The sequence below is a fragment of the Helianthus annuus genome, chromosome 13 (assembly GCF_002127325.2).
Source record: "Helianthus annuus cultivar XRQ/B chromosome 13, HanXRQr2.0-SUNRISE, whole genome shotgun sequence".
Classification (NCBI taxonomy): Eukaryota; Viridiplantae; Streptophyta; class Magnoliopsida; order Asterales; family Asteraceae; genus Helianthus; species Helianthus annuus.
The window spans coordinates 80,042,345-80,114,433 of NC_035445.2; the positions used below are offsets into that span (position 1 = coordinate 80,042,345).

General features: G+C 36.3%; 6 protein-coding genes and 2 long non-coding RNA genes across 13 annotated transcripts in view; 2 read left to right on the forward strand and 6 right to left on the reverse strand.

The window, feature by feature from the left end:
• Window positions 1-2,245: 2,245 nt before the first annotated feature.
• Window positions 2,246-4,927, reverse strand: LOC110898300 (L-type lectin-domain containing receptor kinase VIII.1). The gene has a single exon (XM_022145057.2). The coding sequence runs from the start codon at window positions 4,803-4,805 to the stop codon at window positions 2,703-2,705; it is 2,103 nt and encodes a 700-aa protein (XP_022000749.1). The 5' UTR covers window positions 4,806-4,927; the 3' UTR covers window positions 2,246-2,702.
• Window positions 4,928-9,874: 4,947 nt separating this feature from the next.
• Window positions 9,875-11,630, reverse strand: LOC110898301 (peroxidase 21). Its single transcript, XM_022145058.2, has 5 exons — window positions 11,504-11,630; window positions 11,171-11,319; window positions 10,853-11,041; window positions 10,462-10,627; window positions 9,875-10,396 (listed from the first exon to the last, which is right to left on the reverse strand). Exons 1-5 carry the CDS (start codon window positions 11,562-11,564, stop codon window positions 9,990-9,992), a joined length of 972 nt encoding a protein of 323 aa, XP_022000750.1. The 5' UTR covers window positions 11,565-11,630; the 3' UTR covers window positions 9,875-9,989.
• A 4,931-nt stretch (window positions 11,631-16,561) lies between these two features.
• On the reverse strand, window positions 16,562-23,134 carry LOC110898302 (uncharacterized RING finger protein C4G3.12c). 4 transcript variants are annotated; one of them, XM_022145061.2, is made up of 7 exons: window positions 22,937-23,134; window positions 21,032-21,175; window positions 20,307-20,945; window positions 18,669-19,021; window positions 17,826-17,924; window positions 17,613-17,750; window positions 16,562-16,882 (listed from the first exon to the last, which is right to left on the reverse strand). In XM_022145061.2, exons 2-7 carry the CDS (start codon window positions 21,123-21,125, stop codon window positions 16,745-16,747), a joined length of 1,461 nt encoding a protein of 486 aa, XP_022000753.1. In that variant the 5' UTR covers window positions 21,126-21,175; window positions 22,937-23,134; the 3' UTR covers window positions 16,562-16,744. The 4 variants fall into 4 exon arrangements, with proteins under 4 accessions (XP_022000753.1, XP_022000751.1, XP_022000754.1 ...); XM_022145059.2 differs by having other exon boundaries at window positions 21,032-21,208; window positions 22,937-23,128; XM_022145062.2 differs by having other exon boundaries at window positions 21,032-21,198; window positions 22,937-23,090.
• A 7,813-nt stretch (window positions 23,135-30,947) lies between these two features.
• On the reverse strand, window positions 30,948-32,019 carry LOC118485657. The gene is made up of 2 exons (XR_004877312.1): window positions 31,979-32,019; window positions 30,948-31,166 (listed from the first exon to the last, which is right to left on the reverse strand). It is a non-coding gene; the product is annotated as an uncharacterized LOC118485657 (long non-coding RNA).
• A 4,528-nt stretch (window positions 32,020-36,547) lies between these two features.
• Window positions 36,548-38,752, reverse strand: LOC110898303. Of its 3 annotated transcripts, none has more exons than XR_002569341.1 (4): window positions 38,434-38,752; window positions 38,245-38,286; window positions 37,133-38,097; window positions 36,548-36,994 (listed from the first exon to the last, which is right to left on the reverse strand). It is a non-coding gene; the product is annotated as an uncharacterized LOC110898303 (long non-coding RNA). The 3 variants fall into 3 exon arrangements; XR_002569339.1 differs by having other exon boundaries at window positions 36,548-37,055; XR_002569340.1 differs by having other exon boundaries at window positions 36,548-37,055; window positions 37,133-38,102.
• A 5,960-nt stretch (window positions 38,753-44,712) lies between these two features.
• Window positions 44,713-47,466, forward strand: LOC110898305 (syntaxin-71). The gene is made up of 9 exons (XM_022145064.2): window positions 44,713-45,077; window positions 45,176-45,301; window positions 46,177-46,339; window positions 46,461-46,546; window positions 46,634-46,702; window positions 46,783-46,827; window positions 46,920-46,982; window positions 47,093-47,169; window positions 47,321-47,466. Exons 1-9 carry the CDS (start codon window positions 44,922-44,924, stop codon window positions 47,331-47,333), a joined length of 798 nt encoding a protein of 265 aa, XP_022000756.1. The 5' UTR covers window positions 44,713-44,921; the 3' UTR covers window positions 47,334-47,466.
• On the reverse strand, window positions 47,437-48,844 carry LOC110898304 (NAC domain-containing protein 1). The gene is made up of 3 exons (XM_022145063.2): window positions 48,659-48,844; window positions 48,281-48,570; window positions 47,437-48,198 (listed from the first exon to the last, which is right to left on the reverse strand). The coding sequence occupies exons 1-3, from the start codon at window positions 48,831-48,833 to the stop codon at window positions 47,701-47,703; spliced, it is 963 nt and encodes a 320-aa protein (XP_022000755.2). The 5' UTR covers window positions 48,834-48,844; the 3' UTR covers window positions 47,437-47,700.
• A 19,600-nt stretch (window positions 48,845-68,444) lies between these two features.
• LOC110898306 (dystrophia myotonica WD repeat-containing protein) overlaps window positions 68,445-72,089 on the forward strand; it is a 5,631-nt gene continuing 1,986 nt past the window's right edge. Inside the window, exons 1-4 of the mRNA XM_022145065.2 lie at window positions 68,445-68,825; window positions 70,599-70,916; window positions 71,702-71,810; window positions 71,894-71,987. Of these exons, the coding sequence (XP_022000757.1) occupies window positions 68,661-68,825; window positions 70,599-70,916; window positions 71,702-71,810; window positions 71,894-71,987 (686 nt within the window). The 5' untranslated portion in view covers window positions 68,445-68,660. The remainder of the gene's footprint in view (window positions 68,826-70,598; window positions 70,917-71,701; window positions 71,811-71,893; window positions 71,988-72,089) is intronic.

Genomic DNA, 72,089 nt, shown 5'->3' on the forward strand with positions numbered 1-72,089 from the left:
CGTTTAACCATAATTAGCTGAATCGAACCGAATCATTCTTCTTTTCATATATTTCTATCTTTTACACCTCTAGTTCATATATATTTCATATTATATATCTCCAAAAACCGAAGTGATTAACAAAAAACCGATTGAGTAATAAAATAGACTAATTGATGACTTTAGTTTCGGCTTCGGTTGAGGACAATTACCGAACCATGCACAACACAATGAAATGAATTACCCGATTACTTCGCTTTTGATATATATATATATATATATATATATCACAATAATGCTACAAAAAATATTATATGAATAAGAAAACTACCAAAAACAAGTATCACAATGTGATATGTCGCTCCTGCCGCATTGCGCGGGTATCCTGCTAGTATCATTAATTGATGTTATATCAAGAGTGGAGAGCATTGCCATGATTTTTGGAAATAGTAGTTTTAATCTACCTTAATTATCTAACGAAGAACCCAAAGTGTATAAAACCGACCCAGACATGATTCCAGCATGATCGATCCAAACGACCTTTGATTGCTTTTCGTCATTCCGGTTTTGATATAACGTCAATTCTAGAAATAAAAATGCGCGCATTATTTTCCTTCCAAGGAAAATGTTCAAATGTATCATACGCACTCCGATTAAACTCATTATAACGTTCTTGAAACCGTTGCGTCGAACTCTATGATATTAGATTTTAGGTTTTGAAATTTTAGTTTGTAGATTTAGAATTTTTGTTTAGATCATTGTGTCTTTTTATTTGACATTATATTTTTTTTTATTTTCGTCATTGTGTCTTTTCTGTAATTCATTTTGTCTTTTTTCTCGGTATTGTGTTATATCTTGCGGTTCATTATGATTCAATTTGTCTTTTTTCTTCCGCATTGTATTATATATTGCAATCCTTTGTGTCTTTGTACTCCTATTTGATTTAGGAGACTTCATCCGATAGCTTTACCCTATTTTCCAAAACCAATGTATATCTAAATAAAAGCGTCTTAAATAAAGAAGAAGAAAACATTTTATATACATCTTTTTAAAGGTAACTTTTATATAATTATTTCATTAATAACTTTGTACATTATGTGCATTAATAACATGTACACTATATAATTTTGTTAACTTATTATAATAAAAAATAACTTGTTAGTAAATAAATTATACAAGTGAAAGATTACATAAGTTAATGTTTTTGAAATGACTTAAAGTTAAAAATATATATGATGTACAAGCTGTTAAAACATAGTATTTTGATAAAACTGAAAAGAACTATAATCTTTGCCGGAATCATAAGACTTTTATTGGGGTATATGGTTATGGTAATTTTTTTTTTGTCTGAAAAGAACAAAACTTTTTAGAGGTCAGCATCCAACTTTTTAAAACTTAGGTTAAAGAGCGTGGGCTCGACAAGCACATTGAGGAGTCTGGTGTGGACTCGGTGGTGAAGGGGAACACCACCCCCACCCCGATGATGGTTCGGTTCTTTCGTGGGGATATCCCCAACTCTTCCGATGCTCTCTAAAACCGACTTCCACTTCACATCATGTTGAAAAGAGAAGGGGATGAAGAGAAACACCGCCCATCTAGATGAGGACGAAGAGGTAGGGAATGACATAGAGCTGATGTTGAGGACGTAAATGATGAGGACCACACCCCATGCCCTTAGAAATTAAAAAAAAAAAAAAAGTAGTCTGGAATCTATAATATTACAAGTTAATTCACATATGATTAAATTTTTGGTGGAGTTTCAATATTCAAATTAGGAAAAAAAAAGCAAAATACTATAAAATCATCCTCTACTTCATAGGTGCTAATTTATTGCTTTGGTCTAGTCACATGCAAATGATCCAGACTGTACGTACAAATAAGCATATCAAATCACATGTGATATAACACATGATTTTAACCTTCTTATAAATCACATAACTTTATAACGTTTAAGTACATAGCTTTTAAGGGACACCCATTTTTTGGGTATCAAGCTTGCTAGATTTTTTTTAATTATATTTTAGCCCTATTCTTTCTGTGAGATTTTATTTTCTTGAGTGGACAAGACGAATTACATTTTTTACTTTATCTACAAGTTATATATTTCAAAAGGAAACTTTATGGTTTCAATTAGTGCTAAAGGTAAACTTGTGTTGCAATCAACCAACTTAGTTCTTTCATAGATTTTCCCTTTTTCATATCTTTCTCTATGGGTCACATTCGAGCTAACCTAACCGTACCATGACTCGAGCCGTGACTCAAGTTGCACCCATAAACATGACCGGGCGGCTAACCGCATTGGGGTTGGTCTCAAACTACATAAAGAAAGTTGTACAATGTACATGAATAAAGACAAAACATAAAGGACTAATGATGGATAAAAATCATGTATACTTTACCAAACATCTACTCAAACTCCCATGTTGTTATTGCCTTTTTGACCTTTTTGGGTTCCTTCACAAAGCCTCATTCTCCATGAAATGACATCAACAATTTGTCTGAGTTGGAATTTGGAAGTGTGAGAAGTTATGATAAGACCCTACAATTTCCACAAATGACCCACATGTCCCTATACTTGTGTCCATGTTATCATTATTGGGTGTGTGTTGCAGTTGCACCACATCATCAATCATGTAAATACACCCTGTAGAGTTAGAATAAAGAATTTTATAACAAAATTTTTAAAACCCGGATCCGACTAGGATCGGTTCGGTCGGGTCGGGTCAAACCAAGGGTAGCCCATCTCCATTGTAGCTGTGTTCTGATGAGGAGGTTGAAAGTGTAATGATCTCATTCATATCAGACACACTATCTTGTAAATTCAATAGCAAATCTGAAGTGCTAAAGCTCAATGAGGGCTTAGCCCTTGGAACCACAGGCACCTCAGCCTCACCCTCAAGCATTTGAACCACACTTCGCATAGTAGGTCGGACCGCTGGGTCCGGGTGTGAACAAACCAACCCAACTAATAACACTCTCCTCATCTCGCCCTCCTCAAACTCACCACACAACCGTCCGTCCGCCGCTGCTAATAACCGCCCTTGTTGGTGCAAACCCCAAGCCCAATCAACCAAACTACTCCTTTGCCCATTCACCCCCACCCCAATTGCCTCCCTTTCAATCGGCCTCCGCCCGCTAGCCACCTCTAGCGCCACCGCACCGAAGCTATAAACATCCGTTTTCTCACTCGCTCGGCCCGTTAATAAATACTCGGGCGCCAAGTACCCCATTGTCCCGGCCGCCACCGTGGGGTCCGGCGACTTGTTTTGCTCAACTTGTCTAGCTAAACCAAAATCACCCAATTTGGCATTAAACCCTTCATCTAACATAATATTACTAGCCTTAACATCTCTATGAATCACTTGATTCTCACATTCATGATGCAAATAAGCCAAAGCAGAAGCCACACCCATCAAAATCTTCTTCCTATAAGCCCAAGACAATGTGAAACTTGACTCAAAAAGTGCTTTATCAAGTGACCCATTTGGCATCAAGTCATACACAAGCATAATCTCACCTTTCTCATGACACCAACCTTGTAACCTCAACAAATTCCTATGCCGAAGCGACCCAATAATCGATAACTCCGATATAAACTCCGACTTCCCTTGATCACCATTATGACTATTCCTCTTAACCGCCACAACATCCCCGGTATCCACCAATATCCCTTTGTAAACCGTCCCAAACGCCCCATGCCCGATCACCCGGGTCGGGTCAAAACATTTAGTTGCTTGTTTAAGCTCTTTGTATGAAAATTCTTTAGGGTTTTTGAAAATATCACTAGCGAAAAGCTCCGGTTTTTTCGCATGTTTGAACTTCTTGTTATAAACCCATATGAGCAAGATTGTACATAATGCTAAAAAGAATGCACCGGCGGTCACAACTCCGGCCACCGCTCCGGCACCCTGTTTACACAACTTATTATGACATTTACTCTGTTTTTGTGACGCATGACCCGTTTGTGCTGACACCGTTGGCGCCATTGACGGCGGCGTTGAGTTAACGGCGTTAGCAGCTGGGTTCATAAAAGTGGTGGTTGGTGACGGTGGGCCCGGCGGCGACGGTGAGTTCGGGCCCGGTTCATCAAAAGAAGAACTAAAACTCCACCACTCAACCGAGTGGACTTCAGTGCTCCCCTGAGTTGACCCGGCGAACCCGACAAACATGAACTCGGTCAAAAACTCGTTTAAATTTGTTTCAACTGATAAAATTGGAGATTTGGGTTTTGAACTCGAGTATGAAACGGAGATGTTGAGTTGCTGAGTTGACCCGGAGTACTCGACCCACGAGTTGACCCGGTTACCACTTTTCAAATTCACATTAATCAAATCCAAATCAGCAGCTTGATTCGACACCATTGAATCCAAATCAAACCCCACATGATTCCCATTAACATCTTTAAACTCAAAGTCCATCAACGTATCAAACTCAACGGAAACAGAGCTCGCCGGAATCCCCAAAAACCCACCGGAATCCCCCACCGTTTCATCGTCCGGCGAGATGACAAAAGCCAACCCACCACCGATTGAATCCGGGTTTAAATTTGCAATCGAGAATGAAAAATAAGTTATGAAGCTCGCCGGAGTTGGGGTTTCCGGTCGCCGGAATCTTACTGGTTTGTTGTATAAAACCCTTCCGGCGCCGGAATTCGGGACAGGAAGATCTTTGGTGAGTCGGACACTGTTGTTGAACATGTGGGCATCGCCTAAGAACTTTAAGCTGGTGAGTGTGAGTGTTTGGAAGTCAAACGACGTCGTTCCGGTGGCTGCATTGCCGGAAAAACAGAGGAAGGATAATATTAATAATAATGGTAACAGAGGCATGGTGTGTGGGTGTTAGATCTGAAGATTGGTCATGGGGAAATTGGGAATATTTGGTGGTGAATTGTAGAGAGAGAGTAGAGAGAGAGAGAGAGAGAGGGGTGGGGGTTTGCATGGAAAAGAACAAGAATAGAGTGATGAAAGAGATAGAATCCAAAGGAGACAAGTGGGTGTTTTGGAGGACACGTGTCTCTACCTAACGGTAATGCTATGATGTAAAGATGACTTTCATCCACAAAATTGTTTTTACTTAGAGCATATGTAGTGGGGCTCCATGTGGCGCCCAAAAGAGCCATAGCGCCCCCATAGCGCCCCGCACACCATTACGGGGGGCGTTATGACAAAAAAAATTTGAGAAGCGCGATATGCATAGCGCCGGTTATGTGGGAATCTTTCAAACTTTCCACCAATCAAATTTAAGCAATGTTTTTTATATTAATTAATAAAATTGAAAATTATTAAATAGTTAATGATTAGGCGGGGGCTTTATGACTACGGGCTTAAATCCATAAGGCCCCATAACGCCCACACGCTGACGTGGCGCGCCACATGGCGCATAACGCCCCTTTAAGGGCTTTATGACTACACATGGCCTTAGTTCTTTTCTTAACTTCAAGGTTGCGTAATGTTATTATTTTCTTTGTTATAGTTTATATTTGGAAATTTTTAAAAGATTACATGGGTGAATAATATGAGATGTGTTTGTTTGCACAAGTGGGTTGGTGGTTCAATGGTAGACAAAATCTTTTCAAACATTTAACTATAAGGTTTTAGGTTCAAATCTCACAGGAAACAAGAGTTCGACGTTAAAAAAAAGTGTTTGGTTAATGGTAGAAATTGGAATTCGATTATTATCGAATTTAGAGTCGGTTTCAGTTTTAATTGCGATTGATTCATCTAGATTGCCAAAAAAACAAGAAAAAAAGGAGATGATTGGTGATATATGTTTTTTAACGGTTAATTTTCTTTTAATCCATATCGTCTATCAGAGTCAGAATTGAACCTAATACTTCATCTTTCCTAACCCATGTGTTTAAGGTCACTCGTAGTCTGGTGGTATCCGGCGCCATAGATCACCATCCGCCTCATAGCGCCGGGGTACACTACCGCCCGGGCGCTATGGGGTTGAAAAATCGAAAGCCGTGATATGCATACCGTCTGGTTCATTGGGTTCTTTCTCTCAAACATACATATACATGCATACCTATGTAGAATTAAAGGGATATAATCCTACTATACACTCAAGTTATATAACCCATTTTTCTTACACATTTGCCACGTGTCGTATAACCTCACATCTATGGGGGTTATGAGGCTTGACCAATACATATGATCTAAAGGTTTCCCTTTGCCTGGGCAGGCTCCATAGTATATCTAGGGCCTCTAATGTTTTACAAAGTTTTTATATATAGTATATGTATTAGCCCAAATAAAGACGTTTATTTCAAGACTAAACACGTTTTTCATTGAAAGAGTCCAAAATAAATATTGTTTGGCAAAATAACGTCAAAGTTTCAAAGCCCATTTCACCATGATTTCCAACTATTACAACACAACCATAATCGACCTAATCATCATTATTTAGCGATCAAAAGCCCCTAAATACAACCGCATCATCGTTCCCACTTTCTATTGCAACCTGCATTCAATTTCTAGGCCATCGGCTATCACTAGCCGAAAAAAGTAAGGGCAATCACCCATGGCGTCGGGATTGGAGGAGAGTTTATCAGCGAAATTAGGGGCCCCACTTTATAGTTCGTTTGAGATCTCCAAAATCATAGGAACAGCCCTGAGCTTTGCCAATGGACCACCACCTCATCTGTGTGAATGGTGCTATATGGATGACATCATAATGGATGCTTTGGAAGTTTTGGAACGAAGTGATTTTTTCAAAATGACAATGGCTTGATTAAGGCGTTTAAATTTTTATTCAGTGTCAATGTCTCTTATTTGTGGGTTTGTAACAGAAACCGTAACTCTAATATTAGTTGGGTTGAGTGGTTACAAACTTACAAAGCCAACTAATGTTCATGTAATGCTTTTTTTTTTTTGCTTGTTCTTGCTAGTCGGGTATAGTTTTTTATATAGTCATCAAAAAAAAAAAAAATTAAAAATAGTCATTTAGGTTTTTGAGATTTTAAGTTTACTTGGTTATCATCGTTGGGTGGTGAGCATATATGCCCGACTAAAAAGGGTGATCGGGACCGGTAACCTTGACTTTTTAATCTCGAATTTGTAAAGCTCGACGTCTATGATTGTGGTAAAAGTGGCAACCTCATCTTTATCTTAAAGTTGGACAAGTAAAAATTCTTTTTACTTTTTTCTAGGTCCACTTCAAAAAAATTCATTCGGTTTGCAATATTTTAAACTACAAAGAAAGGCCTAGTAATATGATTGATGCTTTTGCCATATAAAAAAACAAACAATGACCTAGTTAGCAACTCTGTTTGCATTAGAAATCAACTGTACAAATAGTTTTTCAAAATACACATTTTTTTCAAGTGAAAAAAAAATCATTTTGTTAATGTGTATTGTTTTAGACTCAAGGTGGAGGGTGTGAAAGCGTAAAAGGAGAGGGGGCACACGATATTGGCAGGAACACTGCCCCACACACAGTACTGCCCAAAATACTCGATTTGGGGGGGGGGGGGGGGGAGGTGTAAGTGATGCCGCACTTATATCACACACGAATTATCGATTTGTACAATATAAATCAAGCAAAAAAATGTTGTAAGATGGGAGGCATGAGGAAGAAAAAAATTCAATGGTTGAAAGATGGTTTAGTGATAAAATGGCTGAGGATAGAAAAGAGTTAATGTGTCGTTGATTTAGAAAAGAGATAATAAAAGATGGGTCACCGCCCACCACTCGTATCTTGGGTGTGGATAAACTTTTTGAGTCTTATATATAAGGAATGTTATGAAATAACAAAAGTATTTCGATTGTATTTCGTTCGGAAATGGTCTATATTAGAAAAATTCAACCAAAGTCTTTAAATTGAACAAAAAACACTAGTAACAAATTTGTGTATAAGATTTGTTTTTCTTATGCGATTTTATCACAAGCCAAATATACACTTTAATTTCACCGACACACAAGCATATAAATGATTTTTTTTCGGTTTATCCACTTACCACTTACAACGTCCATTCGTTCACAATTGTCTTCTAACAATCTGCCTAGTAACGTCATTATGACATGTTGATATATGTATGGTTAAGTAGATTAACCAAGGGTTTGTAGTCTAACGGTATCAATGTGTTCAATAAAGGTGTTACTCCCTAAGTGGTTAAGGGTTCTAGTCTCATGGCAGACATTGGTGTAAATTAGAAGCACCTTTAGATGGTGTGTGTAAGTCAGCCTTAAAAAATATTAGATTAAATGATCGCTTATAAAAACAAGGAAAATGTTTAAGATATATGTATCGTATATGTTTAAAACCGATTATATTAATTTATTTAGAATGTAAGCCATGTCAAGTTGGTTTAAAATAAATGAACCCGAAAACAACTTACATATTTAGTTATATTAAAAACATCATTTGTAACCCAGTCACCGTTAAAATAGTGTAAATTATTTAAGACTCGTATAACCCATTTGTCTAAACAAGTCAAACGGGTTATACGAATATTTAAAGGACGAGATGGTATAATCTATAACCTACTTTCATTTTGTATATTTTTTAACTTTATGTAATAATTTACATAAAAGTGGAATTATATATAATAAATTATAACAGTGTGACCCTACCTAACCATAAGCAATGTGGCAGGATAAGAGTGGCTAAAAATAAAGAAAAAACACAGATCAATGACACTACTGAAAGGAGGCACGTGAGGTACAGCAACAACTGCTGAGGATAGACATTTTATTCCTGTAACAGACCATATATCAAACTGAAAAATCAACGGTTCAGAGAAATCTTTATTTCTACTTTGAAATAAATAATAATAATAAAATAATAATGTGTTTGAAATTACTCAATTGGTATGGATTTTTTTAAACTGCAAGAAATGACGTGTCAACCATCGTGACATCGGACGTTGTGGTCAAGGTCGATTACTCGACCGTCGGTAGCCCTTTGGCTCTCCTAGATGTGCGGAAACCCGACCTCCACTCGTCCGAAAGCACGACAGTGGTATAGATTGACATATGATTATATTCTCTCTTTTGTCAACTATATATGATTTGTTTAATATTTAATATTGGTTTTAAAACTAGTTTTAAATTATAGTCATCACAACTTAACTCAAGACTACAAGAACTATGTAGATGTGTCAAGAAACATTCCAGGATATTCCTCTACATTGTGCTCACAAAAGTTGCAATAAGAGTATGTAATATGCAACTTTTAGTCCTCACCTAGTGGATGGAGTTTCTTCTATACAGTGTTAGAAGTAATTTTTAGCTCACTAGTCGGGCGGTGAGGTGGGTGGGACTAGCGATTAATCAGGGGTTAATCGGAATTAATTGAAATTAATCGGGAGTAATTGTGATTAATCAGCGCCTAGTTGGGATTTTTACAACCATGCTTCTATACCACTCACGATGATCAAGTTCAATGTTATGTAAATACTCGTATGTTGTCATGAATGTCTATTAGTACTTGGATTGAGATCGAGTTATACGGATTATTTATGTGTTGACATTAGTAACTTTTGAGTCGTCTACTATCCAAAAACGGACTTAAAAGCTTTTAGTTACAAAACTATTGTCAATGCTTATAAATTCTTTTGTTGAATATAAAGGCTTAAAAATTTATGCTTTTATAATATGATTGACTTTTTCAATATAATATAAGGATGTTAAACCATGCAAAATTTAATCTTAAAAAGGTTGTAATTTGGAATGTTGATTGATTTAGGTTAAATGTTAGATTGTAAAAGGTTAGTGCTCAAATGATATTTCATAGGTATTAGAGGGTTGCTGTGGAAATATGTGAAGTTGGAGGACTAGTGTGCAAATCTTTAATACTTTTGGGTGTTTAACAAGATTCGTTTAGGTGAAGCAACACATGACATGATGATCACAGTAAAACATATTTAATAAAGAAAAGTTGTTAAACCACAAAATATTTCATAATGTTACAAACTTTATTCATTTTAATTTCATGGCATAATCTTAGATATGTCACATATAAAGATAACAATATTAGAAAACTTGATTAGTTTACACTTCGAGTCGTTTTTAGTTACTATTTACAAAACGACAATCTCTTCGAACCTCGCCGTCTTCCTCGGTTAGCGGGTTATTCTCTGACAAAGTGAGAAGAGCCTTAGAAAACTGTTGATGAAAGTAATCGTTATCCGTTGCCATGTTCTCAACAAATGGAGATGTAATCGGGTCCGAAACAAGTTGTTGATCAACTATAAGTAGTCCTTTGTTGTTCATAATGTTCTTGTAATACATGTTGTCTAAGATCATTGGTGTTTTTAGGTCATTTCTTGAATATTCCACAGCATTAGGGTCTGGGTTAGGATGGGGACAACGACGCTTGAGGTATTCAGCGTGGTTTGGGTCCAAGGTCGGGTCAACTGTCGGATAGAGCCGGCCCACTATGTTGGCACAATGGACCCTACCTACTGAGTGAGCACCTACATCAAAACTAATTGGATTATTAAATGTTTTATGACATAGTTTAAGTGAATATTGCTGTTACCTAAGAGAGCAACTGTTCCTTCAACATCAATTCCCACGGATTGAAAGCGCGAAAGAACATACGCCATCGAATCATTATGATTCGGTAGCAATTCATCGATTTCTGCAAGATGGCTTTCTTTGCTATCTTTTCGCCCGGTTTTCATCTCAATGTGTGGTCCTCCTAACTATGTAACACAAAGGAATAAACAAGTAACTATTAGAAATATTGTAACTTGTAAGTAAGTGTTAAGCCCATTAGGGTTTTAGTATCAAGGTAGATTATATCTCTATATAAATTTATATAAATATATAAATTCATGTACATTATTTTTATGAGACAAGAAATTTACAATCCTTTAATAACAACCTCATTACGATTTCCTGTTTAAAAAAAAAGCGTAATTACATACCAAAACGACACCATCTCTAGCCGAAAGAGCAACAATGTCCGCGCAAGAGACAGTCATGGGGCATGACTTCTCAAGTGCATCTTTGATTGTGTTTATGTACTTGAAGTTTCTCATCCCCATGTTTCTTGTTGATGTCTTTTCTGATTGTATCCCATTTATGCTCTCCAATAATATTGATGCGTCACATGACTATAAAAAACATAAACATTTCAAATGTGATCAGGGTCAGGAATAACGAATCTCTTTATGATAAACATAACCTTTTTACAAGTTCATTATTGAAAACCAAGAAAGTTAAAAGCGCGCGTAAATTATTACCTTAACCATGCAATCATGGAAGAGAGTTCTAAGCCAAGAAACCGCAGTGTTTCCATGTTTATGGTACAAACTTATAACTTCTTGTTTTACAATTTCTTCGGCGTTTGGACAACTTTCTGAATAGTAATTTAATCGGATTTCACCTTTACCTACAAAGATAGTATATAACACATTTATATAAATTACACTATGTAACGTATAGATGTTGACATTGATTTGAAAAAAAAAAAGATCGGTATGACCCTAATGAGTCAACATGTAGCCTTTACATGTTGTATATTTATAAAAGTACAAAAAAAAAATAAAAAAATGTGTGTAGAAAACTAGAAATACCAAAATGGAAGAATAAGAGGAAAATGAAGCTTAGATTGCAAAGCAGCTTGTGAATTGCCATAATCTGTATGCTTTATAAGCTTGTACCTTTGAGCAAGTATTACAACTATCTAACCTTCTTTATATAGAGGAGTCTTTGCGAGTGTAAATAAAAATTACAAGCATGCAAAGCTTGTCCACTTGGCCTGTTCTTTTTGACTTTGTGTTCCACTCCTCCACTTATGCCAAACTATTTATAAAAGGGTCACATTGTAAATTGATACTTTGATAGCATCTATTATTTACTTTTTTACACCTAAATTTTTTAGTCAATCTAACATATAAATGTAATTGGGGTGTATTTTACAATCAGTTATGGGTTTAATATAACTGATTTTTTTTTTTTTATTTGTGGAAGGGTTATGTTGCATTAAATGGTTATAATTGAAATCTTTTTTATTTGTGGAAGGATTATGCTGCTTTAAATGGTTACGTAAGTGATTAGCGAATGCATTATAACTTCTCGTGATTTCACAAAAAAAAAAAAAAAAAAAAAAAAAAAAAATTATAGATTCATAAGTTAGGGTTTGAAATCCTGTTGTAGCACGAAAGCACGACACGAATCTAATACGAATTTGTAAGTTTGGGTTTAGTATAAGCAGGTGGGGGTTAGTTTCAGGTCGAACCCATGAACTTGTTTAGCTAAACGAATTGGGTTCACGGTTGACCCACTGAACCCATTTATATTTTATTGTATTTTATTAATATGTGTTTTATGTCATAGACTAAATTGGTTGGGTATTTTATGTCAAAATCTGAAAGTGAAAAGAGAAATTAACATAAGATTTTATAATTAAAAACGTAATTGTTTTATATACATTTGTATTTTTTGTCACAGAAATGTAAATATAGAGTATTAATATGTAAAAAATCAAGTTAAATGGGTTATATTCGTATCAACCAGTGAATATTTATGTCGTGTTCAGGTTCATATGTCTCACACAACTTTTTGGATGAGGTCAAATTTTGGGGTTCGTGTTGGGTTGAACCCATTACCATGGTTGTTAAAAAACTGTCTAGACGTCGATTAGTCACCGATTAATCCCTAGTCTCGGGTTCACCGAGTAATTTTCATCTAATCTGCCAATTAATCACTAGGCAGTCAACAATTGTCAAATCCGGTCCTAATTGGCCAAAAATCGGTGATCGCCTAGCAATTCCAGCCAAAACTTGTAAATTTTGACGATTAATTCTTTCTACTTCAAAATATTGGTCGAAGAAGATGTTAAAACATGTCTACTTAGAAAAATTACATATAAAAATATGTGTATATAATATACATATAAAACTGAAATTTACATATAGAATCTCAATCCGATTATTCCCGATTAATTACTAGTCAATACTCCACCGGCCAACTGGTGCCTAGCGATTAACACTGCTAGATACTAAATAGACATTTTATATGGAGCTATAATTTCAGAACTGAAAAGATTAATGCGGTGAATATTTAAGTGGTATACTAGTAATCTAGTATAACATTTCACACCTATTGTGGTATCGTAATCATACATTCAGCTAGACCGCAAGACCCGCAACGCTACGTCTTTTAAATAAAAATATAAAAATGACATTTGTACTCGATTTTGCATACAATCTTGCGGATTTTCTCATTAAGTAATTATATTTAACTTTGTTTATTAATATTACTAGTTTACAAACCTGTATTTTACACTGGTTAAATATCGAAAAAACTGTAAATAAAAATTTGTATATTTTATATATAATTATTATCAGTGAAATGATTTATTACATAAAATGTGAAACAAAAAGAAAGTTACATTTTCAATTGTCCGTAAGTAATCCCTAACAAACACTACAACAACTAACTATTACATATATATATTTACAATTGTTTTTATAAATAGTTTATTTATTTTGCACATTTTTTTTCTTAATAATGTAATCGATCCCAAAATTTTACTAATAAAATTTGGTATTTATTTTTCCACCATAGAATCGTTGTTAGGGGTTTAGGGTTTTTTTTAATTCCAAACTCAAAACCCGACTCGAAGACGAAGTCACTTGAATCTTAAATGGACTGGTTATCGGGACACTTTTCCCAAGCAAAAAACCCGAACGGCCCGACCCAAAATAACCGATACTCGAAACCCAAATAAAAAACGAACGTTTGTTGTCTTTTGAAGGAGAGAATGTCATGTGGCCGTATTTGGAGTCTTTTATAAATTATGTAAACTATATAACGATTGATAATTGGAGTGGATAAATTATATGAATACTGAAAATTACAATTAGTAAGTTGATTTGGGAGGTTCTTGAAATGATTAGAAAAACACCAAGACAGCCGCCCCACCAACCAATCTTAAATTTAAAAATTATGTGTTATTTAAAAACAAAATGTACAAATAAAATCAGAAAACAAATAAGTGAACCGACAGATTTATGAAACTATAAATATGAAGTTTATATTAAAATTAAATCTATTATTTTTATAATCCTAGAAATAGCATTTCTCCTATTAGTCAATATATTAAGAGCAATTAATCCAAGACCACTTGTTGGATTAGAACAAACTCTGGCCTTAGAATGTGGAATTCCTAGTTAGGCAACAATGCATCCTTATTTTCAATTGTGGGATCGATCATTCACTACACCAAATACAAATTAGTCAATGAAAATTACATATTTTGACGATTGGATATCAAAGTTATAGCCAATGATATGTTTTTAGGTCATGTGTACACTTGTTGGTTAAGTATGAAAACTGACTGTCAGGAGAAACATACTAATGATAAATGATGTGATACATGTATTTATGGCGATAGTACACGCGTACATAGGGGTGGAGATTAATGGTGGGTTGTACTGATTTTTCGCTCGTAGTGTTAGTTTTATCGGAAAAAAATAGTACAAAATATTGGATTTTTAAGAGTTCGGCCCCCACCGAGTTTTTGTTCAAGCTCCGCCGCTGCGCGTACATTAAATAACAAGTTGTTTTAGACCCACAAACGTAACGGTTTGGACACACACTTATAAACGCATATAACTCATGCGTCATATTGGACACATTATATGCATCGCTGTAATATTTGACGCACTATTGTAAGTGATCTAGACATACCGTTGGATCTGAATAACCTAGACACGTCGTTATAAATAACACTATATCAACATTCTTTAAAAAGTTGAATCTTATAAATAGCAATGCTATACCGGAATAACAAACTCTCTCATTACTATATATATTAAATTCCAACTTGAAATCACTGTAGCACTGCTACAGTGCTACAGTGTTTTTTTCTTTGTTTTGTCTTTATGTGGTTTTGGGTTTTTTTATTTATTTATTTTTTTTTTTTTTGCTTTCTTTTTTTTTTCTTTTATTTTTGTTGTTTTGTTTTTTTTTTACTTTTAACTTTTAATTTTAAGGATTGACCCTTACAACTACTTAAATTTATAAATACTTTTTAATCGAGTTTTATATCTTTATTTTTGTTTACGTGTCGATATAAACTTAAGTTAATTTACATTTCCACATAATTTTTTTGTGTTTATTTACGATTTTGCCCCCAGTATAAAATTCGTTTTAGTATTTTTTTTTGACAAAACAATGATAGCGTTTTGTTTTAACTAGTTGGCTCGATTTAATTTTTATTTGTCGTGCCAAGCGATAGTTTTGCATTGTTTTAGATTTTAGCAAAGATATGGTAGTGTTTTGTTTTACTTTGTTTACTCAATGTAATTTTTTTTGAGATTGTGTATTATGAGTAGCATGTACAAGTATCTAAAATACAAACATACATGCTATGAGAAATAAATATTCGGCTTAGTGCCTTGCAATACAGGCGGGGCAAAACCTAGTTTAAAAAAAAAATTATAACTAGGTGAATATTAAGTTAGTCGATTTTAGAAGATAATTTGATAGAATTATATTTAGTTGGTACCTTTTGACTTAGTATTAATGATATTGTAATTATAACCACTAAATTAGTGACACGAAAGATGCAAAACACTTAGAATTATGCACACACAAGAGAAAAGATAGTGCAATCACCATTATATATCATTTTCATCATGTTTGGTTTGTTTCAACGTCACTCTAGATAACATGGGAATTTTCAAATAAATACATGTGGTTCCAAGTCTTATCACAATGATTAGTTGACTTTAACTCCATAAAAAATGATTTTGTCTTGTTTTGTTAAATTTAGCATACATAAGTACGGTTAAAGGCCCGATCATGTTACCGACCGAAACACATAAGATCGCTTCGTCCTATTCCGGTGTTATGTATAATTCACAAGGATGAGACCCAAGTTTGTTATGGCCCATTCTTATATGAGTCGGTCAAGCCCCACGAAAAGAAAGGATAGGATAAGACTGATTTATACTTGATTCCATATTGTGAGGTAAAAAGTATTAGTTCACGTAAATCTAAAGGCCAATGTTAAAGTTCAAGGATTATAAGGTGCAAACGAGCGGAGTGGCTTGCGAGCTGCTCGAGATTGGCTCAAGAAAAAGCTCGAAATGAGCCGAGCCTTATCGAGCTTGAGCATATCTTAAGCCTAAAATAAAGCTTGTTTATTTATCGAGCCTGACATATAAAACTCATCAGGCGTCAAGCCTTATCAAGCCTTAGTGCAATATTAGTATTCATGTTTATTATTATGTATTTAATAATATTTACCCCTTATTTAAAGTTGTCTAGTAAATGAACCGAGCAAAGCTTATTTAAACTTGTTTACGAGCCAAGCCCGAACCTAAAAATAACCATGTTTAGTAAACGAGTCTGAGCACGAGCTTCACTTATCAAGCTCACGAGTCTAAACGAGTATATTATTTTTATTTAATATATTAATTAATAGATAATAAATGAATTGAGTTCAAGCTTGAGAAACTATCAACGAGCCGAGCTCACATAAGTTAATCGAGCTTGAGCGGCTCGTTTGCATATTTGTAAAAGTCAACAATCAACAAGCCTTGTAAATTTATTTAATATGATTAACAATGAACAAACCTTCTGAATATAGAGCAAAATGAGACTACATTTAACAATCAACAAACCTTGTGAATTTGATATAATTTCCATTAATTAGCATATATATAAACATATACATACACAACCCCAATAAATTAACCAGGGACACTGCACCATGATTGTCATGGATGCACAATGTTTACCAGATTATTCAAATTCCACCAACATCTATTTACAACAATAAGATACAAACAGGTCTTACCAACTTATTTCTGTTTCATGGGTTCTGCTTTGCAAATGGGACACAAGTTCTTCATTGACAACCATTTTCGGATACACCCAACATGAAAATCATGCCCACAAACTCTTAGCATCCCCACATCATCCATATTTGCATACTCTTCCTGTAAATCAAACCGTGCCGCGTTAAAATTGGTCAAAATATTATATATATAACTTAAATTGAAAGGTCGGCACCGACCACCTTTCTGATTTGACCAAAATCACTCTCCAACTTTTCTAAATGACAAAATTCACCCCTAAAATTTCTAATTTGACCAAAAAAACAACTTTCTAACTTGCCAAAAAAATTCACCTCTCAAATTTGACAAAAACCAATTTCTAATTTGACAAAATTGACCCTCCTACTTTCTAACTTGACAAAAAAGACCCCAAACTTTCTAACTTCTCTTTAACCCTCAAACTTTTAACATGTAACCCATTCTACCCCCAAACTTTGCTAAAACGTCAAAGGTAAGCCTCTAACTTTGTAAATGTCATTTTGACCCCCTCAAATTTCTAAAGTTTCAAGCTTACCCTAAAACTAATTTCTTAAGTTTGTTTGAAAACGAGTCGGGTCAATTATAAAACATTTTTTATGTACGTTTTGAGTGGACTAAGTTTTGCCGTAAATTTTGTTTGAAAACAAATCGGGTCAAATGTAATATGTTTTTATTCGACGGTATAAATTTGAGTTATCATACATAATAACGTAAATTTAGTTCGGAAACGAGTCTAATTGATTGTAGTCTATACGTTATCATTTCGCGTATGGCGCCGCCGCAACGCATGGCGGGTAAAAGAACTAGTTTATTTAAATAAAATAGAAACACTTTTAATTAAAAGCTATCTCACCAAGCAGATGACACACGTTCCTTCGTCTTGTATTTGGTCTGAAGAACAGTAAATCGATTCTTGTATACATTTTGAGATAAGGTGGTCTGGCAGGCCCGTGCCAACGCTTCCGATTCTTTCCCCAAGTGCAAGAAGCTCCTATTAATTTCACTAATTAGATGTAGAAAGACAACAAAATATACAATAAAATGAGATTAAAAAAACATCACCAACCTCGTAACTCATGTCATCTATGTCGAGTCTCATGTCCCGATGTTGATCAAAAGGATTTCTCGATCCATAGACAGCCGATCGATCCATGATCGTAACACCCTGCAATTTAACAAAATATTAATATAACAAAAGAGGGTGTAGCACCTAAGACACCACCTCTATCTTTTTGTTGTTTTTCTTTGCCAAATTTACAACAATGCCATCCAACCCATGTTTGTTTTCTCTTTATGTATTTAACCATTCAACTTTTAGCATTGGCACTTACACCCCCTCAACTTTCTAAAACCTTTGTAAAATGTTATTTTGACCCCCCATTGAGTTTTACGTGCCTTTTTTATGTATGTTTTTTGTTGGCCTACGTTTTGTTTGGAAACGAGTCGGGTCAAATACCATACGTTTTCACCAGGCAGTATAAATTCGAGTTACTTTATGTTTCAACTCCGCCGCAACCCGTGGTGCCATTCTTTAACGTAAAAACACTATTTTTTGCGTGCTTATTTTTATGTACGTTTCGTTATAAATCCAAACTGGTTTACGTTTCGACATAAATTTTCTCGGGAATGAGTCGGATAGAATATAATATGTTTTCGTGCTTATTTTCATGTGCATTTTCGGTTAGTCTACGTTTTGACGTAAATTTTGTTCGAAAACGAGTCGGGTCAAATACTAGACGGTATAAGTTCGAGTTACTTGAAGTTTCGCCGCCGCTGCAACACCGGCATGTCAAAATACTAGTTCATATAAAAACTCAAAAACAGTCAACGTTACCGACACACCAACTGCCACATCATCATTTTGACCATGTAACCATGTCATATCACCTTATAAAAAGCGTGCACGTACCTCAGATGGTGGGTGATCATGAAAGTTCACCCTAGATAAAGATCGGTATCTCCTGTCACTAGTGTGCCAGCCTATGCTGGATGAAGGCCTTGGACGTCGGGAAGAATGATTATTGGTTGCTAAGTGCAACCTGTCATCGGTTAAGTTGGTTGAAGACACCCTGAAAGTTGAGGCAGGCCTTTGACTTTGACTAAAACCACTTCGAACTCCTCTCACGGATTGAGCAAAAGAACTCGGAAAAGTTCGAAGGACATGATTGTTATTCTGTTGCCCGCTTACTACCGAAGAACTAGTATTACTGCTGCTTTGTTCGAGAAACGGGTTTAATTGTTCGTAGTTAAGGGTACCATTTTCTGCAATTTAAAAAAAATGCTTTTAAGTTGCTTAGAAAACATAATGATACGTGCATGAAGCTAGGGGTGAGCAGAAAACCGAACCGAAACAAAAACCGACGGTTCGGTTTTCGGATTTTTAATAACCCAAAATTTCGGCCCAGTTTTCGGATAACCATTTCTAGTAACCAGAAAAAAACCGAACCGAACCGATAAGTTACAATAGTAGGCCCAGTCCATATATTTTTATGTTTAAATTTAAGTTATTTAAGTGTTTAACCCATGCTAGAGTAGGAATTATTAATTTTATTCTTGAATGTTAGTATTTATAATAAAAACATTAACATGTTTATTTATAATTGGATATTGGAATGTTTATCTATTGCCTACAAGAAATAACAAAATTAAATGATCTTCGAAGTATTAAAGAAAAGGCAAATTGGAAAATAATAATCCCATCTTTCTGAAATTGGCCGATAATAATCCCAAGTCAGTTATTAGCCAATAATAATCCGACCTCGTCCAATTTTTTTGTAAAATAGTCCGCCGTTAAAATAGCTTAACAGAGTTAAGTGTTCTTCCGAATTACAAACCGATGTTTTAGGGCTTTTGATCAGAACGAGGATACGAGTCGATTGATCTAAAACTTACCTCGAAATTGTGTTCGAGATGGCTTGAATTTTGTTAATTGGAAGTTAAACACCCGAATTGAAGCACCATTTTCGTGGGTTGGGGGCAGTATTTCGAGGTAAGTTTTATATCAATCGACTCGTATCCTCGTTCTGATCAAAAGCCCTAAAACATCGGTTTGTAATTCGGAAAAACACTTAACTCCGTTAAGCTTATTTTAACGGCAGACTATTTTACAAAAAAATTGGACGAGGTCAGATTATTATTGGCTAATAACTGACTTGGGATTATTATCGACCAATTTCAGAAAGATGGGATTATTATTTTCCAATTTTCCTAAAGAAAATGTATTAATAAAAACTTTGGAGAAACATAAAAATAGATTAGAAGGTTAGGTTCATGTGAACAATATTAATTAAAAAGTTTAAATACAATAACTTAAATATAAACATCTAAGAAAGATTATTAAATTTTGGATTATAGTTTTTATTTTATACACTTACGTAATTTTGTTCTAAAACCAAAAAAACGAACCGAACCATTGCTAAAACAAAAAAAAAAACGAAACCAAACAGTTTTAAAAAAACCGAACATTTCGGTTACGGTTTCGGTTTTGCCATAAAACCAACCGAACCGTGCACACCCCTACATGCTACATGAAGCCATGAAACCTTACCATTAACAGTAGAAGACACACGAGTTGGATTCAAACCATTTAAGCTCGGACCAATATCCATGGGTCGACTGGTTGTATAAAAGTCACGTGCCAGATTACTTGTCAAATGATTCCTAGCAGCGCTTGCTTCCAAGTCAATCGTTGACCGGCTTCTCACATTCCTAACAGAACTCCCCCCACCAATCGAAAGGGCATTAGCATTTGTCATGTTAAAATCCAAAGGTGCATGAAGAAAATTTGTCCAAGGTTCATCGATCATTGCAACATCAGATGAACTTTGACCACTTTGACCTTCTGGAACACCCGGGCTTTTGCGCTTATATTGAACACTTTGATTACTGACCCTTAGGTCAAATAAATCTTCTTCGTTGAAAGGATTTCCACTGTAATTAGATGAAGAAGCTCGGTTTCTATAATCTTCAGGAGCTATATAAGTAGAGGGTGTATGAAGCGTAAGCATAGAAAGATCTGATGGACCGGCAACATCTTGTTGATAGTTTGGGATCGGAAGATTGTGAGGTAATGAAGGATATGCGTTTGATGTCGGTGTGTGATTACAGTGTGTGTATTGCGGTCCATCGATCGACATATTATCTGTGTGATATATAGAAGAACTACTTGGTCCAGCCCCGTTTCTTGCTGTAAATCAGAAATACATGTAAAGGTTAAAAGAATAATTAAGAATAATCAACTACGTAAATAAACTTTGTATTATAAATCAATACCAGTAGGCATGTAGGTATTTTCTGCAAAGTTCCAGCTATGTTCATTATCAGCCTCTAGCATGAAGGATGGGCTAAAATGATGCTGATGCCCCATACTGATCAGAATCTTGGTGGATTGCCAAGATCACGATGGCGAATGGTCAACTATGGTCAACAAAGTTTTTGAACTGTAAGATGCTGCCAATAATGATAATGAATAACTGGAAACTATTACTACATAATAAAGATAAAAAAAAACAGTGAGCATATGGCATTCATCACAATCTCAACCTTATGAGACAGATGTAAAGAAACATTGTCAAAGAGGTACAAACATGCAGAATGCTTTTTATTGAAAATTTATGCTAAATCGACGGGAAGTAGCAAAATGACCACATATATAAGTTATATATAACACATCATTATTCATTACAACATGAAAAACAACCTGCATTATTAAAAGCGTTAAGCGCACTCAAGGCGCATAGGCCTCGCCTAGGGCCTAGGCGCAAGGCGCAAAAAAAGCGCGGGCCTAAGAACAAAAAAGCGTACAACAAAAAAAACATAAAATATTTTTATATAATAGAAAATTAATACTATTCTTCAAATAAAATAAACTAAAGCTATTATATAACATTTAATATCGTCTATTTAGTACCAAAATTTATAAAATGCTAGTTTATTAGTGTAGAAAAGTAGTTTCGTTAGATAAAAGTAGAAATCTAGCTAGAATCTTGCAAGGATTTAGAGAATTTGGCCAAAAACTCTCAGGAATCTAGGAATCCCGCCGGAACCTGCGCATGAACCGTCACTTGGAGAATTAAAGCGCAATTGTCTTGACTTAAGGGGCAATTGCCTCCCCTCGCTAGGAAATTGGGCCTAGGCGCAAGAGGCGATGGCTTTTAACAACTATGCCTAAACTCCAACATCCCTTCTTTCAAACAAAGTAATACCTACATCTGAACAACCTGTATTCTTTCTAGTTATCAGCGACATTCTTTACACAATTCCTAAACACCATCATCATCTTAAACCGAGCTCTATATTCTGTAAACTATGCGCTTAACATACACTTCACAATCATCAACGATCGTTAACAACTTACTTCCGTTTCGTTTCTATACACACATTAAACTTACACTGTTGATCATATATAACTACCATGTCTAAGCAAACGAACATGTAAATCTAAACCTCCTCAAAGTCCAAACTACAAACATCTACCTCACTGCAATCCATGCCTCTTATACTCATAACTCAACAGATTAAACTAAACTCCAACACCTTGTTAACAACATCCTTTGCACAATTGACAATTCCGAAACATCATGACCATCATCGTCTTAAACCAAGCTCTATATTCCATAAACTTCACAATCATCAACGATCGTTAATGACTTAATTACGCCTTCATTTCTATACATACAATCAAATATAACTAGCATGTCTAACAGTCTAAGCAAACTAACACGTAAATCTAAACATCTGCCTCACCACAATCTATGCCTCTGACATGTCACTCAACAGATTAAACTAAACTCCAACACCTCAGTTATACCTAAATCTGAACTACCTGTATTCTTTCAACTTCTTTCAAACACAGTTACAACAACATCCTTTACACAGTTCCTACACATCTTTATAATCATCATCGTCATCTTAAACCTAGCTCTAAACTCCGTAAACTCTGCGCTTAACACACACTTCACAATCATCTACATCATTTCTTCCTATATACACGATCAGATTACACTATCGATCAGATACAATCACCACATCTAAGCAAACGAAGTTACGAACACGTGAATTTGACAAATCAGCCACAGCAGAAACAAAATAAGTGCTATAGGATAAAAATCTAAACAAATCGGCAACAAAAACAGTGATAGATCGATGAGGAAAGTGAATCGGAAGAAGCGTACGTACCTGTAGTTTGACGGTGGATGAACGGTGAATCCGATTGAATATAGAGAGAGAGAGAGAGAGAGAGAGAGAGAGAGAATGGGGGATTTAGAAAGGAAGGGGATTCGGTGGATGGCCCATAGGGGGGGAAAGAAAAGAGGGTGAGGGAGGGAGGGAGGGGGTGCGTGTGCGTATGAGTTGGGTTTGGGTTATGTTTACACGGAAGCCATTGATTCACCCCATAATAATATTTATTACGTATCCATATTCGTATCTGCCTGCCTGTTAGATTAGATTTCCTTTGCCACAGGATAAGTGCATCAATTTCTATTTTTATTTTTATCTAGTAATGAATTTTTGTTTTGGTTTTTTTTATAGCAATAATTTCTAGATTTAGTAGGATAAATACATAATGTTTTTTAGGAGGAGATCAGGGTTATTGTAACATTTATCGTTAAGAAAAAACTAAACATTGAGCATTTACAAAAGATGAATTGGTACTTATTACTCTTTAAACGGTTGAAATTGAATAGATTAGTGTTTCAAGTGGGTGAAAATTTCAGTCTGAAATGATTGTATTCGGATAATATAAATTCCTATCTAACCAGTCAAAATTAGTGAAGATGTAGGCAACATCACATAAATCCTTCTACATAGCCGTCGTATATGTAGGAACTGTGTTTGATCTAATATATCATTGATTTCACGTACGTCTATTTTTTAACTATATACTTTAGTAACTGATATAATAAATAAATTATGTTAACAAAACTTTTTTGCATATAAGATAATACATAATCAGGGTTGTGAAGAGGTTTGATAAAGCCCCTAACCCTGATCACTGGACGTATAGGGACATGAAAAGAGAGGGGCGTTTCTGGTATAACGTTAAATGAGGAGAGAAAAAAATGGAAAATTAAGAGCGTTATGATGCTGTTGTGACGAAAAGTGCTCCTTAGACTCCATGGTATGGAGGCGTGGTTTTGGCGTGGAGGCCTCCACCATGCCGGCACACAACCCCGTTCCATGGCGTGGTGGTGAAAGCGAAAAGAATTCCACCTGTGTTGAGGGGGAGGGTGATGGTGACGTGTCGCATTGTTGTTGGTGGATGGTTTTGAGATGTTTGGTGATTGTTTTTTTAACAAAAAAAAAGGTGGGTCCCAAAAAATACCACCTCCCATCCCGTGCTTATTTTACCATGCCTCTCTGCTGACGTAGTTGTCACGTGACACTTTATGTCCCTCTACACCGTGTAGTCTTAGGGGGCATTAACCATTACAAATGGTCTAATGTTAAAGTATAATTATTCTTTTGTGGTATTAGACCGTGTGTAGTCGTCTGCCTTTGGGCGTTTTTAAGCCAAAGCACGCCCGAAACACGCCCATCTACTGCCCCTGTGGGCGTTTTTTTGCCAAAAAAATGTTGGGGCATCCAATACTCCACGCCAAAAGGGGCATTCCATTGACCAATCACATCTAACCCCTCCTTCTTTGGCCAATCAAGTTTTTTCATGGTTTTTATTTTTTTATTTTTTTAATTATGTACACACCTTTTAACATAATGCTCATATCCCTACTACACCCATTTTAGAAAAAAACGCTCCTTTGTTGACTAGGACGACACGTGGCGGACAACGCCCAAGGGTGGGACATTATTCACCCAAACGACTACGCATGGTCTGAGGTTTTTACATATGGTCTAATGTAGTGATTGAAAGTGTATTAGACCATGTGTACTGGGGCGTTGTTTTTAAAAAATTTTCATTTAAAACGCCCTATAACGCCCCGCCTACCACTACGGTAGGCGTTATAGGACGTTATTTTTGGATAAATTTGTTGTTCGCGTTTTAATTAAAACGCCGAATTTGCAATGTGGTCTCTGACATCCATGCCACTTTTGTTGACTTCCATGCCACTTTTGTTGACAATTACTTTTTCCACCAATGACATCCTTTTAATTTTTCAACCTGACATCCTTTTAATTTTTTTTTCATTAAAAATAATATGGGCGTTATTGGAATAATGCCCCACTACACCACTTTATGCTATAATGCCCAACGCTGACTAGGATGCCACGTGTCAGATAATGCCCCATGGTGGAGATATTATAACATCTTACCACTACACATGGTCTTAAGGGGAGTTAACCCAAAAGGAGTCAACGCCAATTGTTATTGTTTCTTTAAAAAGAGTAAATTACGTTTTTGGCCCCTGTGATTATATCAGTTTTACTATATTGGCCCAAAATAAGAATTTTTAACGTTTCTGCCCCCATGGTCCCTATATCTAACCATTTTGGCCCCTAATTCTAACCAAACCCTAACTCAGGTTAATTATTAGGCACATGACTTGCACATGATGGGTAATATGGTAATTTCACCTCCCCTTTAATGAGTTTATAAATAAAACCCAGATCTTCAATAAATCATCATCATCTGCATCTCAGATCTTCAACAAAACATCATCTGCAACCCAGATCTTCAACAAAACACATCATCTTCAAACCCAGATCTTCAAGAACATGACCACCTTCAACCATCATCATCATCCCCTAACCAAATTAAATGCAATGATACAGAAAAGAAAATAAGACTATGATTATTTCTTATTAATATCAACCAGGTCTTCAATTCAAACACAAATCAAAACGAACATGATCATCTTCAACCATCATCATCATACACCACATAAACCCCTAAATTCCCATCATCTTCTCCATGAAAACCCCCAAATTTGCCATTGGAATTCCATTCATCAAACAACATCCAAACACCACCTAAATTCCTAACACAAAATTGTCAAAAAACATAACAAAATACAAACCTGAATATGAAAATCCACATAGCAAAATACAAATCTAATATCCCAAGGTGCATAACCCAAAACAAAAACTTACTCGTGTCCATCAATTGCTTTATGGGTATTATCATTATGCAGTTCAAGAACAATTTTTTGAGTTTTGGTTAACACTTCTACTTCAGATGATAGTTTTGGTGATGATTCTTGTTTGTCTAGTGCACTGATCTTACCATAAATCCCCATATCTTACCATCAATACTCAGAATTGAGTGAGGGGAAATTATTGGCCACCATTAATCCGTCACCCGCCATACCGTCACCAAATCAAAACCTTAGCCGTCACCATATTAAAACCCCACCCTTCACTCCTCTCACCAAGTCAGATCTGTATTGCGTCGACGAAGAAGAAAGCTTCAATTTGTGAACCGAATGGCTTGATCTTGTGATTCGATCTGTTTTGCGTCGAAGAGAGAGGGGTGTTTATGAGAGAGAGATGGTGGTGATGATACGGTGGAGGAGGTGGTGGTGGTAGGTACGGTGGTGGTAGGTACGGTGGTGGTAGGTACGGTGGTGGTGGTGGTGATGATACGGTGATGGTGGTGATGATACGGTAGTAGAGAGAAAGAGCAGAGAGAAAGATGAGAGAGGAGTGTGTGTGTTCTGTATGTATGTGTGTGTTCTGTATGTATGTATGTGTGTGTTCTGTGTGTTCTGGTCTGAAAGTAGGGTTTTGAAAGAAGATGGAATCACAGAGAAGATGGAATCAGGAAGAAGATGAAGTGGGCTAGGGTTTTATTTATAAACTCATTAAAGGGGAGGTGAAATTACCATATTACCCATCATGTGCAAGTCATGTGCCTAATAATTAACCTGAGTTAGGATTTGGTTAGAATTAGGGGCCAAAATGGTTAGATATAGAGACTATGGGGGCAGAAACGTTAAAAATTCTTATTTTGGGCCAATATAGTAAAACTGATATAACCACAGGGGCCAAAAACGTAATTTACTCCTTTAAAAAATTGTAAGATTTTTATTTGGGGTCATCTTTAAGAACATATAATATATCATTTGTTTCCATGAGCAATTAGTGCGATTTAACCATGATGCGGACCGTGGAGTCTGTTTCATAAATATTTGTTTAGAATTATCTAAAAAACAAAACATTGTTTCATTGTTGGATTATTTTGAATAGCTAAAAAATATATATCATTTGTGTCCATGAGCAATTAGTGCGATATACATGTGATGTGGAGTCTGTTTTATAAAAATTTGTTTAGAGTTATCTTAAAAACAAAACATTATTTTAATGTTGAATTATTTTGAATTTTTAGTGTTGAATTATTGTGAATGGGTAAAGATCATGTAGGGGTTTCACAAAGTACACGTTAACGATTTTTATGCGTTGGATATATGTATTATGTATATCTTTTTTTACTTTTCTTCATGAGTGTGTGTATAAATTTAGATTCATGTGTGTCAGTCTTTGTTCACATGTTGTGTTTAAATTGGGTTTGTGAATTGCGAGTATGTTTATAATGGAAGGTGGTTGCCGGTTGTTGACACTCATAGTTAATGGAAGGTTGTTGCCGGTTGTTGGCACTCATGTGTATGAAAAAACAAACTGTATTATGCAGGAATTTAACCCCTAACTTTTTGGTTGTAAGGCGCACACCTTAACCATTATACCTTAACCATTATGATCTTCATATACTATGCGTAATTAAATATAAATTAAACACATTACACAAATGATATAAGTGTGGTTAATTCTATGTTTGGAGAACCATTAATCACTAGATGGTTGCCATAAGCTGCGCGTTGCAGCAGCGACGCCTTAGTTGTTTCGACGTATAAAATAAACGAAATTGAACCTGAGTTGGTTCGTTTAGTAAGGGTTCCACCTAACCACAACATCACCCTTACCACCATTGCATCAAGACTTAGCTGCGTCAAAATGTACGATAACTCAAATTTATACCGTATAACGAATACGTATTATATTTGACCTGACTTGTTTCCAAACACAGTTTACGTCAAAACGTAGACCAACAAAAACATAAGCATAAAAGCATATTATATGTCGAAACATGAATTCATATCGTTTACGTTGAAACGTTACATTTATACCGACACGTACATTAAAATGTCAAAATGTAGACAAACAAAATATGTACATAAAATAAGTATGAAGACGCATATGACCCTACTCGTTTAAAAAAAATAATTTCGAAATGTCAATTTATACCGACACATATATAAAAATAATCACGTGAGAAAATAGTCTATAACTTTAAGCTAAAGAATAAAAATATATGGGGTAAATTTGGGAAGTTAGAACTTAAAGAGGTAAAAAATGATAATTTATAAAGTTTTTGCAAAGTTTTCTAAAGCCTAAGGGTTGTTTTTGTCAATTTAGAAAGTTTAAGGTGACTTTTTTAATTTATAAAGTTAGGGTAACTTTTTGTCTTTTAGTGGTGTTATCCACCGACCATTTGTTTTAGTATATAGTAAATATATTACTCAAGGTTTAGGGAAGACGACTTTGTTACACTAACCTTGTACTCAATAGCTATAATTCTGATTTCAAATTGTCAACTAAGGTTTATACACTAACATGTAATCGCCTAAGAATTTCGAATACATACTTCAAGTAGTCTTATTTGTAGAAGATATTAGACAATAGACATGTCTTTGTGTTGGGTGTTACTATTTTTGTACCCCTTTCGCCGTATGTATTGACCATTATATTGCATAGTAAGTCAACGAACAAATGCAAGTGGAATCACACAATGCTCATCAAAAGTTATTTAATCAAGTTTCTTTTACTTTTTAGAAAGAAGAGTATAAAGTGTGACACATGTTTTAAAGCAAACCGAGTAAAAGAATAATCGAAGACAACATAAATTTCAACTTCTAGACAATAACAAAAGAATAACTCTAAAATAACATACCATGTGAATATTTTAGTGACAACAAAACTTTAAGCTATAGTCAAACTAATAAACTAAGGTAACAACTAGAAACTATGTTTAGGGCTAAGGGACCACGGGTTTGTGGCGGGATAGACTATAATCAAGGCAGAGGCGGGCAAAGTAGCTAATCACGAAAAAACTTGCATCGAGAATCAGCACGTGTTCGTCCCATTCGCTTTCGATACCTTTGGCGCTCTCGCCCCTGACGCGGTACGGTTCCTCAAGCGGGTTCAGCAGGTGGTAAGCAGTAACACCGCACATGTTAATGGGCAGAATTTAGTGTTTAGCAGGGTAGAGTTTGCTATTCAGAAAGGGACAGCGGCGCAACTTGTGATTGTCTACCTGCCCTTAGTTTGTAATCGTCTCGAGTTTAAATGAAAACTATTTGTTTAAAAAAAAAACTTAAAAACAAAACTTTTGAGAATAAGGCCATAGAACACCATTTTGGAATTAATTCACAATTATTTAGCTTTTAAATGTTTTGCTATGGTATATGAAGCAATTTTGTAACTAAAAGATTTTGTGTAACTAAACTAAAAAGTGATTTTTTTTATTTCTATTAACTAAAAACTGAATATACACATCTCAAATTGATTTTGGGTCCAATCTTTTCACATTTCCAAATTATTTTATGAAAGTTGAAAATATGTAACTGAGACTGGTATGTAGAGCATTGTTTCTGTTAAAATATACATAATATTCCTTCTATCCAATTCAATATTTGTTTCTTTCAATTTAATTCTTTCATTTTTTCTTTGCATGTTACTGTTACTGCTTTTTTATGGGCTTTTGAGAGTTTTGGTGGGCTGCTGTTCTTTGGGCCGTGATCGTTTAGGGCAAAAGCCCTTGCTCGTTATAAGGGGGGCTGGCTTGGGTTCAAGAGTCATCATCAACAGCTATTTCTTTGCAAGCTTATCTCTCTCAACAGAACCTTCTCTACAGTTCTTTTCAAGTCGTATGTTCAAGTGTCTCGAGATCTCGTTTTGATCTCTGGTTCTGTAAGAGATCAGTTATTGATCTGAGTTGTTTGTTTAAGCTGGTAACCTTGCCGGTTTCGTTCTGTATCTGTTTGAAAAAAATCACGCCGACCGGTGTCGTAATAAAGGTGTTTGTGTTCTTGATATCTTGTTCTTGACATGGTATCAGAGCACTAGGTGCTGCTCTTGGGGTTCCTTGTTCTGTTGACCGCTGCGTTCTAGGGTTCCGATCAGATCCGGATTGATCTTTGAAGGCCACTATTTCCTCTCGGATTCTTGGTAGTTTATGTGAATCAGCCAATTCCGGTTCGTTTCTGGTGGTATTCATCTGCTAGGAGGCGTTGGTGTCCACTTGAAGATTTAAAACCCTAACACCGAGGGTTTACTGTGCTGTGAAGGAGTCTCGTTGGTCTCTGTTTAGGGCAAACCAACAGGCTTTGATTCTTGTCTTCTGATCAGTTCTTGTAACCCTAAGTGAAGGTTACAAGCGTGATCCACTGAAGTTTTCGCACCCACTGTGAGAGTATTCTGACCTTGCCTCTGTTGTGTGGAAAGAACTAAAAGAAACCTATGATAAGGTTGATGAGTCGGTGGTCTTTAATTTATATAAAAAAATTAACTATTTTTCTCAAAATGGCATGCCTGTCTCTGAGTATTATCATAAACTTAACTGCATGTGGAAACAATTAGATCAAATTCTATCTCTACCTACGTGTACTTGTGATCCATCCAAACAATTTAATGATTTCAATCACTTGATTAAATTAATGCAGTTCTTAATGGGTCTTGACAGTGTTTACCAATCTGTAAGAACTTCTCTGTTAACGAGGGAAGTTCTTCCTTCTTTTAACACACGTCTTATTTTTTTTAAGATTTTAACATAAAATACACATTTTTAAATTCAAATCATGTTTATTATAAACTTGCCTCTGTTGTGTGGAAAGAACTAAAAGAAACCTATGATAAGGTTGATGGGTCGGTGGTCTTTAATTTATATCAAAAAATTAACTCTTTTTCTCAAAATGGCATGCCTGTCTCTGAGTATTATCATAAACTTAACTGCATGTGGAAACAATTAGATCAAATTCTATCTCTACCTACGTGTACTTGTGATCCATCCAAACAATTTAATGATTTCAATCACTTGATTAAATTAATGCAGTTCTTAATGGGTCTTGACAATGTTTACCAATCTGTAAGAACTTCTCTGTTAACCAGGGAAGTTCTTCCTTCTTGTAACACATGTCTTATTTTTTTAAGATTTTAACATAAAATACACATTTTTAAATTCAAATGCATCATTTCATTAAGTTAGACAAACGGTAAGTTGCATAGTAATAGTATTCTAGTTAACTAACTAACTAGTTTAGACATCGAAAACGAGAAGTTAAGTGTTTACAAAAGGAACATTGTCTACAACAAAGTTTGCTAAACCGGAAGCTTCACAACGATGTGTTCGGTTCTTGGATTCATGCTTGATCGCCATCCAGAATGAGACCAACATCACCTAATGTCAAAACCACGTTAATTGTTAGTGTTGACAACGTTAAAATACGTATAATCAAGTTCTAATGCCAAACAATGAAAACAAAATAAAATTTCTGAGTTTTGGGTCTGTCGCGCCTCGCGACAGATCTTGTCTAAGCTTACGCGGGCCACAACAGACGTCGCGTGACGCGACCATGAAGCTGTTGTGGTGTCGCGCGACGCGACGCCCTATTTTCGACAGCAGGTTGCTTGGTTTTGTGCTGCATATTCCCAGCTCTAAAATTTACCAAAATTCCAACTTTAAACATTCATAACTTTCTATCTAACGGTCCGTTTTCGGCGATTCTTTTTCCTACGCATCCGTAATTTTGATTACCAACCATCTATCATGATTATCTTGTCAAAATTTGAGTTTACGGACCGAAGGGCTAATAGTCCCTCTTTTTATTTATTCAACCTACATAGTTTCGCACTAATTCTACCACTAATATGTTTATGACCTCAAGGCGTATTTACCCATCTTCCGGGGCTTACGATCACTGGCGTATCATTACCAATTCTATGGTTTACGCTCTTGTGATCCACAATCGCCAAATGATCTTTTAGCATTTTCCTAATTATCTAATCAACACACATTTATTTAACGCGTTTGGCTGATTTATGGAATCCGCCATTTCAACGACAACCAAACATTTTCTAATCTAGTTTTGACTCGTTCAATTAAGTAGTGATCATCGTCACTTCTACTAATGCAAATCCTTATTTTAAAAACACAACTTTGAATGACTACAATATCAAATTAACATAATGTAACAGGACAAGGTTACATACCTTCAAAGCACTCCCTTCAAACGCGTATCACCACCGGCTTGTCCGCTTGACGTCCCGGTTTCCTTGCCTATAGAGTTCAACCACGAATCGTTTAGAACTCTTTTCATATCACATAACGCATATTTGCCATAATATTCAAAATATGCGTTTTAGTTTAAATTTCCTTCATTTAACTTTCTTTTAGGCATTTCTACAAACACCTAAAGGGCATTATTTCACACGATTTACAATCAAGTTCATAACTTGTCATTTAGCCAAGATTAAACATCAATTAGGCAAGTTCATGTCAAATTTTCACATCAATAAATCTGAATTTACTTCATAGAGTTCAAAATACACTAGAATGATAACTATAATCCTAGTGGTTAACATGTTTTTACAAAACCCACTAATCACCTACACTGGTGATTATGGAATTCACAAGGAATGAGCAAAATTCCCATAAGCTAATGACTAGGGTTTATTCCTAGACACTATTTCATTCCAAATTCATCCAAACAACAATCATGCAACACTAATTTCGAATTCATATGTTCACCTAGAGTTCAAGATGGAATTATTCAATGAAATTCTACATACCTTATGATCCCTTTACTAAGGAGATCACTAATCTTTGCTTGGATTTCGTTTTGGAACCGATTTAGGCCTTCAATTTGGACAATTTTGCATGAACTAGGGTTTGGTGGAGAGCTCTTGGTCGCCCACTGTGTTTAGTCGAACCAGACACACACACCAGTGTGTGTTTGGGTTTTAATTTTTTTGTTTTAATCAAACTTGTTTCAAATTTGACACCTTTAACCCTCCAACTATCATTAGGTTTTTATTTTAGGTGTTTTTAACCCACTAACATGTTACTACAAGACTTTCCCCTAACTAGGTTATTTTTATTCCTAGTTAGTTCACTTTGTTTATTACAAACATTATATTTATAATAAAAGGTTTATATTTTCGGGGTGTTACACTTCTATAAAGGAAGCCTTCTATGTTGTTTCAAGAGAAGAATCTCACATAAATTCAAACAACTTTTCTGAAAAAAATCTCTAATAATCCTGTTGGCTTTGCTGTTAAAACCAGTCAATCTTTTGATTCAAAAAAGAAAAATGTTAGACCCCCTAACCCAAATCTTAAATGCTCACATTGTAACAAGACTGGACACACTGTTGAAAGATGTTATGAACTGGTTGGTTACCCCTCTTGGATGAAATCTAAATCAAGTGGTAATAAGGGAGGCAGGGTTAGTAATAATGTGGTTGTTGATACGTCTGAAACTGCTTCATCGTCTACTGTGAATGGTTTAACAAATGAATAGATTGTGCAATTACTTGGCTTGTTGAATGATAAGTCCAGAAGTGAAACTCAAGGCAGTAACTTTGCTGGTAGGTCTAATTACGTTTGTTTTAACAGTTATACTAATGGCTTTAAACCTACATGTGACTTTAAACCTGCTTATTGTTTTTCCAACTTTGGAAATAATGGGAAAAAGGCGGGGTGGATAATTGATTCAGGGGCAAATCAACACATGATTACGGATGACACTAATCTTATAAATCAAATGGATGTTATAGAATATAACATCAAAGTCAAACATCCCAATGGGACAAGTGCTTTAGTAACTAAGATTGGTGATGTTAAACTAAGTGATAAGGTTATCTTATATGATGTGTTTGTTATTCCCGATTATTGTGTCAATCTTGTTTCTGTTCATAAACTTGCCAAAGACTGCAATCTGACTGTTTCCTTTGATGAACATAATTGTTATATTCAGGACTCTCAAACAAAGAAAGTCCTGGTGACTGGTAGTCAGCTTGATGGTCTGCACTTTTGTGGTAGTTCTACTATGTCTAACAAGGTGTATAATGCTAGTCTTGATGTTAATCTTTGGCATGCTAGATTAGGACACCCTGCTGAACCTGTGTTGCATGATTTAAAAGACAAACTAGATATTAAAAAGGATACTAAATTTGAACCTTGTGAAACATGTCATAGGGCAAAATAGCATAGGGAACCGTTTCCTTTAAGTGATCATAAGACTAAGTCTTTAGGAAATCTTGTGCATCTTGATGTATGGGGTCCCTATAGGGTTCAAAACAGGGATGACACTAGATATTTCCTAACAGTGGTTGATGATTACACACGAGTTGTTTGGGTCTACCTTATGAAAAATAAAGATGAAGTGTTTTACAATATAAAAGGATTCTTCAGCATGCTTAAAACCCAATTTAGTAAACATATTAAAACGTTCAGAACTGATAATGGTACTGAGTTTATAAACAAACAAATGAAAGAATTTTGTTACAATAATGGTATTATTCATCAAACCTCGTGTGTCCATACTCCACAACAAAATGGGATAGTTGAAAGGAAACATAGGCACCTTTTAAATGTTGCTAGAGCATTATTGTTTCAAGCCGGATTTCCTCTTAAATTCTGGTCTGAGTGTATCCTAACTGCTACCTATTTGATTAATAGGACTCCGGCTTCTGTCTTAAATGGTAGGTCTCCTTATGAACTTGTGTTTGGCTTTGCTCCTATGTTGCGTCAGGTGAGGAATGTTGGGTGTCTTTGTTTTAGCACTGTTTTATACAATTCTGATAAGTTTAATAGTCATGTTGAAAAATGTGTTTTAGTTGGATATTCTAATGAGAAAAAAGGGTATAAACTATGGAGTCTAGATCAAAGAGTTATGTTTTATTCTAGGGATGTCAGATTTTATGAATCTGTTTTCCCGTTTAAAGAAAAGAAAACCTTCTTTGATCCAGATCCTGAAGTTAATACCTTTAATTTTTTTTACTTATTTGATCAAAATGACACCCAAAACTCTAAATCTGACTCTACTCCCTATGATGATAACACAAGCATGAATCCTGAAGTTCTTAATCACTCTCAGCAACCTGTTAATAACTCTGACGATACTTTAGGAAGGGCTGGTATACAGCAACCAAGTGATGTTGAGTTAGAAACTGGTAGGGTTGAGACTGATTTAGACGTTGAGGAAAACATAAGCAATTCTGAGGGAGATAATATAGGGCAACCTAGTAGTGTTTTGAGGAAATCTTCTAGGAATGTAAAATTTCCATCTAAACTTGATGACTTTGTTATTGATGGTAAAGTTAAATATGGTCTGGAAAAGGTGTTGAATTATGCTAATCTTGATTCTGAAAGTATGTGTTTTGCCTCTATGCTTAATAAGAGTTGTGAACCAAAAAACTATTTTGAAGCTAAATCTGATAACAATTGGGTTAGTGCCATGAATGACGAATTAGAAGCCTTACACATGAATGATACTTGGGAAATAGTCGACTTACCTCCCAATAGGAAAGCTATAGGATGTAAATGGATTTACAAAATCAAATATAAAGCCTCAGGCGAAATAGAAAGGTACAAGGCTAGACTTGTTGCTAAAGGTTTTAGTCAAAATGAGGGTATAGATTTTTTTTAAACCTTTTCACATGTTGTGAAAATGGTTAATGTTAGATGTGTTCTAACTATTGCTATTAACAATGGTTGGGATGTACATCAACTTGATATAAATAACGTCTTTTTATATGGTAATTTAAATGAAGAAGTTTATATGACCCTCCTGATGGTTATAATCCCAACCATGTTAATAAAGTTTGTAAGCTAAAAAAGTCCCTTTAGGGTCTTAAACAAGCTCCTCGGATGTGGAATGAGAAGCTTATTGAGATGTCTTGTGTGAACTTGGCTTTGAACAAAGTAAGTGTGACCACTCCATGTTTGTCAAAACAACTAAATTTGTGTTCATTGTGTTACTTGTTTATGTGGATGATATAGTCATAACTGGTAGTTGTTCTACTGAGATTTATAAAATTAAATCCCTTCTTAAAACTAAGGTTTTAATTAAGGATTTGGGAATGTTAAAATATTTCCTTGGGATTAAGGTTTTAAAAACCAAAGATGGCTTATGTTTATCTCAAAGGAAATATTGTCTTGACCTTCTTGTTGAATTTGGTTTGACTGGGTGTAAACCAGTTAATAGTCCCATTGAACCTAATCATATTTTAACCCATTTATGTGAAAAAAATAATCAAACTTTACATGATATTTCCGTTTATAAAAAATTAGTGCGAAAACTAATATATCTTTCTCACACTAGACCAGGTATTGCCTATTTGGTTCAACTAGGATAAAGACCCGCGCGCGTTGTGCCGCGGGGCTTTTTGAGTGAACACATAATACGATGCTAAAGAACCATAGCAAAAAGCAAACACATATTTATAAATTTCAGTTCGTGCAAACTGTAATCAAGTGCAGGTCAATGAAATGGGCTAGATCAAAAATATTAATGTTACAAAATCATAACAAAAACCAAGCATAAATTTATAAACTGTAGGGTTCTTGCAAATAGGGATGAGCTCGGTACCGACCGGTACGCAACCGAAAGTACCGGTACCGAAAATCCCCAAAAGTGGGTAGCGGTACCGAATATACCTGGTACGGTACGATTCATTACCGAACCAATACCGAAAATCTCAAAAGTCGGTACCGAATCGGTACCAAAAGTGTACCTGGTTCGGTGAGTGTAGATTTCTTAGCCACACAAGACCCCAATAATCCAATAACCCTTTTTATTCTGGTTAGGTTCACCAGGACCCTAATAACTCTTATCAAATCACAATATGAGTTGAAGGCCACATTCACTTAATTTCTACCTATAGCTACTAAAGTCACTGATTCATTGTCTCTTAGCTTTAGAACTAATATTATAATATCTATAGCTAGCAGTCGTATGTGTTAATCATGTAGCGATATACACGGAACGAACCGTTGTTTTCATAGGAAGCCCTCCATCCAACATCTCCCTCTTGATCATATGATGCTCCCTGTTGAAGCCCTCTGGTACACGTATCCCAACGATATAATGCTCATTCTCCCATTTCCCTTCTATTATCAAAGTGTCATACTCAAACCACAAATTCACATCCTATATCTCAAACACGGGCATGTTCAACGACACACACAACCCATCCATTACGTGGTGAACGACTTAATCTTCACCTATGGGCATGAATTATATCACATTATCTCAGTCCCATGTGAGCTCAAAAATTAAACGCATCTGAAACCAATTAACAAAATAGAAGTATACATATATAATAACTGAATTAATTTCTATTCTAATAGATCATAACATACCATAAACACAACATTACCACAGTAATTAAGTCAAGTCCTACATGTACCATGGAAACACCATCCGCATGTTCTTTTCGAGGATGGTGACCTTTTCATGCCAACTTCCACATCATCATGAATTCATGATTCTCCAACCTGAGACATCATGCTTATATGCTTGCAACTCCAATTTGCATTGTGAAGCATTGAGAAAATCAACTAATGAGATTGAAATAATGTTGAACAAAAATTTTGTTGCAGAAAATTACTTCAAAACTCAATGCAATGTTGTCATTAACAAATATGATGAGATATTGTTACATGTCATCCACTTTTCACTACACTTGGAGCATTAATTTCCATTTCAGCATATTGATAAACAACAATTTATATCGCAAACCCAATGATTTCTTCAAATCATTCAGAGTACATGAAGTAGCATGTTGAGCAGCAACAATAAATCTCATTGAGGCAAAGTCATCTTCAGCAAATAAATAGAATAAACAATATGCCAAGATGAAACAACTCATCCACATTTCATATAATTGAGTTGAACCCAACTCTAAAGCACCTTCACTCAACATACAGAAACAAATAAATTTTATCTATCTCATCTATATATAAATATGGGCACCTCTTATTTTAATTTTCTTTTCTTTAATTCGAGTCCGATCCCTGTTCAAATCAACAAAGCTATCTACACATTTGTGATGAAATAAGTCAAATTTTGATATCAAAAGTACGATTAATTGTGTAAACATATAATGCCACATGTTGAACCACAAATTCATGTCAATCTCAAAGTATTTATAGGAAAGTCAAGAGAACTACCTGGCTAAAAAAATCAAAATTCAGACCCAATTTTTGTCTCAAAGAATAAAATAACAAAAAAAGGTATACCTTCCCAAAGAATTCAACAGCTCTTTCGCTGTTCACCAATAAAGTATGCTTTCACCTTCAAATCCGCTTCTTTCAAGATGCATACACTTTTCTTTGTCACAAAAAAAAAACGACATTACAATGTGTGTTACGATAGGAAATGAAATAACTCAAATAATTGGATCGGTTAGTGTGTAGGTGTAGCAGAACGGAATGAACCGAGATTGAGGTAGATTAAATGAGATCAAACTTACGGTGAAATCCCCAATCACCCACTTACGAATCCAGTTAAAAAGCTTCAAAACAAAAGCCCTAAATCAGAATCAACTAACAAACGTTCGAAACAGCCAAAAGAATCTGACTATAGGCAAAATCAAACAAAGAAACAGAGAATATATGGTGCAAAATTCAGTAGGAATCAAGCTAGCGTTCATCAAACTTACCTTAACTACGTCGATCTACACCACCGGAGATCCGTCACCATCATGAGATTTCTTAGTCTCCACTTAGTGGGTTGAGGCCTACCACGCGACGGAGCTCGGCCAATTGCCGGAAAATCGCCGACTATGTTTCTTTCGGTCTCTACCGTGAAAACTTCGAAGGAAACTGGAAAATAAACTGACTTTATCTGTCAAACTCTTGTGTTGACAGAGAGAATAGAAAAGGGTTTTGGGAGGGATGCACGTGTATGAAGCACAATCAGATATCAATTTTTTTTTGAAAAACACCCAAAGTCAAGGGTACAACTACCCTTAGCTTGAAGTTGTTGCTTATTAATAAGGTTTCAATATCTAAGTCAATATATTCATAGTCCCACTAATGCTCATTCTAAAATCGCTTTAAGACTTTTAAGATATCTTAAGGGCTCTCCTGGGAAAGGTTTATTATTTAAAAAGGGGGACTCCTTGGAGCTTAAGTCCTTTGCTGATTTTGACTGGGGCAAATGCGTAAACTCTAGGAAATCTATCACAGGTTTCTCTATCTTCTTAGGTAACTCTCTTATTTCATGGAAAAGCAAAAAGCAGTCTACCATTTTTAGATCTTCTGTTGAGGCAGAATATCGTGCTATGTGTGTTGCGACAAGTGAAATCATTTGGCTCCTTAACATTTTAAATGAACTTAAAATTGACGCCAAACTTCTTGTCTCTCATTTTTGTGATAATACAGCTGCTAATCCTGTTTTTCACGATCGTACAAAGCAATTTGAAACTAATCTCTTCTTTTTAAGAGAAAAAAATTCAAAATGTGTTATTAAAACTGTTGGTGTCGCGTCTGAAGATCAAACGGCAGATGTGTTTACAAAAGGGCTGCTCGTTCAAGCTCATGACAAGGTTTGTGATAAACTTGGCCTGTTTAACTGTTTTGCATATTGAATTGAGGGGGGTGTTAATATATACATAATATTCCTTCTGTCCAATTCAATATTTTCCTTTATTGTGCCTTTCAATTTAATCCTTTCCTTTTTTTATTTGCATGTTACCGTTACTGCTTTTTTTATGGGCTTTTAAGAGTTTGGTGGGCTGTTGTAACACCTCGTAAAATCATGTCCAATAACGTGTTGACACGTGTCCCTAATCCTAATTATGTCAAATGTTGACTAGGAGGGACTATTATTGCCAAACAATGAAAACTTTGAATATGCAAGGACTAAAAGTGTCAAGATGCTTAAACTAAGCCTCTGAGTGACCTTATATGGTGTTCGTATTCTTTTAATAAGCCACTTCTTGGATAAACGAAACTGTTTGCAATATAATTCAAAAGTTTGTGCATTGAAGGGTTAAAAGCGTCAACATGTTAATTCTTATCTCTGAGTGACCTTTTAACGAATCGAGCGCTTCATGATGTACGCTCATACTCTCGTGAATGCCTATATTGGCCGTTTAGGGCTTTTATGCCATTAAACGATAATACGCACAAGTTTGCGCGTTAAAAGGGTTTAAAGTGTCAACATGCTTAAATTATACCTCTAAGTGGACTTTTTACGAAACCCAAAGCTTAACGATGTTCGATTACACTCCCGGGAATATTTATAACCTATCTCAAAGATCAAAATGCCAAATATAAAACTTAAAATGGCTTAGAGGGGCTTATTATGTCAGAAATGAAACATATTTTGAGTTTTAGAGAACCGGGGACCAAAGTTGACGAATTTCAAAACCTGGTGGGGGGGTCCTAGCGTCGCGCGACCACCACCCCTGTTTCTTGTCGCGTGACACGACGGCGTCAGTTACGCAGAATCCAACTTACAGCTGCAGGTTCTTCCTTGCAGCCCATACATACCACTCCTTTGCTCACAAAATCGAACACTAGGGATCTTAGCTGGTTTTTAACATTTGGAGTGATCTTAGAAGCCCCCTAAACACTTGGCATGATTCTAGAATGTCCCCAAACACTATAAATAGAGGTGATCATCCACCTTCAAACCTTGCACCTTTCATTATTTCTCTTTATCTTCTCCTATGGAAGTTCCTTAGCAATTGGGAGCATCCCTCTGAGTTCTATTAAGTCCCTAGGACCACTTGTAAGTGTTCCTTTCGTGACTAGTACTTTTATTAGGCTTTTAAAGCCGAAAAGTCAAGCGTTTACGATAAACGCTTTGACTTTTAGTTAGACCTTAAACGGTCAAGCCATTGTTCGCAACGAACATGGCTACGTGATCGTAATTAGGTAGGTGTTAATCCCTCAAAAGGGCACCTCCTAAGAATCACGTTTTCTTGGTCAATTGACGAGTCAACGTAATATTAATTTAAAAAGTCAACAGGTCAATTTTTTTAAATAATTGCGATATGAGTTTAGAAGTGTTCTAAAATATGTTTTATCACTTAACAACTCGGTAATAATTATTAGAGCATGTGTAAACATGTTTGGCTCGTCAAATTCCAGTTTTAGGGTCTGTTCGCAACTGAAAGTCGCGAAGTTTGACATCTGCGTTGACTTTCGATTATAAACCGAATTAGACTAGTATGCTACTGATTTAAAGTTCCGTTACGATCGTATTATGATATAGTATAACCCTATAAGGTTATATTACACAATCGGGTTACTAATCTGAGTTTATGCGCATGTTCCGTTATTATGTCGTACTTTGACTAATATGCCCTTTTGTTTAAAAATAAGGTTAAATGTAAATGAGCATGCAAATGAGTTAGGTACTGATAAGTAAACTGAGTAAACCTAATTTTAGCATAAAACTCATTACCTACTAATATGATATTATAATTAGGATTATTTGGGATGCTAAGTCAGATTGTAAATTGAGTTTAACTTCAAATTCGTATACAATGCCGATAAATGACGATAATGCCCTTATGGCACATAAAATGGTTTTTAAGCATAATATTCAAACCAAACCTTTTGCTTACTGATATGTTATGACAAATAAAATATTTTAACTATTCAAAGCTGGTCATAACATCAGATTTCATAAACCATCGCATAAATCGTCATTTAGCGACATTAACGCCGTATAGGCGCGTAGTATAGTTTTAAACCATATTTATGAACCAATATTTGTTACCTACTGATTTTATAAACCACTTTAAATATTTTTACAGTAGGTATAAGTCTTAAACTCAGAATCTCAAATAAATTCTCAAAACTATGTGTGAAATGACCAAAATACCCCTACTGCGCATAGTTTGGTCTTAGAGCGTAAACCACACATATATTTGATATCCTACTGATATGATATCATAATTAAACCACTTTTATAGAATGTTTATGACCATGACATCAGTTTACTCGCAAGCTCCTTTTATAAATTGTAAAATTACCAAAATGCCCTTATGAGACATAGTTTGATTTTAAAACCTTAATGGGCATACAAGTTGATATAATACTGATATTATAACTTATTTAAAGTATATTGGCATATGGAACTTGTTCATGACTCGTCTGGTTACCCGTTATCGCTTATACGCGTACGGTTAGACTTACGTAACTAGTTTACATAAGTTTACCGAAAATGGGTTTAACCTTATCGTTTTGATCTCAAAATCCAGAATGTATTATGTTTACCCATATTATACAAGTCCTAGTGCTTGTGGGGTTTAAAATACATTCTATTCGGTATACGCTTAATCTAGCGAACCTTTTTAAGTATCGGGTCATGTCTAAAGGAACTACCTTTGGCCCGTATACATTCTAACAGATAATAAATCTGTTCATTCCAGACTATAGTACCCCCCAGATAATCGGACTTAGGTCAATATACTTAGACTTGCGGCTTTTTGTCAATATAGTCTTATTGATTTCAAGCTAGCAAAAAGGTAAATACGCTTGACTTATTTTAGTGTAAACTTGGGATGGCAATTATGCCTCTTGGGACTGTTATTACATAAGTAAGTCGCCTATGATTGCGCAAAAGTGTAAGAATATGGTTTAATCCGTTTACTTGATAATTATTATAATTGGGGGTTAATGATACCATGTCTAGACAACCCAATGGGTAAATCAAGCATATAATCTCGTAACAAGAATAATACCAAGATAGATTTAAAAGATCACCTACGGGTTACCTATATGTATAAACTCTTTTCGAAAAACTATTATTCCAAAAAGTCAGTTAATTGTATTTACCAGCTTTGGCTGACGTATTTTCAAAAGATTGAACAGCAGGTACCGAACCTTATTATAGGCTGGGATTACGGGTCGGCTAGAATGAAGGCTAAGGAATTTGCACTCCTGTCGCTTAAGGCCTATGATGTCTAAAGCTCTGTTTATTCAAATCCTGCCTGTGGGCTTGTATCGAACGCTTGTAATACTTTTATACATTCAAGCTTTATTTTAATGATTTTAATCCAATACTTCCGCTGCATATTATTATATTGTGATAACTGCTATCCAACTGTCACGATTGTGCCCTTCCGGGCCCACCAGAAATCGGGGTGTGACAGCTGCTGTTCTTTGGGCCGTGGTCGTTTAGGGCAGAAGCCCTTGCTCGTTATAAGGGGGCGCTGGCTTGGGTTCAAGAGTCATCATCAACAACCATTTCTTTGCAAGCTTATCTCTCTCAACAGAACCTTCTCTACGGTTCTTTTCAAGTCGTATGTTTAAGTGTCTCGAGATCTCGTTTTGATCTCTGGTTCTGTAACAGATCAGTCATTGATATGAGTTGTCTGTTTAAGCCGGTAACCTTGCCGGTTTCATTCTGTATCTGTTTGAAAACAATCACGCCGACTGGTGTCGTAATAAAGGTGTTTGTGTTCTTGATATCTTGTTCTTGACAGTTTCACTATCTGTTCACAAATGTTTTAGAATAGCTTGTTTTGAAAATTGTATCTTTGAACAAACTTAATCATTAGGACTGTTTAGGTAAGCAATTTAAACATTAAAATTAAAAAAAATATATAACTAACAACTAATATAACAAGTATTTCATTTCAAATGTAATAGTGACTCAAATCCGAATATGTTGAGGCAAATATTTGTGCAACTATTGTCGATCTGACTTTTAATGTAGGTGACTCATTCAGTCGGGATCCGTCTTCATGGTGGTGTAGTTGTTCTTCGTCTCTTCAAGTCAAGGGCATAAATTATATTGTAAAAAATATGTTCCGGGGGCTTCTGTCTCAATATATTAATATAAAGTGTATATCATATAGAGAATGTAACGAAATCATTGCGAGGAATTATTCAGAGAATAAGATCGTCAATCTTGCCATCACAATGCTCAATATGCACCTCTCTCCTTATATCATAAATAACTAGTGAGTGTTAATGTATTTAGTGGGCGAAATCTTGACCAGATTCTCCATAATTATGAGAAAGAGTTAGTGGGTTGACCACGTTTTAATGGGTTTAATCAATGCGGGTTTGTATCCGCTAGGCCGGTTTCTGAAATCAAGTATACTATACAAGTTTCCTAGTGTGGCATTATGTAGTGCTAGTTATGTTATGTGAACCTCACATTTCATTATCGTTGGTATGCAGTCTTGCACAATTTGCTAACGTATTCAACACTAGCGTAGTACCTTAATGTGGTCGAATATTTCAGCTTACCCTAGTGCAAGTCTTTCCAGGAGATTTAGGCCCTTGTTTTGTTGCATTGACAAGAATGTCCATCACGGATTCAAGGTTCAAGTATCGCCCGAAGGCTTCTTGTGAAATGCTTCTTTATAGCTCTGATGCTCGCTTAGGAGTCTTACACAGTGAACTAGGGCTTTCGAGGGATATGATTGGCTTTACTGATAGTTGTTCGGTCACAAGGGTGTAATTTCGTACTAGTCTCCCACTTTAATAGTGATAAACAATGTTAGTAGCTTTGAACTTAAATAACAAAAACTAATAAGCGAAATTTAAGTTTATATAAAAGTATAGTGAATGTTTTGTCAACATGTATATTAAATGATTAATCAAGTAATCAATACATCTATATATTTCACACTTCTAATGATACCAACCCAAAGTAACCCAAATAGAAACATGTTATATGAAAAATGATTAGAAAAACAATCCAAACTCAACTGATATAAACAGTTGAGAGTACATGACTAGTAGGGATGGGATCGATATTGGTATCATGCTGAACTGGTAACATACCACCTAGTACCGATACAATATTTTAGCTGAACCAAAACGGAATACCGTACCGAGTGTGTTAGGCCGGTACCAATATGAAACGGTACCCTTAAAAGTACCAAATAGTTATCATAATTCGTACCACATAGCACCAATGTCAAAATTGAGTTAAATTCAAAATCGAATACCTAGTTGGCCGGTACCCTATTGATACGGCACACGTATTTCTCATTCGTAAACATGAGGGGTTATTTTTGAACAACTTTTACAGTTGAAATCGAACCCAAAAACTGGCTATCAACAGGCTGGTCTAGCTATTTCCCAAGATCTCCTCAAATTCAAACATCTTCAGTGATTTCTTCAAATCAAACTCACGAAACTCGAATTGAACTAAGAACAAATCACAGGAACAATGAGTGTAATCGAAATTCTAACTCGAGTTGATGCAATTTGCAAGAAATACGACAAATACGACGTCGAAAAGCAGAGAGATCTCAACATCTCCGGTGACGACGCCTTCGCTAGGCTCTACGCCACCGTAGAATCCGACATTGAAACCGCTCTTCAGGTAATGTATATATATAGATCTGTATGTATTCGTTTCGATACCTAGGGTTTCTAGTTTATCGTGTTTAACAAGTTATAATGTTGATTAATTGTATTCAGAAAGCGGAGACAGCTAAGAATGAGAAAAATAGAGCTTCTGTGGTGGCGATTAATGCGGAGATACGACGCACTAAGGCTAAGTTACTGGAAGAAGTTCCTAAGTTGCAGCGATTGGCTATGAAGAAGGTTTGTTGATTGTGTGTACATTGCATGTGAAGTGAAATATATGAATATTTAGGGCAAAATGTTCAAGTGTATATTGGATGTATGCACAATTAGGTGGAAATTAGGGTGTATGACATGTTTTAGTCCTATCTGGGAGACTTTTCAACTATGCTGAATGAAGTTTTGGATATCAATTCTAGGGCTGTAAACGAATCGAACGAACACAAACGAGTTACGAGGCCATGTTCGTGTTTGTTTGTTTGTTAAGGAAATGCAGATGTTTGTGAACTGTTCGCGAACACATGTCGAACAGAAGTTTATGTTCGTGTTCGTTTGTTAAGGAATTTTAGTTGTTTGTGAACACTGGTCACGAACGCAAACGAACATTAAAATTGAAATAAGAAAACAGCATTAACCTTAAACATCCAACACAAGTAGTCAAATACAACTACTAAGTGAAAAATCAAGAATTCAAGACACAAGAAGTCTACTACAAGCACCATACGATAAATCAAGTTTAGCTAACTTAAGACATAATTATCTAAAAATGTCTTTAGTGTCCAAGTTTAGATAAGGGTTTACATTTTACTATTTTTTGTATGGGAGGGAAAGTGAAATATTAAAAAACATTAAAAAAAACTTTTAACAAATTAACATAAACAAACGAACACGAACGAATATGAACGGACGTAAATGAACATATTACCGAACGTTCACGAACGCAGTTGAACGAATGGGACCTTTGTGTTCGTTCATTTAGTTAATAGAACAGAATATCTTGTTCGTGTTCGTTCATTAACTAAACGAACGAACATAAACGAACTTCCTTCCGAACGGTTCACGAACTGTTCGCTTAACGTTCAGTTCGTTTACAGCCCTAATCAATTCTATAACAGGTGAAAGGACTTGCCCCGGAAGAGTTTGCAGCTCGTAATGATTTGGTTCAGGCACTTCCTGATAGGATTCAGGCAATACCTGATGGGGGTGCTGCTGCACCCAAACAGACCGGAGGTTGGGCTGCGTCAGCATCTCGTACGAATAATATCAAGTTTGATTCAGGTGATCTGTTGGTTCAGTTTGGCGGATGGATATTACATTTTGTTTGATTCTATAGTGATTGGTTAGTGGTTGCTTTATTTCGTTCTACTAATAGACTTCTTGTGATGCATGAATTTCGTAGATGGACGATTTGACGATGAATACTTCCAGCAAAGTGAAGAGTCAAGCCAGTTCAGGAATGAATATGAAATGAGAAAGATGAAGCAGGCTTGTATTTGTCTTTCTGTTTTCTGTGTTATATCATATCAAAGCTCCTAGGCTGTAACCGTTTTCATCTGTTCCAATTTTATATAGGATCAAGGCTTGGATATGATATCAGAAGGTCTAGATACTTTGAAAAACATGGCACAGGATATGAACGAGGTTTTATATCTTCTACTTAAACTACATCTTGTTTGAATCGGTTACAAAATTAATCTTTTTATATTATATAACGTACGCAGGAAGTAGACAGACAGGTTCCATTGATGGATGAAATAGATGACAAGGTTGGAATATTTCCGATTTCACCCTCATTCTTCTTATTTTAAATTTAAGTAATTATTTGGTTTTTAATGTATTTTTAATTGTGGTATTTCAGGTGGATAAGGCGACTTCAGACCTTAGGAATACGAATGTTAGACTTAAGCACACTGTTCATCAGGTGATTAAAGTGACACAATAAAGAATTTTTTTTTTTAATATCATCATTATTGTGGATTCCGTGATTAGATCTAACACAAATGATCCTTTCCCGTGTTATTGTGCTGACAGCTGAGGTCTAGTCGAAACTTCTGTATTGATATTATATTACTGTGTATAATTCTGGGAATTGCAGCCTACTTATACAAGTAAGTTCGATACCCTTTTTCCTCCGCACATTATTATTTGTTAGAAGTGCAAACATAAAGAAAAGTTTAAATAAAACGCACATCCGTTAAGTCTAGTTCAGTTGCTGTTTCTAATACAACATATTGACTACCATTTGATCTTTTCTTGCAGCGTTTTGAAGTGAAAATTTGTGAAGGTAATGAAATTTGCATTCAATGTACACCTTTGATGATCAACTTATGCTTTATATGTTCATTACACAACTTATTTCTATCATTTTCAAGTATAATAACATATATCGTTTCCACTTATTTGCATCGTTGGCCTATTACATTCCTGAGGGCAACCTTTAATAAGTAGTAATATTTACATGTGTTTTACATTAAAAAGCATTTTATCATCAAACTAGCAACGGTTGCTCTCAGAGCAAAATTTTTACAGGAACTGCTCGGGGAGCAACCGTAGCTTTTATATTCACACTCATGTACAAGTACTTGTTTTGTTCATCCATAACCTTATATTGTTCTTCTTCTTCGAGCCACTTCGTCACCTTACATGAAGGTCAGGTGATTAAGATCTTGATAAGCCATCATATAAGTCTGATAAGCGATACCCATCTCAGATTCAATACAGTTGTACAAACTCATCTCGTTTGTATCGACTGTTAAAGACCCGCTTTCGTCATTTTGATCTCTCGTGGCTTTAAACTTCTTGTTACACTCGATAAAACCCTTGTATTGACTTGTTTCTTTGCGCTTTCTATTATCGTTATATGGACCTTCAAACGAGTTTTTACTGTCTGAAAAACTGACGCTTGAAGACATAGTGTCGATGGAAGAGAAATCCAAGTGAGAATCGAATATGAAAGGTAACATGGGACAATCTTTGAATAGGTTTTCCCTCTTTAAGATGTCGAGATTTGAGTTTATGTCCGTAGGAATGACCGTTGACTTTTCTGGTTCTGGAACACGTTGACGATATCTATCTTGGTACAAGTTTCTTGGGGTACAAGTTTTCTGTCTCACTCGACAAAGTACCCAATCGTCCAACTGTAATCACCAACAAGAACGAAGAAAACCTAACCTTATTAGCAATCTGCATCATGTTTAAAGAATAGGTTTGCAAACTTACCCTCATCGATTCTTTCGGCTTGCTTGAACTGCAAGCAACTGAATCAAGCAATCTGTATTCATGCATGATCCAGTCTGTCTTATCCCCTCTTGGAGGTCTTCCTTTATAAAACACCAAAGCTTTCTTCACCCCGACGATATTCTCGTTACATAATCCCAAAATAGGTCTATCGGTTCCTGTTGCCTTCCAGTACCCCGACCCCGCCATTCTATTCGGCCTCACTCCGTTAGGATACTTTCTATCTCTCGGAGTGAAGAAATACCATTCATCTTCTCCAAACAAAGCTTTATCTATAACCAAACAAACCAAAACCAAAACCAAAATCAAATCAACCTCTGTGTGCGTGCACGTATATGAGAGGGAGATGGAGAAACTTACATGGAAGCTCCCATGGGTCGTACTTGTAAAGCTCGATTTCAGCAAAGATAGACGCCGGGAGGGTGGTTGAAGTAACTTTCTTCTGCAAATAGTGAACGATAAGTTCTTCGTCAGTGGGGTGAAACCGGAACCCTGGAGGAAGTTGTATGTCTAAATGTGAGGTGGTGTTGTCCATGGAAATCGAGATTTTCTTATTCGTTTTGTTGGAGGAAACTACTAGGCATATATATATACATATATATACAACTAGCATATGCATGTATGTAAAGTATGAATGCCCAAAATCCAAATCATATTTAATTATTTGTGGAGAGTTAAATTTCAAGAAAGGTGACATGAAAGCAACCTTCATATACATTGTTGACTTAGAATGTTCAGACATGTTTTGTTCCTTAAAAAGTACAACTAGTACAATCCAGGTATAATACTCAGAATATCAACTATAATATTTGGATTTTGACACGTTTTAGCCGGTCCGGCCTCTAGACTACCCGCTTTATCCGAAATGTATTTACCGGTTCAACCCAAAAATCTGAATTAAAAAGGTCCTTTTCTTGCCCTTATTTAAGGGGTAATGTTACGCGAGACATAATTATCGAAACCACGGGCTTGGTGTTAGCGGTTCTGTTAGTGGTTCGAGCCGTGAAAACTGACCGAAGCGGACCGTGAATACATAATCCAATCCAATGTGTATGGAGGATATTGGTAGAATTATAGGCCATTTTATTATATCAGTACTTTATTCTTTGGTGTAGCTAAAAATATGAAACATACTTTAGGGTCAATATAATGAGGTCATAATTTTTATATTAATTTACTTTACTTATTACAACTTGAACGCTAAAATGATAATTATCGATGAACATAAAAATAGATACCAAATTTTGTTTTTTTACATAATATAATAATGTACTAAAACCTAGTTCATGTCAATAATTTGTGCAACTTTATGGACTGAAGCGATGGATTTGAGGTTATAATTCGTTTGCTCTCTACATGAAAGATTCCATTTTGCTACAGTATGTATATGTGTTATTAAAAACTTTTAATATTCATTGTAGTTTATTTATTTTTATCTAAGGGGTTGGCTCAAGCATCAAGGATATGTGTTACAATTGGCTGGGGCGTTTATTGGATATAGTAAACTTTTTAGTATTAAATAAGGGTAAATTACATATCAATGAATGATACTTTGTCCCAAGGTAGGTAACAATTTTCATATTTATGCGTTAATACATGAAAAAGAAACTTGCTAAGAGTTAAGAATTAGCGATTCGTGAACCTATAACTCATAGACAAAGGGCAAGCAATAAGGCCAGGGGGTGTGGCTTGGTGTCCCCAGCCACATCACCAACTTTAGCACCCCGGGCGCCATCAACAACCCCGTGCTTGTTAAAAGGGGGGCGCTATGGGTTCTCCGCCATGGTGCTAACGAGCGTTAAAGGTGTGTGCAGGTGGGGCCCACCTATTTTCAACAAATAAAATCTTTTTATTTTATTTTATTTAATAAGGGGCTTTAAACCATTGCATGCAATTTAAAAGTAGGGGATTTAAAGCCCCCATATGACGTGGCACTTAGGTGGATCTGACGTGGCGTGATAAAGCCCCTAGGGCTTTATACCATACCCTCCAGCCTAAGTAGGGGCGGACCCACACTATGTGGATCGGGGTCTCCGTACCACAATATTTTTCAATAAGTTAATAGAGGTGGTATGTTAATTTTTTTTACAGACCCCGTAAGAAAAATTAGATGAAACCCATTGTAACAAGGTGAATGTTGATGTGGTGATAAATTTGTTGACTTGTAACTAAAAGGTCATGAGTTTGATTCTCAATAGCTTGTTTTTTACTTCACATTTATTGTGTTCATCAGATCAAAACATAACACCCTTTCAATCCTTCTCTCTTAAAATGAAAGGAATTGAATCAAGTTTAATATTTACCAATATAATAGTACAAAAAAATGTAATAATCTGAACTAGTATGGAAAAATCAAAGGTAATACTAAAATTTTTAAGTTTGTTTAAATGTATTAAAACAATCCAATATCAAGTTATTTGAGTTAATCGATTCAGTTTATTTGAATTTTATATTTTTTAAACTTAATTCGAATTAACAATTTAAGTGAATTTAAAAGTCGATTTGAGTTCGGCTTTATTTGATTCGAGTTGATAAAATATATAATTCAATTTAAAAAGTCCGTATTATTAAAATTATGCTGTCGGATCGTCTCCTAAACCGACCCGAAAAAGGGACCCCAGTGGAAAGAAATCATGGGTCCGCCACTGCTCCTAAGGCAATTACTAAATGTCTCACCCTGATTTCCCGGTGGGCTCGGACTTTGGGTTTATGTGTGACGATTGATACATATATTCACATTTAGCAAAACGGAAGTCTTGGGATATCAAAATAATATTACAAAGTACAATTGTACGAAAGTTCAAAAATATTATACAGACCGTAAGTGTACTAAAGATCCACAGGCGGATCGAAATAACAAATGATTACATAAAGACTCTTAGGCTTTTTGCTTGGAATCGCAAATTCCAATATACAATTACCGAGCAGCTCCAGCCTATTCGGTACTTGCTAACCTGCGCTTAGTCTTTTGAAAATACGTCAGTTTTCACTAGTAAATACAATTAACCGGTAAGTTTTGAAAATCTTTTCAAACCATTTTTATACCATTTGGTATATCATTTCCAAAAATAGCTTGGGACAAACTATATCTCTTGTTACAAGTATTACATGCTTGTCAATATATATGAGGTCCGAAACTAAACTCCGATACATGATTAACCGACACACCACTTTAATCCCCATTTGGGTAAGAAAAAAAAATATTTTATATAGCATTAGCGTCTGTCAGGTGTATGCCTACACTCCGCGCTTAAGTCATGGCCACTTGCAACTAAGTGAGCCGTGGATATCCATAATGTAACAACCCGACTTCCCGAGGAAAGTCAAAGTACAAGTCAAAGTCAACATTCAGATCTGACATTTCTTGCTTAATTATTGCTTGTACTCCCAAACCTCGATAATCGATATATTGGTTAACGCTATTTTAGATTACGATTTATTATTTTGGGAAGTAACAATGCGATAAACGTAACTAAACGCTGATCTACTTAAACGCTATTGCATCGCAACTCGAAACGCAGTTAAGGATATTGATTCTATGTGTGTGTGTGTTATTATGTGCTTTACTTGTGTGTGCTGATGATATGTTTTGAGATGATATTCACAAACGCAATCGCAACTCCATCGCACCGCAATCTCATCGCAAACTCTAGACGCAAATTTACTTACTTGTATATTGTTATGTGTTAGTTATGTTATTTGTGTAACTAATGTTTAAAACTATCGCATCGCTTACTCGCAACTCGCTTAAACGCAACGCAACGCTCAACGCACGAAACGAAAGTCGGAAAACTAACCCGCACGCGCCGTCCGATCGAATGACCATTCGATCGAATGGACATCTGACCGGATGACCATACGATCGGATGGCCATCCGATCGAACAGCCGTTCGACCCATTCACTCTACACCGCCTTTCACCCCTTCACATATAAATACCCCTCCTGTCAACATCAACTGTTCATTGATGTGACATCTCCGTTCGACCCACGCACTCTCAAGCTCTTTTCTCTTGATTCCTCTCGATTCTTGTAAGTTTCTTCCTAAATCTTGTACTTCCATCTTCATTACACACTTTCTCATCATCTTCTCCAACAAATCTCACGTTTTCACCGTGAAATCACCTGATTGGGACTGTTCTAGGGTGACATCACCATGGGTTCTCATGAGTACTAAAGTGTGACCTCGTCTCATCAAGAACGGTTCGGATCTAAAGGATTTCCACATGCTTTTACACTGATTTCGCCTAAATCTAAACATTTTCAAACTGTTTCAAACTTTTCTTCAACATCTTTCACTTTTTACTAAAAACCGTTAGAATCTGGACTCGTTCAGGCTCTCTACTCATTCTCTAGTGGAGAATCGGTCTGAGAATAGATTTCTACCGGATAGACGACCGATTCACGGGTTGAACATGAAACTCCGTCAAGAACAGTTAAGACTGGTCGAACGGGGTGATTCCCGTCTGATCGACGATTTGGACTTGATGTGATTTCCGTTGTTTAACACGCCGTCATGTCGTCTCCGTCAAACCGCAAACTTTTCAACTTAACTGATCTTACAAGTTCTCAAACAAACTGGTTGCTCGATCGAATAGCCATCCGATCGGACGACCATCCAATCGAATGACTATTCTACCAGGTGACCACCCTTTTAAGATTAACACTTGAAGTTTTGTAAAATTTCAAAGAATATCAGTTTCAACTGAATAGCCATCCAATCGAACGACCATCCGTCCGGATGACCATCCGATCGAGTGACTTTATTCATACTACAACGAAAACTTCAAAAGTTCAACATTTTTACAACACACTCCTCGGTCGAATGAACATCCGACCGAACGGTCATCCGTTCGCTCATCTCACCAACACGTTGTTTTTCGCACTGTTCAACGCTTATACTGTCATACTGTGATCAGGCTAATCTCTCAAGCGCTCTCTTCAATCCAAGACTGTGTTTAATTACTAAACACGATCTGTGAGTATACTCGATCCGTCTTTGCTTTACGCACTTTTGGGTGTACATACGTTACTTATATCAAATCACATCGACACACAACGCAACCACTTTTATACGCTAACCGCTCTCGCATGTTATACGTGTTATTCGATGAACGCTTGTATGTTATGTTTACACAGTGATTGTTGCCTGCCACCTTAGCAACGATAGTACTATAGTTTGGACTCAGCACCTGTCGTGGACAGGGGTTGTTAAGGGTTTTACTTCACATGGTCACAGTGGTGATAATGTGTTGCGCATTCTACAACTCGCAGTCATGTCTGTGCATATTTCATTGTCAATAGCCTACTTACTTCACATTTCTACGTGTTACATGCTGGTTATGCGTAAACCGTTTTCGCTATACTATACGTTATTAAACTTGTGTACTCACCTTTACACTATGTGTATTGACTTTATTTTAACGTATGTGACAGGTGTTTAGGATGCTATGCTGTGTTTGCTTGGTGAACGAAGTAGGTGGTCTAGAAACGTCATTCAATAAAATTTGAGTTGTCGGAACAATTAATTGTCTTTGAGAACAATGTTTGTAATAACTATTTATACTTTATATGTTTATGGTATGGGACATGAACGTTAAATATATTGTCACTAATAGTGTTATGGATTCTCTTGGACAATCTGTTTCGCTCAATGCCGTGCCCCGATGATTCCGCCATCGGTTGGGGTGTGACATATAACACGGTCGCATTAACCTCCAATGTTTAAGTTATCAAGCATAACGGATTAAAATGGGTTATTTGGATTTTGGACTCATTCGTCATTGATCCCATACCCGACCAAGCGGAAAATAATTTTACCGTATCCCAAGCCCGTATAAGGAAAATAGATTAAGAGTATTTACCTGGGCTTATCTTTACAATACAAAGATATATTAAGCACAACCGTTAAATCAAAACAACTAACACAGGTGCAATTTACTGCAGGCTCCTAGTCTGGAATGGACGGAACTGTGATCCGTTAGAATGTTAACGGGTCTTATTCAAGTCATATGAATTGGACCGGTTAACTTATAATAAAATCGGTACGGTTCGCTAGATTAAGCATAGACCGGATAGAATGTGGTTTGCACCCTCACGAGTACTATGACTAGTATAATAAGGGTCAAACAATCTTACATTTTGATTAGAACTGATTTGGAATAGTTTTGACCCGATTTGACTAACTTATATAAACTAAGTTATACAAGTCAACCGTACGTGCATAGGCGGCATCGAGTGATCAGATGGGCCTATATTAAGTCCAATATGTCGAAAAATGTTTAATATAATGTTAAATCAGTTTCAAACTCAGATTACATGTTCATTATGTTTCAAAACCGTTCTATGCGTAAAAAGGGAATTTTAGTCATTATTTAGGCATATTATGTGGACTTGCATAAAAACGGACAAACGATATGATCAAATGGTATAACCTCAGAGGGTTATTCCATACAATAATATGATCATAATACAACTTTAAATCAGTAGCTAAACTAACTTAAACGGGTCAGAATCGAAAGTCAAAGCAGTAGTCAAACTGTTTGACTTTCGGTTACGAACCGAGCTTTAAGCAGGAAATGACGGGTTGGACATGATCTAACATGTCTTAATATGTTATACAAACTGGTATAATGTCAAAAATTGATGCTTAGATACTTATAAGTTCATTTTACATTTATTACGAAAAACTGTGTTTTGACTTTTTATTTATTCACACTTTGACCCGTCATTTAACCAACTTAACGTGATCTTCAGGAGGTGCCCTCATAGGGGATTAACGCCTGCATTATTACGATCATGTAGCCATGTTCAATTCGAACATTGGCTTGACCGAAATGGTCAAAGCAAAAGTCAATTTGCTTGACTTTCGGCTAATATCTAGCCTAATAATGAAAAATGACTAAGTTAGAACACTTACAAGTGTTCAAGGGAGAGGCTAAACTCCAGAGAGGAGGCATCTATAGATCAGAAGCACTCCAAAAAGATTAGAGAATGAAAATGAGAGGTGTAAGTCTTGAATGACTAAAGAACACCTCTATTTATAGTTGCACAAGGATTATGAGATGATGCCAAGTGTTCTCATGGTTCCCTGATGTTGGACTAGTGTCCACTGAAGTGGAAGAAACAGAATCATGGTGGCAATTCGCGAGCTACGTGGCAAGAGCAGCAGGTTGCTGCTGGCAGCTGCATTCTACCAGCTGCACCCCTTACAGACTGTAAGGGGTGGTGACTTACGGTCCGTAAGGACGTCAGCGCGTCCACAAAATTTAAAATAATTATAATTATAAATTTCTTACGGTCCGTAAGGCATATGCCTTGTGGTCCGTAAGGGATCATCGGAGATTAAAATAATTATAAATGCCTTACGATCGGTAAGGCATATGCCTTGCGGTCTGATGTGCGTGAAGTGTGTTATATTTTAGATATATATTTTAAGCCCTTTTTACACTTTTTAGCCAAGTTTTAAATTTATAAAACACGATATTTACTAACACTAAACACACATATGGGCAAGTGCACCCATCGTGGACATAGTATAGTGTTGGTAAGATACCGAGGTCGTCCAAGGACACAAGAGCTTTTAGTACCGGTTTATCCTCAACGTCTAATCAAATCAAAATGTTAGAAAAAGATTTTTAAACTAAGAAAAATAAAACTAACTAAATGCTGAAAAAATAAAATAAAAATAAAAACAGATAGACAAGATGAATCACTTGGATCCGACTCGTGTGTTAGTATAACCTTTGATTATTTTCGCACTTTTGCACTTATTTAAGAGATTATCTTAGTTATTGTAGTAGGCCCCTCTTTTGAAGGCGACGTTACCCTCAACCCAGTAGTTTGAGTCAGCAAGGATACAATCCTAAAGGGTCGGATTATTGGAAGATAATGAATTAAGTTATTAATGCAAATTATGGTAGGCCCCTCTTTTGGAGGTGATGTTACCCTCGACTAAGTAGTCTGAGTCAGCAGGGATACAGTCCTAAATAGCCGGGTTATAGTATTAATAGTAGTTAACTTATGAGGGGGTCAAAGAGTTTGGATCCCCGCCATCCAATACCTTTGAGTATTGAAGGAGATCCTACTAAATTTGACCCAGGTCCCTTGCAGGACCTCTAAACGCTGAACAATGGCAAGACCCTTACCAAACCGTTCCCTCAACCCCCGACCAGGTAGCCAACATACCTCCATATAGACCGTGGAGATATGAATGGTGAAAATCTTTTATTTTATATAGACAGTAAAATAATGCCAAGACACCACGGACAAACGATAAGGAAGAATCACCTTCAACATAAGCAACTAGTTATTAAAGTCATTAATACAAAACCAAATAAAAAGTGCAAACGATTAAAAATAAAAAGTATTATACTAAACACTTGTCTTCACCAAGTGATGTAAGAGACTTAGGCAAACATGGCCTTGATTGTCAAGAACTCTTACGATCAATCTTGGATCCCGAGACGACTCACACACTCTATGATGGACAATGGATGATGGTGGTGGATGATGGTGTTGTGATGGTGGTGGGTGGTGGATGATGTGTGAGATTGGTGGTATGCCAAGGGATGAGTTGCAATGAAGCCAAGCACTCCTATTTATAGGCTGAACAGATGCCTGGGCACGGCCCCGTGCCTGTCTGAAACTATCTCTCCTCATTAATTGTAATTCACAATTACAATTAATGCGCCTGTAGTACTTTGGGCACGCCCCCGTATTCACTGGGCACGGCCCCGTGGTCAGCAATAGAAGCTTCTACAGGTTTGTCTTTTCTGCTGCTTCTTGGGCACGGCCCCGTGCTCGCTGAGCACGGGGCGTGTTCAGTCTTCTGCCTTCTCTGTTTTGCTTGGGAGGATGCTGTCGAGGGGTCGGGCAATCCACTTTTGTTCCTTTTCTTGTATTTATGTTAGATTTAGCTGCATTTTCTCTTCGTTTGTTAATTTGAGCTCATTTAATCCTGAAAATACAAAAGGAAGACAAAAACATACTTTTTCCAACATTAGTACTTAAAAAGGGTTAGTTTTATGCCTCATTTGATGTAATTTATATGTTGCATTTTACACACATCGCGGTCCGTAAGGGACCTTTAGAAGCCAAAATTTGGCATTTTGTCATAAATGACCCTCCACATCCAAACTTCCACATTTGTACGTATACAGTCCCTCTCGTCCAAATAATTTGGCATATTTGAGAGTTGATTAGACATGTATTGTCATATTATTTGCTTATGAATTTTCGAGGTGTTACATCCTCATCCTCTTAAAAGAAATCTCGTCCTCGAGATTTATTCAAATAGATATGGAAACTTTTGTCTCATGTTTGCTTCAATCTCCCATGTATATTCTGGGCCACGACAGGAATCCCATTTGACTTTCACGATGGGGATTCGTTTCTTACGAAGCTTTTTAACCTGACAATCCTCGATCGAAATCGCTTTCTCAATGAACCTCGGGTTTTCATCAATTTGCACATCATGGTGCGACATTGCTAGCGACGCATCAGCTAGACATTTCTTTAATTTGAGATGTGGAACACATCATGGATTCCACTGAGTTCCTTAAGAAGCCTATAAGCTACGGAACCGACACATTCTGTTATCTCGAATGGTCCAATATATCTCGGGCTCAACTTGCTCTTCTTTCCAAATCTCATGACATTAATACCGTAATTCACCCTATTTATCTCCTTCATAGAAAAAACTAATAATTTATAGAAGGGTCGTATTATTGAGACGTCTTAGAAAATTAAATCGACACCTTCAATACGCATCGTATAGGTCCATGGAGCATTGGATGGAGATGCCTCAGCCCTTCTTGCCCATAGGTTTTGTGTGATTGTTCACATATTAGACATTAGAGGTTGTTCGACCGTATTCCTCTTCTATTATCCAGAGCGCGGACATGTCCCCTATAAGGTTGTTTCATTGGTATATGTTAATAGTGGTCATTTCATCCACGTCAAACTTGAAAGGGACTTTCCAATGCTATCACCGAACTATCTCTGGGTAAGACACGTGGGCGAAGAAGCAGCACTTTAAAGAAAAAATCATTTGTATAATCTATCCATTTGTTTTATTGACAACAGAGTGTATTGCATTAATTCATTTTTATATTTAAAGAAAAATTTATTTGTATAATTTATTCCATTTGTTTATTGACAACACAGTGTACTGCATAATGTATTCCATTTGTTTATTGACAAGACAATGCATTATATTGATTAATTTGTAATCTTAAAGAAAAATAATTTATTTGTAAAATATGCTGCAATACGTCAAAATACAAAAATACGTAAAAATATGCTAAAATACGCTAAAATATGTTACATATGCTAAAATACGCTAAAATACGCTAAAATACGTTAAAATACATCAAAATACGTAAAAAACGTCAAAATATGCTAAAATACGTTAAAATACGCCAAAATACGCTAAAACATGTTAAAATACGCTAAAAGCTGTTAAAATACGCTAAAATACGTCAAAATACGCTAAAATACGTCAAAATATGCTAAAATGCGTTAAACGCTAACATATGCCAAAATACGTTATAATACGTTAAAATACGCCGAAATATGTTAAAAATACGTTAAAATAAGCTAAAATATGTCAAAATTACGCTCAAATATGTCAAAATACTCTAAAATACGCTACAGTACGCTAAAATGCATCAAAATACGCAAAAATACGTGATTTTTTTATTTTAACTGTTTAGATTGGTTTGCTTGGTTACGTACAATGTATAATATCACACGTCGTGAATACATCAACATAAAAAAAAGTAATACAAAATACAACTATGATACGACACGATACGGTACAAGGATGATACGATATCATAAGACATGTCATAAATGAAGAGTTACGTACGTATATCTATTTGGAACATTTTTATCATCAAAGATGTGGTTTGTGGTTCCAAAGGCAGAAGCTTGTCATACGGATCGCCACGATACGCTATAATAAAATACTTAACGATAAAAAAATAATAAAGATGTGATACGATACGCTATAATACGATATTAAGTTAAAAATGTGATATGATACACCACGATACGCTATAATACGATACTTAATGATATAAAAATATTAAAACTCATTAAAACAAAAATAACCAATAATAAACACCAATCACAAACCCACCATACGCTATAATACGATATTTGACAGCTTTAGCGTCGGATAAATTTAATGGCCTAATGCTAAACAAGAAATTTGACTTTCTTCAACAAAATTAAAACCTAAAACACCTTAAATCATGATCTTCGCGTTCTGTCAATGTTTTGGCCACTTATTCAAACTCTACTGAAAAGAATGATGATTGGAGCTGTAGAATGAGATCCTCCACTATTGGGTTATCATCTTTCAACCCCATTTTCCCTAAATTTTAGATGATTAGGTGCTTGAAATGGAAGTTGAAAATGACTTTTTGTTTGTTGTAGAAAAACCCTGAATTTGAAAAGATTGATGAAATAAAAAACTGTATTGAATATTGTGAATCAAGACAGCGAAGTATGATACTTTGATCAAAGTCAAAGTACATGAGGATGAAGTCGACAATGATTTGTTTGAGCTCGGGGTTGCGGCTGATAGTGAAGATGAATCTGAACAAGAAAAACCGTGCGTTGACCTCGAGTCAACGTTCGTTAAGCAACAAGCTTGATTTGTCGTATTGTTTGCTCACATCACTATATCACGAAACTTGTTACGGATGCATCCTTGATCTGTGGTCTTCTTCACTTGAATATTGCAGGGAACCCGCTCATGCAAGAGGTTGTATGTAACACCCCGTGTTTCGAAAGTCAAAGTCAAAGTCAAGATTGAAGTCAAAGGAAGAAAGGATCGCTAATTGCGATCTGTCACTCCTTGCTCAATTACTGTTTCGACTTCTTTGACTATCGCTAGTCTATTTTGTGTTTTTACATTAGTTGTATTATGTGGAGTAATTAGTTAAAATCGAAGTAATCAAATTGTTTATCGCTGCGAACCGCATTACGGCTGTGAATAATAGGAAGTAACAATGCGATAAAGTTAATTAAACGCAAATCAAACTAATCTAATCGTCATCGCACTCACAAACTCGAATATACGCATTTTGGGTTACTGTTATACGTGTGTGTGTGTGCCTTATGTGTTACCTGTGCATGTTTAATTTACGTTATGTGTGTGATAATCAATCGAATCGCAATTGAAACTCAATCGCAATCGAACTCAATCGAAATCGAATCATGATAATTAGTGGAGAAAGGATAGTGCTCGATTCGCGTCAATCGCAATCGAAATCGAAATATCAAAAATCGTCGCGCCGAACACTCGAATCAGGCAACTGATCGATCAGGCTACCAGCCGATCGACCAGCAGGCCAATCGGACTGCTGACCGATCGGACAGGCTGTCCGATCGAGCTGCCTGGCCGATCGGCCAGCCATTTCCTCTTTTGGCATCCTATAAATACCCCTTGTCACTCTCCAACTTACTACTTTTGGCAAGTGACGTCCGACCAGCTCGTGCCCCTCACCTTTTCTCAGATTTTTCTCGATTCCGGTAAGATCTCGTCCTAAATCTTGTACTTTCTTTATCTACACGCACTCCTACACCTTTCTATATTTTAAATCTTAACTTTTAACCGTGAAATCATCAAGATTCAGGGTATTCTAGGATGGCGTCATCATGGGTTCTTGAAGAACTTCATGTTTTGGCCTCAATCCACCAAGAATAACTTGGATCTAACCGATTTCCACATAAACAAACAAAGATCTTTCACATATCTAAACATATTCGCGGTGAAAGGGATTGAAAGATGGTTTTCCAACTTTCTTTCAACTCTTTTACACTCAATGCCTTCAAAACCGGTAGAAACGAAGCTTGTGCCGACTTACTAATCATTCCGGTGGTTACGTGGCCCAAGATCCGGATTCTATCCACGAGGTTCACCGATTTCGGGTTAAACGTTAAACACCGTCCCGAACCGTTCACCAACCGGATTTGGGTGATTCCTGTCCGATCAGGAGAATCAAGTAATGACGAGGTTTCTGTTGTTTGACTCGTTGTCAAAATACTTCGATAAAATGTCAAACAATCAAAACAACCAAGTGTTAGACGAACAGGCCGACCAAAACAAGGCACTGTCCGATCAGACTGTTGTCCGAATGGACAGCCGGCCGAACGGACAGAAAGCCGAACAACTGGCCAGCCGATCGGCTAGCACATGGGTCCCACACTTAATCAACCTATTTGAAGTTTGAGTATTGAACGAACTGTTGTCCGATCGGACTGCCATCCGACTGGATTACGAGATACTTGACCTTGAATACTTAATTGATTTTTCAATATGTTCGATGCATGGAAATGCCACTCGATCGAACTATTGTCCGATTGAGTGACCTCTTGCTGAGGACATGTTCTTCACTGAAGTACCAGCCGATCGGGTTGCCGACCGATCGAACGACCGTCCGATCGACCTGAAAGGTAAGGATACTTCAAGGTTTTCAAATACTACCGTCCGATCGACCAGTTGTCCGATCCACCGACACCTGTTTCCGTTTTACGCGTTGCTTATCGTTATACTATCGAACTGTTCAGGCTAACCTTACTCTCAAGCGCTCCCTTCAATCCATCAACCGCTGTGAGTATACTCAATCCCTTTTTGCTTTATGCACTTTTGGGTGTTACATACGTTACTTATACTAAAACACATTGAACACACTACGCAATACTTTTAAACGCTAACCGTTACCGCATGTTATACATGACTTAATGAATGCTTGTTTGTTATGTTTACACATGGAATGCTGTCTACCTGCCTTAACGACGATAGTGCTATAGTTTGGACTCAGCACCCGCTCATGCGGGGGTTGTTAAGGACAATTATTTGCATGGATTACAGTGGTGATCATGTATTATGAACTGCCTCGGGCAGTCAACCCGCAGTCATTGGTATTGTAGGATCGATCTCCGACCTAAACGAGTCGTTCGGAAGAGCTCAACTCCGTTTCAGAGGCGGAAACAAAGAAACAGATGCGTACACAGCTAGATTCACACTTTAATCCTCTTGTATATTGATTTTACAATGTTTACATTCACAAGGAAAACCGGCAATACCTCGGTATCAATTCTGAAAAACTGTTACAAATAAAATCAACAATGACCTATATATACTAGCTAGGAACCGCTCCAAATGACATGCCATAAAGGCGGTTCCACTATGTTCATAAAAGCGGTTCCATCATGTTGACCTTATGCGCGATTCCACTGCTTCCGAATAGGCGGTTCCACATGAATGAATAAATGATCCACACATGCAAGCCTTAAATGCGATCCTTGTCATCTTGAACTCTTCATTTAATTGGACCTTATAAATGCAACATCTCATTTGACCTCATGTTGGTCCAATCAACACAAACATGGAAAATATGAACCTTTGACTTCATATATCCCTTTTTGTCGTTTGCTGTTGATGATTATAATAGAATTTTGATGATGCCACATGATGTCATCATTAAGCATGATGACATCATGCTTGACCAGATCCGCATCGCAACCCGAACTCGACATTAGACGTAGTCGACAGATGACTGCACCAACAGGTATCGATAGATCCGTGTCGATAATTAACATGCTTCGTTTTCCTCTGTGTACGTGCTGGTTATGCATAAACTATTTCGAACTCTATATGCTATTATCAAACTTGTATACTCGCCTTTACACTATGTGTATTGACTTTTATTTTAACGTATGTGACAGGTATTTAAGGTGCTTATCTGCTAGGGAAGCGAGGCTAGAATAAAGCTCTAGAGTCCAACAAATGGTTGTCTGTAGTAATTGAATCAAGGGCCTCTAGAAGCAGATAAACAATTGCTATATTTAAATCTGAGTTGTCGGAATAGAACCATTTGCCTAGATTTTGTCTGTAATAATTTGATTACTGTTTGAGACATGGTATGGGACATGTTATTTTAAATTGAATAGTAATGGTAATTGTTATGGAAACTTCTGGACAATCTGTTTCGCTCAGTGTCGCGCCCCGATGATTCCCCCATCGGTTGGGGTGTGACAGATTGGTATCAGAGCTATAACTATAGGGAATTAGGCAAGACTCGACCTAGTCCGGGTCGATGTCTTAGAGACCTAGACTATAGTTAGGACCCAATAGACTGACTCGTGCATGTCCATTAGGAATTTTATATGAGCCTATTGCTAATCTTCGCCACTCTCGCCTCTATTACACTATCACTGCACTCGAATTTTCAATAATGAAGAAGCGATTTAGTCGAGATTAGGTGTGAAAACCGCAAACTCTCGACTAAAATCTGCCTAATCGACCCGCATTTTTACTCATCAACGGGGAGAATTATACCAAATCAGGAGTGAAATCCATGTTTTGATGAATAATCTCCTCTATTTTATTAAAATCAAAGGGAAGTTGTCAAAGCCAGGGGGTGAAACCCTAACCTTGACGGCTTGTCTATGGTTTTACAAAACTCTCACCAAAGTCTCGACGGACTCCAACGACCTGAACTCACAGTAGGACAAGAGGGATGTGCGCCGGATTCCCAAGAATCGAGGCAGAGGCCCTATCCTGAAAGTCAAAATGTGTACGACAGATCCTTGAGAATAGTCGAATCGCTTTGGGTAGTCAGTGTCTAATAGCCAAAGACAATCTATTTCTCGATTTTTATGTGTTTCGATTCTGAGCTCGCAACAGCTGACTCTGATGATTCGTTGATTTTGTGTGTTTTATGTGTATTTACCTGTTTACGTGTTTAAATTTTTGGAAGACTTATTCGATTTCTTTGCTCTCACTACGATCGACACACACAACCCGCATTACTCTTCTATCTCAAAACGTTAACAAATCGTTACTGCCATAAGGAAACGCCGTACGCTATGATGCCCGCTATACTATACGCTTATGCTATACTAATCGCTACGCTAAACGTGATCGCTATATTCGAACGCTCACAGGCTTTGAATGACAGGTTTCTGTATTCTTACTGCCTCTATGACTAAGTGCGTATGTGCTTCTGTGCCCTACGTGCTTACGTGCTTATGTGCTACCGTGTTTATATGAATCTATGATTTCGTGCTTATGTGATTATGTAACTATGCGACTATGTTTCTGAGCTTTAGTAAGTACTAGACGTGTGAGGTGAGATTCGACTATGACGTGTCTGAGACCTATGACAATGTCTATTGCAGACAATGTCAACTGGACCGTCATCAGGATCCCGTCGCCCATCACTTTCTCGCCAAGAAAAGAGAGACAAACGTCTTGTTGCTATCATCGCCAAACAAGTAGCAAAAGCTGTGAGTGATGTCTACGAGAACGTCAGCAAATCATCCGAGGAGTCGAGAACCGAAGCTCCCAAAGCTGCCCCCAAAACTACTTTCATTTTCAAGCAGTTCAAAGCTTGTGGGCCAAAGGAATTCACTGGCGAGGAAGGCCCTACAGCGTTGTTCCAATGGTTTGATTCCATTGAGGTTACTCTACGACAGAGCGGTTGCCCCGACGATCTTCGCACTCTCAACGCTACTGGCGTCTTTCAGTCCCGCGCACTAGACTGGTGGACGACCGAGAGAAACAAGCGAGGAAACGATGCAGCCTACGGTCTATCGTGGGACGAACTCAAGGAGATCATGCTGGAAGAATTCTGCCCTCCTCATGAATGCCAGAAGTTGGAAGATGAATTTTGGCACATAAAGCAGAAGGATGGTGAAAACGCTGCTTTAACTGCTCGATTCAAGCAGCTCAGTATCATCTGCCCTGATCAGGTGAAGACTTCTGACATGGCATTCAAGAAGTATATCCGAGCCCTGCTTAACGAATAAAAAATAATAAAGATTTTAAAACTAACTAAAACAAAAATAACCAATAATAAACAAAAATTACAAACCCAAAACACCAAAAACCAAACACAACACACCAAAAAATCAAACCTAAAAAATTCAGGGCCTTAATATGCATCGTATAGGTCTATACGATGCGTATTAGACCAGCCGCCAGACAACCTCTACACATGCCAGTCTGCCATGTCTTTTACTTTATTCAATACGGATCGTATAGGCCTATACGATCTGTATTGAATTGTGAATAGAAAAATCCCTTTATAGAAAGAGTTTTAACAATGCCTTAGTTTTAAATGATTAATAAAAATTTAGGTATGAAGCATCCAAGCAACTTTTTCTTGTAAAGTTAACAATTTTATAACTACTTTACGTGTTTGATAGCGCATAGGGATAACTATACAACGTATGAATGTGTCGTTTTTTATACTTTTAACATTTAATAATTTTTTATCAAACGTTTAAATAAATTATCTGTTTTTCATTAATCCATCAAATAGATTATTTAAATTAGTTTATTAAATTAAATTCTTATTTATTTATTTTAACGCTGAAAATGAAATTTAATAAGAAATTAGCCACGAGTTAGAAAAGATACATGAAAGTACCGTAACATTCACAAAGACATGCCTACAAATTGAAATTGCATCAAATCGACCGCTCTAGTGAGTAGGATTTAGATCAATTATTCATGAAAAAATGATTGTGCTTTTATCTCCCCTTATCATTTATATATATAGGGTGAGGTTCTAGAGTGAGCACTAGTGTATTTACGAATCGAGTTAATAAATCATGACCATTGATTTACACACGTATATGCAGAGCCGTCTCCGAAAATTCTTAAAAAAATTTAGGCCTTGGGCGACAAAAAAAAAATTGGGCCTAAAATTGAGGTTAAGGAGAAATGAGTTAAAAAATATAATCTTGATGGTAGAGACAAGACTTGAACTTGAGACATTTACATTATCTTGAAATAGTTTTTCCACTCCACCACCAATATTCTTTTGCATAATGAGTGGATGCATATATTAAATATATAATTTAGCATATATTTAAAAGCTTATAGAAACCTTTCGGGCCCTTTGAAAATTTAGGCCTCGAGCGACGGCACGGGTTGTCCGGCCCAAGAGCCAGCCCTGCGTATATGGCTAGGATTTCATCATCAAATCGTAAAATACACTAGTGTAGTTCATCATCAAATCTTGGTCATTCATTTACCTACGTGTATGGCTAGGATTAGTTCGCTCAGTTTGTAAATACAATAGTGTTTACTCTTGAACATAATCTTTGGATGAGTTATGAATAGTAGCCAACTCCATTTAGGCTTTGAAATGTGACAAATTTTTTTAGTTTCCATTTTACCTCTTATAATTAAAATTGTATACGTCTTTAACATATCTAATTTCTATGTTATTTGGTTTGTCTCTAACAACTTGTGTCCGTTAACTTGTTTAAAAATAACTAAATAGTAAATACATAGATGCGTAAATATTCTCTCAGCGTTTCTGTATAAAGTTTGTTGAAAAATGGGGTGCATTTAAAGTATAGTAATTTTTTATCATTAATTATAACGAGTACTAGTACTGATAACGAACTGAATCAATACCGGTATCAGTACTAACTATTTCGACTTTAATTTTTCTCCACATGTGAATACTAATACACAAATAATCATGGCCAAGACTTTTTTCAGAGGGTTAATACTAATATATAAGTAATCAAAATCACCAATATGGTATTATAACCAAATTGGTTAAGGGGTTTCCATTAAATGATTTTCTACCAAGGATGTTAAAAAAATAATCAAAAGTGTTAAAAAATTTTAAGAATTAAATGACCGGATAGTCCCTGTAGTTTAGCCTTTTTTCACCTTTAGTTCCTAACTTTTTCAATTTCATTCCCGGATAGTCACTGGCGCGGATGGAGATTAGTTTTTCCAGTTAAGTGAGTGTGAAATGACGTAAATACACTTACTATTAAAAAATAACATTTAAATCAATAAAAGAGTTAATATATAATTTAAGTGGGGCCATCTTTTATATTTAAAACCTAAAACATCTCTGAACCTTCTTCTCCATAACCATCATATCCACCCTCCGCCGCCTCCAGCCACCGCCTCCACCCCCACACAGGAACATGCAAATCCGCACCCCGTCGCGGTTTTCTTCCTACGCACGTAAACTAATAACAAAATTATTGGATCCGAATCCTGATTGTCGAATCACAATAGATAAAATCATCGAATCTCCATGGTTTACAAAGCAAGCTCCGAAAAAAATCGCGTTGTAAATATGAAATGTAAGGAATCCGAAACGCTAAATGCGTTTCATGAAATAACGTTACCGGAATGTTTCGGTCTATCGTCGTTGTTTGAAGATAAAAAACGAGAAGAGAAGAAGGAGATTCGTTTTACGACGGTGAAATCAACGGAGATGCTGATGGCAAAGCTGGAAGCGATGGCGATGAAGTTTAGTGTGAAGAAAAGTGGAGATGAAAGGAGTTTGAGGATGCAGGGAGATGAGATTGGGAGGAAGGGGAGGTTGGGGATTTCGATACACAAGCTCAACACACTTCTTGTAGTCAAGATCAGCTTTCTTCTGCAATCAATCGTCTCACTAACGATAACCAATCTTACGGAACTTCATCTATACTGAAATTACGGCTTTTGATAATCCTTCACTGTATATGTCAATTGCGTGTTTGAATTTAGGTTAACTTATCAATTTGTTGATTTGAATGTGTTGTAGATGCTTTCACGGTTGAATAGTTGAATCCACAGATCTATTGTGTACTGTACTGATTAATTGTTTAGGTGTTTGATGGTGGGTAGTTGTAGGTGGAGGTAGACAGGTGATGGTGGGTAGTTGTAGACAGTGGTTGTTGCAGGTGGTGGTCGGAAGAACGGTGATGATAGTGGTGATGTTGGTTGTTGTGATGGGGGTGATTGGGGATGAGAGAGAAGAGAGAGGAAGAAACATGGTTCCGGTGCAAAGAAAACAAGAGAGAAAAAGGGGGTGGGGTAGGTGTAAGATGGGTCCCATTTTCTTTTAATTAGACATGTAAAAGATATTTATGTCATTTCACACCCTCTTAACTTAGAAAATGAACTGATGCTAGGCTTACAGACTATTCAGGAACAAAATTGCAAAAGTTGGGGACTATAACTGTAATTTTAAAAAGTTAAAAACTAAAGGTGAAAAAATGACAAATCACATGGATTATCCGATCATTTTTCTTAATTTTTAATGATAAATGATAAATTACAAACCGTCCTTCCCCCACCACGAAGTTTGGTTACATCAAATACCCACGAGTTTCATAGATTTGTTTAATCTTCTTCAAACCCATCCATCATTATCCTCCTCCTTTGATATATATTCCACTTTTCTATATCTATAATGGTCCCATTCACCCATCTTCATCATCTTCGTCAACTTTAGAACACACAAACAAACCCTAATTTCCCCTTCCTTTCACCCAATCATCTACTCTCAATGCTGGTTTACCACCACTAATTCAATCATGTCGTCATCATCCACCACCAACCACCACAACGCCGCCGGTCAACCACCACCACCTGGTCTCAAAACTCACTTTAAAACTCCAGAAGGAGGTTATAAACTTAAGTGCGAGAAATCTCATCCGCCCGGTTTTCTTCATTATGCTCACGGAAAATCCACTACTCAGGTGATTACTTATTCTATTTCTAGGGTTTCCATTAGCCTAAGTTACGATTGTTGATGCTGATTTTGTTTTGGTTAAGTTAGTGGTTTAGATTAGATGAATTTTGATTGCTTTTTTAGTTTTTAGAATACCTAATTTCATCATACATTGCTTTTAGGGCACACATAATAGACTACAGAGTATTGCTAACTGATTTTTTTTTTGTAATTTAATACATGATATTAAATTATTAATGATCCGGATCGATTAGAACGGAAACATGAAAACAGGAGATTGTTATTAATTATAAACCAAAACACACGAATGTTATGATAACTTATAACCTTAACGCAAAGTTGTCATAGGCGCAAGCCGGACTCAAGGTGCAAAGGGTGAGCTTTGGGCCTTGTGTGAGGCGCTTAAAAAGAGTGGGCCTTTTTAGGCAAGGCGTATAGTATAAAATACAAGTTTCATGGGGTTTAGACATGTTTTAGGTTTCTTTAGGGCTAGTTTAGCTTGTTTTAGGTTGATTCCAGGCTTGTTTAGGGTTGGTATAATTGTTTTAGACCTGTCCAAATGATTTTTGGCCGGAATTTTGTCGGAATTTGGCCTGAAAAATGCGCCTGAGGGCCTGAAAGCATAGTTGTTAATTGCGAATAGCGACAGATAGCGATAAGGTACCTATATGCTACATAGCGAATAGCGATAAATAGCAGGCAACTATTTTATAAATAGCGATACCCTCGAATTAAAAAAAATGTTATATGTATATTATATCAAAATACCCTTGTATATATGCTATTTTACATGTATATTTAACAAAAACCTATAAATCTAGCTATTTTATAGCTATATTTAATTGCTATTTATATTAAAAAAAAATAAAGTGTCACTATTCTCACTATCCATCGCTACAACCCTAATAGTGACCCTAGACCTATCGCTACGTAGCGCGCTATAGCGATCGCTATTGACAACTATGCCTGGAAGTGGGGCTTTTGAAGCGAAGTGAGAAGGTTGCGCGGGGCCTGAATGGTGGGCCTAGGCGCGCGCATGGTTAATTGTCTATATATATTATATACTAACCAAACATTTTGAGAAACAAGAAACGTACACCACTCAAATAGGAAAACTAAATAAAGACTCAATCTTTGTTGATAATTGAAACACAAATTCACAGGTATAGATATGGAGAATTGAAAGAAACAAGATTGAATTTCAACATAAGCCATAAGGATAGAAAGTGATGATTAAAATTGAAACATATGAACCCTCCCTATATATACTATTATACACACCTAACCGACACCTCTAAACCATCACATCCCTTGTGAATCGTAGTGCCTCTTCTGAATCACGATGTCTTCATTGCTTGGCGCCCTTTCTGGAACGACGTGACCCTTGTGATACATCACATCTGATCTTCTTTGCTTAGGTTATAAGGTTTCAATCTTGATACAACCAATCTTTTGACTTAATTATAAATACATGACTCCTAAACATACTTTCTAATAATGACAATAAGACCCCTAAGTTTAGTTTAACTATCACTAATCTTGACCCAAAACTCTAAAAATATGATTCCATATAAAAAAGTACTTAAAATAATAAACCCATCTTAAAAGACACTTATACTCCTGACGATTCGGTTACGTGAACAATACGATCAAGTCCAACTAATATCTATAAGAGTTATGTATTTGGATCGGAAAGAATGAGGTTTTACATTTGCAGCATATAAACTTCATGATTTACTTAAAAGAACGATAATACTTATTTATCTAATGTGGGCATCAGGTGACTCTGGCTCATCTTAAGGATAAACCTACACCATCCGAGCCATCATCATCATCTTCATCATCAAGTTTAGGGGTCGGTAGTGGGGTGAGGTCAGCAGCTGCAAAGTTTTTAGGTGGAAATAGTAGTAAAACACTTGGTTTTGTTGGCGGGAATGGCGGAAGCAAGTCTTTAAGCGGGACAACTAAACTCGGATTATCAAGTACTTCACATTCTAATAGTTATACAGGCAATTCAAACTTTGATGCGAAGGGCACTTACTTGGTGTTCAATGTCGGTGATGCGATTTTCATCAGTGATTTGAGTACACAAGATAAGGTACTTTATTGTTATTTTGGTTGCAACTTGCAGTGTGCCCCCCACCGCTGTTTTATATATTTTAGTGTTTGGATGTGCTTCTGCTGCTTGAAATTGTAATAATATGATATTCAGATTTTTGAGTATTTGGAAAAGAGCAATGTTTTGTGAAACAGGTGTAACCGCCTCTTAAATTTAGATTAAACTTAAGGGTGAATGGGCTTTCGGTTCAGATGATTATTGTAAGCAGGAAATGTTTATCCCAACACTGAAAACTTAGAGTAAAATGCCATTTTCGTCCCTGAGGTTTGGCCAGTTTTTGCGACTTTTGTCCAAAGGCTCGTTTTTTCGCATCTGGATCCAAAAGGTTTAAAATCTTGCCATTTTCATCCGCCTCGTTAACTCCATCCATTTTTCTCCGTTAAGTCAGGGGTATTTCCGTTTTTTTGTTAACTTAAAGGGCAATTCAGTCTTTTTCAGGGGTATTCGGTTTTTTTTTACATAAAGTGAAAAAGACCGAATTGCTCTTTAAGTTAACAAACAAGACGAAAATACCTCTGACTTAATGGAGAAAAATAGATGGGGTTAACAGGTTGGATGAAAATGGCAAGATTTCAAACCTTTTGGATTTAGATGCGGAAAAACAAACCTTTGGACAAAAGTCGCAAAACTGGCCAAATCTCAGGGACGAAAATGGCATTTTACTTGAAAACTTATTATCAACATTTCAGATAATCAGTTTCAAAGTGCAAAGTCCAAACACACAATTAAACCTGAATGTGAGAGCTTTATAACATTTTATGCAGGATCCTATAAAATCTATACACTTTAGTACTTCAAATCCCATTTCACATGCTTTTGATCCAGATGCCAGAGACGGACATGATTTGCTCATCGGGTTGAACGGTGGTGATGGTATATATTCTTCTTTGTTAATTTTTACTTCATACGCTTCTTAAAATACGTGTTAATTTGTATATACATTTTGGAATTTGTAGTTTATTCAGCCTCATTAAGACTACAATTACAAGATGCTGGAAAAAAACTTGTTGGAGCTCAACATTATAACAAAGATGGCTGTGTAAATAATAGGCATGCACAAAGCTTAATTTTATCTTTCTTTTTAGAGTAAAATGCCATTTTCGTCCCTGAGGTTTGGCCAGTTTTGCGACTTTCATCCAAAGGTTTGTTTTT

Coding starts and splice junctions, on each gene's coding strand:
- LOC110898300 (XM_022145057.2), bottom strand. CDS start 4,805: ATGCCTCTGTTACCATTATTATTAATATTATCCTTCCTCTGTTTTTCC.
- LOC110898302 (XM_022145061.2), bottom strand. CDS start 21,125: ATGGGGCATCAGCATCATTTTAGCCCATCCTTCATGCTAGAGGCTGAT. Junction 20,946..21,031: donor AAATACCTACATGCCTACTG/GTATTGATTTAT, acceptor TCTGATTTACAG/CAAGAAACGGGGCTGGACCA. Junction 19,022..20,306: donor TGTGTCTTCTACTGTTAATG/GTAAGGTTTCAT, acceptor TTTAAATTGCAG/AAAATGGTACCCTTAACTAC.
- LOC110898305 (XM_022145064.2), top strand. CDS start 44,922: ATGAGTGTAATCGAAATTCTAACTCGAGTTGATGCAATTTGCAAGAAA. Junction 46,340..46,460: donor TAATATCAAGTTTGATTCAG/GTGATCTGTTGG, acceptor TGAATTTCGTAG/ATGGACGATTTGACGATGAA. Junction 46,547..46,633: donor AAATGAGAAAGATGAAGCAG/GCTTGTATTTGT, acceptor AATTTTATATAG/GATCAAGGCTTGGATATGAT.
- LOC110898301 (XM_022145058.2), bottom strand. CDS start 11,564: ATGGCAATTCACAAGCTGCTTTGCAATCTAAGCTTCATTTTCCTCTTA. Junction 10,628..10,852: donor CTAGAGATGGTGTCGTTTTG/GTATGTAATTAC, acceptor TGTGTTACATAG/TTAGGAGGACCACACATTGA. Junction 10,397..10,461: donor AGGAACAGTTGCTCTCTTAG/GTAACAGCAATA, acceptor GTTTTGATGTAG/GTGCTCACTCAGTAGGTAGG.
- LOC110898304 (XM_022145063.2), bottom strand. CDS start 48,833: ATGGACAACACCACCTCACATTTAGACATACAACTTCCTCCAGGGTTC. Junction 48,571..48,658: donor CGACCCATGGGAGCTTCCAT/GTAAGTTTCTCC, acceptor GTTTGGTTATAG/ATAAAGCTTTGTTTGGAGAA. Junction 48,199..48,280: donor AGCCGAAAGAATCGATGAGG/GTAAGTTTGCAA, acceptor TGGTGATTACAG/TTGGACGATTGGGTACTTTG.